At 38.3% G+C, this 72,089-nt stretch overlaps 2 protein-coding genes and 1 long non-coding RNA gene across 3 annotated transcripts; all 3 read right to left on the bottom strand.

Annotated features, from left to right (window-relative positions):
- Positions 1-26,792: 26,792 nt before the first annotated feature.
- LOC140244641 (uncharacterized) lies at positions 26,793-33,343 on the bottom strand. Its single transcript, XM_072324260.1, has 2 exons — positions 33,122-33,343; positions 26,793-29,480 (listed from the first exon to the last, which is right to left on the bottom strand). Exons 1-2 carry the CDS (start codon positions 33,273-33,275, stop codon positions 29,278-29,280), a joined length of 357 nt encoding a protein of 118 aa, XP_072180361.1. The 5' UTR covers positions 33,276-33,343; the 3' UTR covers positions 26,793-29,277.
- A 10,353-nt stretch (positions 33,344-43,696) lies between these two features.
- On the bottom strand, positions 43,697-53,210 carry LOC140244611 (uncharacterized). The gene is made up of 4 exons (XM_072324232.1): positions 53,172-53,210; positions 49,576-50,087; positions 47,589-47,670; positions 43,697-44,191 (listed from the first exon to the last, which is right to left on the bottom strand). The coding sequence occupies exons 2-4, from the start codon at positions 50,065-50,067 to the stop codon at positions 43,977-43,979; spliced, it is 789 nt and encodes a 262-aa protein (XP_072180333.1). The 5' UTR covers positions 50,068-50,087; positions 53,172-53,210; the 3' UTR covers positions 43,697-43,976.
- Positions 53,211-54,238: 1,028 nt separating this feature from the next.
- LOC140244587 (uncharacterized) lies at positions 54,239-58,026 on the bottom strand. The gene is made up of 3 exons (XR_011902291.1): positions 57,964-58,026; positions 57,378-57,525; positions 54,239-56,792 (listed from the first exon to the last, which is right to left on the bottom strand). It is a non-coding gene; the product is annotated as an uncharacterized lncRNA (long non-coding RNA).
- Between the last annotated feature and the right edge of the window lie 14,063 nt (positions 58,027-72,089).

The following is a 72,089-nucleotide window of genomic DNA, read 5'->3' as shown; positions in this document are numbered from 1 at the left end:
AAACAGTTTTGTGTACACAGTGCAAACACGGTCATGGGCAATTCAATCCATGGAGAAAGGCTGACTGACATCACGAGGAATTTACACAGTATAACACCATAATGTTTCACATACAGGTGAAGGTATGAAAAAAAGAAGAGAACTTAATTGAGTATGGGGAAATAACTTGCGATATTCAGAGCGGCTCGGTCAGAACGTAGTTTGAACTCGAGTCTAAGCACACACCTGAAAATGATATCCAAACAGGAAAAGAAAAAAAGGAGTTACATACTTGTTTTCCGTGGGCAAACTCTGTGTGCAGCTGCCTTGCCAATTTTCATGGGCAAACTCTTTATTATGTGCAGGTAATTGCTTTTTGTTGTGAATGTATAAGCGCTGACTTTGATCATGAAAAGTAGGCAAAAATCTGTGCCAAAACACACACCAGTTACAACGCAACATGGTACTGGTTGAATGTTTTAAAATATCCTACTATCCTGATGATAGGATCATGTTACAAATTTTGAATACCGGTTATCTCTTGTAAGTACACATCTGAAAAGGAAATTAATCTCGACGTGAGTTAATCAAATGAAAAGAAAAAAAAAAAACTAGAGACTTCATAACTTGCAATATTGAGAGAGGCTCGTTCAGTTTGACAGAACAACAACACATGTATATCAATTGAGCTTCATCTTAGCAAATGAGCGTGGTTTGAAGTCTAATCTAAGCACACGTTTGTAAATGATATTCTAGCAGAAAAGAGAAAGAAAAGAGTTTTATACTTATTTCCCGTGGGCAAACTCTGCGTGCAGCTGCTTTGCCCGTTTTCATGGGCAAGCCCATTATCATAATGTTGATAAATGTTTTACGTTAATGTATGTATTAGCGCCGGGTTTATGCCCATGAAAAGTGGGCAAACCATACGCCAACACACACAAGGTTACACCATGGTACTGATTGAATGTTTTAAAATATCCTACTATCCTATTAATAACATTATATTGAATATTTTTTAAAATACCGGTTATCTCTTGTAATCAGTCGAAACGATATCCAATCTACCAATAGCATCCATGAAATTTCGTACTGAGTTGATGAAGCCTTCCATGACGTACCCAGTCACCACATTGTGTGTTACACTTTGGTGTCACAATGTAGCATAAATAGCGTTGTGTACACAGTGCAAACACGGTCATGGGCAATTCAATCCATGGAGAAAGGCTGACTGACATCACGAGGAATTTACACAGTATAACACCATAATGTTTCACATACAGGTGAAGGTATGAAAAAAAGAAAAGAACTTAATTGAGTATGGGGAAATAACTTGCGATATTGAGAGCGGCTCGGTCAGAGCGTAGTTTGAACTCGAGTCTAAGCACACACCTGTTACAACGTAACATGGTACTGGTTGAATGTTTTAAAATATCCTACTTTGTTTATCCTAATAATAAGATCATGTTACAAATTTTTAATACCGGTTATCTCTTGTAAGTACACATCTGAAAAGGAAATTAATCTCAACGTGAGTTAATCAAATGAAAAGAAAAAAAAAACTAGAGACTTCATAACTTGCAATATTGAGAGAGGCTCGTTCAATTTGACAGAACAACAACACAGGTAATCCAATGAGTTTCTTCTTAGCAAATGAGCGTAGTTTGAAGTCTAATTTGAGCACACGTTTGTAAATGATGTTCTAGCAGGAAGGGGAAAGAAAAGAGTTATATACTTATTTCCCGTGGGCAAACTCTGTGTGCAGCTGCTTTGCCCGTCTTCATGGGCAAGCCCATTATCATAATGTTAATAAATGCTTTACGTTAATGTATGTATTAGCGCCGGGTTTATGCCCATGAAAAGTGGGCAAACCATTCGCCAACACACACACGGTTACAACGTGGTACTGATTGAATATTTTAAAATATCCTACTATCCTATTAATAACATTATGTTGAATATTTTTAAAATACCGGTTATCTCTTGTAATCAGTAGAAACGATAACCAATCTACCATTAGCATCCATGAAATTTCGTACTGAGTTGATGAAGCCTTCCACTGGAATGTGTGACGTACCCAGTCACCACATGTGTATATTACACTTGGGTGTCACAATGAAGCATAAACAGATATGTGTACACAGTGCATGATATTAATGAATGTTTTAAAACATCCTACTGTCCTATTATTAAACATCATATTACAAAATTTAAACACCGGTTATCTCTTATGATAAGGACAAATAATGTCCAATCTACTATCACCATCTTATGAAATTTCGTACTGAGGTGGAGGTATATACTGGTATGTATGACGTATGAGAATGTGGTATCTATCTACAGTTCTGAAATTGAAGGATTGGCACTGACATCCTTCCTCCTTCATAGGCTGTCTTCGACATTGTTTATATTCAAATGATTATTTTCATGCAATATTCTCTTTCTCTCGTTCGTTTCTTCTTTCTTTCGTACATTTTTTTTTCTTGATATCCTTCTTCAAGTGTTAGATCTCTGCATCTGTGCATGTCTGTCATGACACAAAGTATACGTGTCATGACTTGGGACAACTCGTTCTCTTTAATAATGCATTGAATATTCGACGTTTATTCTGCTGTATGCAGTATTTCACCCCTAATGTCAGGTTTCTCCCATTATACTTCAATATCTCTATGTCTTTCTGTCTGTCTGTCCGAGAATAATTATTTTTTTCTTTCTTTTCTGCTTTGTTAATAATGGTGCTGCAAGGAGGTCGCGGGCCCATCGCTTTTTTGCTCATAATCACTGAGCCGTAATAAAAACGCAATTTTGATTCCCCAGTAGGCCTAAGCTGTGTACATAATTATAATTGTTCTGGCGTTCCACTGACCGCCAGTATACTGAGCGAAGTGGAAGTGCGCGCGTTTAGGGTATTTTGTGACGAACGATCACTGCGTGGTTGGAGCAGACAGCTGTCGCTTAGATTTGTCACAATATTTAGGCTGGCTCTCTGGTCAATATTCCATGCACTTAATTATCCATGTTTCACGCTCCCTCAACCTGATCTAATCATTTTGATTATACACGCTCAGGGCTGAAGCAGCCTAATCAAGATTGCCCAGATGCTAGCTAACCGATATCGCGTTACACATTATAATCAAGCGATTTAGTTAAAATGCACCGTGCCTTCAGCGGTTGTGATACTATGCCTGTACACATATTACTTCGTCTTCCAATATTTGTTTTCGAATAGATATCTTACAGCTGCTATCAAGGGCTTTTTACTATTAAGGGGAATGAGACACAAAATATGCACGTGCATGGATTGAGTAAATTATGTAGCAATGCTAATATAATGTAGATCAAAATATCTAATCAGTGATTAAATCGGACAATCTGCTCAAAATGTATTTCATTATTATCATTATTATTATCATCATCATCATATACTATTATTATTATTATTATTATTATTATTATTATTATTATCATCATCATCATCATCATCATTATTATTCAAGATGTCGGGTGCAGCCTCTGCTGGAAGGGAAGACTAATTGCACTTTGTGACGTCATATTATGAAGAACTACAATATGTAAAGAAATATATAGCAAAATTCAACATAATATCATTTTCATTTTTCTTATACAGATGAAAGAGCAATAGACGTAGCCGAATTAGCAATATCAGTCAATACTTGACTGTGACTTACTAATAACAATCAAACTGAAACTGAAGGGAGTCTATACTACTATACAGCCACTTGACCAAAGAAAATATCCCCTATCTATACAAGCATAAACATCTCACCATGTATACAAGCAGTCACACACATAAACTATATCCAGACAATAACATACATTGTATGTTTAAACTCTAACCACACAAAACATACAGTGCAAGTATTCTTGCAGAGAATGACCGACCACCAATCCATCTAATAAACTGAAGTTATTGACTCGCGAATCTGCAGTAGATGTAGAAGACTTGCCGTCCCACGACATGCGGTTAGAAGCAAAGCGCCACTTTCGGTTTTGCAAGCCAGTCTCGCCTGTTGTAACGAATCTGCAGTCTGCATTGTCACTGTTGCCTATACTACAAAGTATGTATCAAAAACAGGCTGCTTGAAGCGTTCGTGCTTTAGGCATCTTTGGTTCCTTGTGTGTAGACGAATCTGGGCAATCCTTCATTATAATATTTCTCACGCAAGCTTGTGTGTACGGCGAAATCTTGACGATAGCCTAGACGTACAGTCGACGCAAAATACATGGTATCAAAGAATGATTGCAGCGGACCTAGCAGTCTTTTGACAAACCTATCAAAGGGACAACCCAGACAAATTTCATGATTTCGCATCATATTGTAGTACATAATTGTGCCATGTATGGATTTGTGAAATTTGTTGTGCTCCTATGTAGAACAGAAAAACCAATACTCTGAGAAACCCAAAACATTGAACAAGGATGATGACATAAGAGGCATACGTACTCCAGTAATGTAGAAATATAACCCCGGAATACCACTTGCTTAACAGCTTCACCTGTGTATAGAATTTATGTATGCTTTTTTGTTTTCTTTTGCAGTGCTCCCTTGAGCACCAGTGCGTTCTTGTGTAAAGCTGCTATGTCGTCATCCTCGTTCACTGTGATTTTTAATGAATTAAGTGAAAACATTCTCATTCTTCATCCCAATCACTGTAAATTCTGAAACTCTGTACCCAGCATGACCAATTTATAGACGTTCAAACATTCGAAGTCTCCTTTGATAAATGAATATCTCTCATGTGTATTATCTTGCTTGAAGCATCAAGCTTACAATGGCAGGAAACAGTTATAACAGAGCATTCGAGTAAAAATTTATTATTTTGTGATTTCATTTTCTTCCTAGCGTTGTCTTTATTATAGGCGGGTCGTTTCTATGCTATCTTCATTTTTACGCCTCAGCCATGAAGTGCCACCGGAGGTATAATGTTGTTGTTGTTGGTTTTGGGGTTTTTTTTTTGGGGGGGGGGGTGTAAAGACAGAGAGGCTTGTAAAAATGATGGACTAATTTTTACTGTTAGGAATATCAACACGAAAATTGTAAGTCATGTCTGTAACGACATTCACTGATTGAAGACCAGCAGCACGTAGATTTGAGGGAATGTACGTCAATCCATTATGAGCAGTACATGCTCCGTTAAGTGCCATTTCTATACATTTTAAAGTAAGTCCATCAGTGATACCTCGCTTGTCACATGGAAAGCAATATTCTTGAAGTTACGATTAAGAATATGCCACATTTTCTTACTATGTTCTCTGTTTTTTATCAGCTTTAGTCGAAAATATCTTAAATTAATAAGAATCCAGTTTGTGCGGTCGAACTCGTCAAATTAAGGGAATATGACATTTATGTGAGTGATATCCTATATAAACATGTAATATTCTATATAATCACGTGATAAATGTCGGAGATCATCACAATGTTCCCATAATCTCTTGGATTGAAACAAGACGAAGGTGCTGCTACTGCAACAAGAAACAACTAATAGGAAACAGGAAAGCTGCGTAATTTATGGGACTATCATTTTGCAAGATATCGCATTACGGAATCTCGAGGATAATACTCACAGGACCTTGAATTTTTATAGGTTTGTTGATTCGTAAGATAGCTGATTGACATGTCGTCTTGGTCACGTTGTTGGTTCGTCGTATTGATACCAGGGAGGTGGGAGATCCTCCTTCCTGCTAATACTTTTATATCCGGGCATGTTTTAAATGATTAATGTTTCTCGTACCACAACTTATTTGCTGCTTTATGCTATGGTCTATGGCAGATAGCCTATAGTATGTTTACAATCGTTTCGGTAATGATAGCAATAATAATCAAGAGCGGATCCAGGAATTTCGTAAAAGGGAGGCACCTTTGTAAAATCAAAAGGGGCGCACGTACTACCCTCCCCCAAATTTTTATTTTATTATTTTTTTTTAACCGATGGGCCCCCCTGGATCCGCCACTGATGATGGTAACTTTCTGATGACGATATGCTATGGGAGATGTTGACGTCACCTCATCTAATTTGCATATGATAACACGTATAAACACTCGCTATATACTCTCTTGAAAACGTGGAAGTTTGAAACGTTGTAATTCTCTTATTTCTGCCCGATTCTGAAAAAAACACCAACATTCTGTCTGTTTAATACTTCTCCCCTGTTTGTTGAAGACAATTCGAACAATAAAATTTGTATAGCGTAGCACTATAAACTGGCATAATGTTGTTTTATTCCTGTCCTGTAAAATGACTGTCTCTTTTTTTCTCGTCGTATACTGGCTAACCGCACATTATAAAGAGTTTAACAGTCCCTACTAAAAAAAAAAAAACAAACAACACTATTCAATAGTCGTTTGAATCTCAGCATGATGTTTACATCAAACTCACGATTGTAATAGGACATTAATTCCTTCTGCGCTATATGGTTGTAATAAGCATCAGATATTTTTGTTGGGCGAACGTGATTCAAAAGTACCATTCAATGTGAATTTGCTGTTACGGTATGCCCCTTGTATTGCATGCCCATTGTACAGAGAATGACATGGTCATGAGGTAAAATTGAAGGGCAAATCACCCGATTGTGTTGACGATCGTATATATCGTGTAATATGCAAACACTTCACGTTGTTTACATTTCAATGTAATTTGGTTGGCGTTCTATCAATGCCTTAGAGAGAAGAGAGAAAAGAGGGGGGGAGGTGGAGAGAAAAAAAAAAGATTGATGGACTGATGTATACCATATGGTAAGTTTCTGCTTTCACATTTCACTCAAAAAAAAAAAATCCCGAGAAGAAAGAACACTAGATCATGTGGTGTGTGTAAGCAAGGATGAAGTAATTTGCATACAGTCAAGGTCAATGCCAAAGTTGACATTATACGCGTCACATTGTTGCTCTTTGCTCTCTCTTAGTGCGTTTAATGTTCTGTGAACTTATGTCTATTTCTTGTTTCATTTTCATTGTTTTACTGTAATACGTTCTTTTGGGGTTTTTTCTGTTCATTTTTGTTTGATTTGTTCATCCTCTTTTGTTGTATCATATGATTGCATTTACGGCAGTTTTTAAAACACATTTTTTTTTTTTTTTTTTTTTTTTAGGCTGATCAAGGGCATTTTATCCCGTGATTAGATGAAAAAAAAAAATGACTTCTTTCACACGCGAGGAGTTGGCTACAAGGTTCACATTGTCAAGTGAACAACCTAAACGTATCGGGTTTCTTTTATACATTTTGTGCATTGGATTGCTGGTGCTGTTCGTTTATTGTTATCAAGCTGGTTGAATACAGCCGATAAAGATATCTTAGGTGTACACGCATACACGTGTATTTATCCGGGGCTATAATGCATCCACACTTGAGCCGTTTATTGTTGAACAATAAATATCAAAAGTTACGTTCAGACGGTGATTCTAACATCGAGGATAGCTATCTTCAAGTATAATAAGCTCGTAGTAGCGCCGTGTAGACGCACTCAACGATATGATAATAGATAACTTGAAGTTCTATCCACGATGTGTATATCTCATTATCAGGGTTATATAGCGCTCTATCATACCCATGAGCCGCGGGGGTCCCAACTCGTAGTTCAGCATCATTTGGATAGAACTTGCTGATAGCAACTTGTCGATAAGCGTGGCCTCTCTATCATCAGGTGGGACTCGCTCGTAGTTACGGGCGGGGGCGGGGGAGGGGGGGGGGGGGGGAGGAGGCAGTGAGCCCTATACTCGAGGGTAGCTACCTTCGAGGATAAACTTCGTCGTGTGAACGCGCGTCGTAGTTAAGGGGCCAGAGCTTATCCCCAAGGATCACCGTCTGAACGTAACTAATGAAACTACACTCTATCTTTCAGTAAAATTTCTGCCTGAGCTCCCAAGACTATTCCACTACACTATCAGCCTATGATAAACAGACCACAAAAAAAAGAAAAAGAAAAAAACCCAACAACAACAACAACAACAAAACTAAACAAAAAACAAAAACAAAAGCCCGCAAAATACATAATGTAGAATATAAAGCAAAATAACTAATGAAATATAACATTTGAAGAAGAAAAGAAAAAAAGTGACTTAGGTAAACATAAGAAAGGAAGGGAAGAATGCATTTTGTTGGTCATAGCTTGTAACAACTTCACTCTGATTTGTACAAGTAAATGTGTATCTACACTTTGGATTTTTTTTTTTTTTTTGTCATAGCAATGTGCACTGTTGTGTTTGCTGATGACTGCTTACGTTGATCAATTAATGCAAGAAATCACGAACATGGCAATCTTGCAGAGAGGGGCGGTATAGTGTAACTGTCACGTACGGAATGTATGTCATTTTCTTTTGTGCAAACAATAAATTGTCTTAAGCCAAAACAACTTGAAGAAAAAAACAAAACAAACATACACGAACATTGTGAGGTGAGCAATACTCATGACAGTCCAGAGCTATACTATTAGATTAAACACCTCATTGGTATGACATCCAATTTTAAAGGCGGTTGTCTTAACTTATATTACATAATAATACACTATATCGGCTTCTAGGTATACCCGTCCAATCATGCTGGTATAATATTAAAAAAATGAAATCATTGTATATGTTCTGCAAAAATGAAGAAGGTCGCTACACAGTAGTAGATAAAGGTACACGCAAACACTTACACCGTTTAAACACTTCAACCTGTTTGCTTTTCATTATTCTTTGTTTGGCATTCTATAAAAGAGAGAGAGAGAGAGAGAGGGAGAGAGAGAGAGAGAGAGAGGGAGAGAAGGAGAGAAAGATAGGGGAGGGGGTGGGGTAGTGAGCGGCAGAAGGAAAATATTGATCGATTGACTAAGCATGTGCCAAGATTCTGCTTTCACTTTTTAATATACGCGTATTACAGATGATCCCAAAGTCCATGTCGTGTGGGTCAGGTGAACAACCTTTTATGTGTTACTGTGGGTTTCTAAATATTAGTGTTTTATTTCTGGCTCCGTGCGATCTGTGAAATGCATGCAGACGATAAAGGAATCTCCGGTGTACACGCACATTCGCCTCGACCGTATGACACCATTCATTACCAAGACACTTAAAATGGAGCCTGACCCCTATTGTAATACTACGCGTTGGATGCACTATGGGGATGGCCAACACAATGATGTCATACTCTAATATGCGTTATGCGTTGGTGTGACATCATCTGCTTTATCAAGCCCCACTAAGACAGGGCTATATTGCATTGCATAATTAAAAGCAGAAAATAATCAAGATGTTATAGAGAGCAAATTGACCAGTGAAATGGACATGATGGCGACGCTGAAAATAACCAAAGCAATAAACCTTGTTTTGTATTGTGTACTATCGTGTATACACAGTAACAATTTTACTGGGGTTTGTACAAGCTCTGTGTCTTGGATTTCGAAACTGGCAATGAATGTCTTTGCTGATGCAATATGCATAGTTCTGTCAGAGATCGTTCTGTTAGCTTCCGTTCATGATTGCGATCACAAACTTTCCAGTGCGCAGAGAGGGATGTGCAAAAAGTATTTTCTCTTAAAGGAGAGGTGTCACAACGTCCACTTCAATTCAATTCAATTCAATTCAATTCAATTCAAGTCAATTCAATTCAATTCATTTATTTGATTCTCATTTTTCTTCCAACAAATCATAACACAAGGTAAATCAGGAATTCCATCATAAGCATGTTATAGGCCTACATTACAAAGTAACGTCCACTTACCTCGTGGCAAAAAAGAAATACCATAGCATGCACCTACCCTCATACCAAATGAATATGAAGTCTTAAAGTGCATCCACCTACTTCATTTAAAAGTGCAACCCCAACTTACCTAATGGCAAAGAAAAGGTACCTTGACGTCCACCCATACATCACTACAAAGAAGAGGGAGTTCAACGTGCTTCCACTTACCGGTACCTCATGAAAAAGGTATAGAGGTATACCTTTCATAACGTGCATCCAATGTTTGAAGCACCTCTTCAATTCCCTCTTCAATTCCCTCTTTCGTTTCATTTATCAGCGTGGTATAGGCATTCTCTTTCTTTCTTCCTTTCTCCCTTCCTTCCTTCCATTTTTCCATCTATTCTGTCGAGTCATGTCATGTTGCTGTGTGTCTCCTATTTTGTTCCGTCTTGTCTTAAATTATACTTGTGCTATAGCATATGCAAACAAGTATTTGATTAGATTTGTCTTGAGGGGTACACAAACTACAAGCTTGCTGTTTAGTGGACCTCTCAGTTCTTTTTTTTTTTCCAACTGAAACATAACCTTGTATTTTTTTTTGCGTATACATGCATATATATGTAACTTTATTATTGTATCATTTGATATCAGGTGCAACAAAGCGTAAAGTCAACTTCAACGAATGGCACGATTTTTGTCAAAATCATATGGATTACGATCCTGTAAAACCATGAATATTCGTGACATGAAATTTTCGCGAATTGGAGCCGACAACCTTTTTCGCCGCATGAAATGTTCGCAAATTGCAACTGACATTCAATGCAAGATATTGTAGATGATAACTTTCGCGTCCATTTCGATATAATTGGCCCCCACGAAATTCTTGAAAAATTTTTTTGCACTCGAAAATTTCTGGTTTTAAAAATAAATAGATAATGTGAGATTGGTCAGAAACCTGCAGGAGAAGTTTTTCGCTGCTGTCTTTCGCTGCTGTATGAATAATCTGTTTATAGCTATACAGAATGTATAATGAAAAATCAAATTTAGATAAATAGTTAACAAATGAAACCCCTTCCATCATGTTGAAAGCCAATATATTACAAGGTTGTGACGCGATCTCAGATCGCGATTTCATTTCGAATAAAAGAGATCTAGACTAGTTTTGTGTGTTTATAATCTATAAGTCAGTAGAAATCTTACGGCGCAACGATAACATAACCTCATCAAGTTGTAAAAGAAAAGTTGCAGAGTTGGTTGCGACTCAGTCTTCGCTTGTACGTAACTGAATACCTGTGAACATTTGACTGCATTCCGTAACCTATACATTCAGAGGTGGATCCAGGATTTCCGTAAAGAGAGGGTGCCTTTACAAAATTTAAGGGGGCGCACGCACCCCTCCCCCATCTTTTTCTTTTTATTTCTTTTGTTTTAACAAATATAAAGGGGGAGGGGCGCCCGGTGCGCTTCCCCTGTCGACCGCCACTGTATATGTCCTGTTTTAATGAGATTGCTACCATTCTGTTGAGTTAATTTCCTTTTTTTTTTTAATTTTGTTTATCAAACTCAATCGACCTGTACAAGCAGTAATGCTTGGCAGAAATATGATATGAAATAAAGAAAAATCTTTTTTTTTTTAAACAAATTTTCTTTTATATACACGTATGCCCATGCGAATATATAAAGTTTCAGCTGACTTTTAAGAGCGTACGTTCTATACCATAAATTTGTCATTATTATCTTCTTATATGCCGTATGCATTCCAATTAGACGAAATTTTACAAATTTTTGAAAGGGCTTATATAAAAGACACGAGGGATACACACTCGCTTGATTTGCTAATTTTTATCTCTGAAGGCTTAGAGGGCAGAGAGTGTTCCCTCGTGTGTTCCAGGAAAGAAAAGTTACGAAGATGTCACCACGGTCATGTTACACCGCGGTTTGTTTGTTTGATTGCTTGTGTCTATGTTTTTGTTTCTTTCTTTCTTCTTCTTCTTCTTTTTTTTTTTTTTGATAAACAAGACCATAAACTGTTACGACTTTCGCTCAATGTGCGTCGACACGTGAACCCACAGGGCCATAACGATACAGTCCGAATCACACATTGAAGAGTCATGTAAGACCAACTGAAATGAATACCTGTACTGTTTTGTTTTTTCACCAACTTTCACAGGTGACGCCGGCGACTGATCGGCTGGACAGCAAGGCTCAAACGTATAGATGCTGGCATCCTGCTCTATGTGTCATGAAATAGTATAGCCCTGTCTGTTCTCCCTTCCGCAAAGCGCAAGAGTTTGATGGTATTTGTTAGCTGATTATTGAAGGGTGATATATCACTACTGAGACGGGAAGGTCACACATCGGACGTCTGCCCTTTTATTAAAGACAATTGAAAGACAGAATTCAAAATGCCTCCAAACAAGAAAGATGTCATGGAGTCGAAAGATTTCACGTCTGGGCCGGACAATAAAGGAAAGGAGGATGACAGCGGGGACCTCACGCCAAATTTTGCCGCCAACGACATCCCTAACATCCGCCGAAATTGCTCCGTGAATGGCCCCATAAACGACCTCGGCGTTGGCGGTGGGAACATTTTGGACACTGCCTGCAACGATTTGTCCGCCGCTACCAAGTATCTCGAGGCTTGCAAGAAGACTGTAATGAAATCGCGAGATTCTTTGGAGGAGACGCCGCCGTCTCTAGCCTCTCAAGCCAGGTTGCACAACATCCAGAGATTGCAAGGTGCTTTGAATGAGCTACTCATCGTTATCAGACGGCTGTCAGCGAGTCTAGTCAACATCGGCGAAAATGGTGCAAAAACAGAGCGAGTATTTACGCCAGTACTCCTCAATATGATAGTGAAGGTAAAATTACATTTTTATTGTTTTATTTCAACACAGCTAAAGAAGTCATAGACTTATCTCTAGTATTCATCTTTCTTGTCCTTCTTCCTCTCCTTTTCTCTCTTGACCCAAAGGCTACAGCAATAAAACCTTTTGCCTTGTTGGACCCCGTTTACAGTGCGAGGCCGGGCTCGGCCGCGGCTCGGCCGCGGCCGAAACCGGCCTCAATTGCGCGGCCGAGCCTCGCAATTTTGTCCGTTTACACTGCTGGGCTCGGCCGCGCTTTCGATTCAAACCTTTCATTATTATTGGTCGTAGTGGCGCTCTGCTTGTAAACTAACGCAATTTGGTATTGTCTGGTTTTCAGACCCTTTGCCATCTGAATTCCGTGGCGACGAAGTCGCCGTTCGGGCAAAGGCCTTTGCCGAAGGAAAAAATCCTTTGCAGGACAAAACCACCTTAAACTATACTAGTTTTCGACGTTGAGGGGGTTAATATCCTGAACAGCGAAAGATACAGGCAGAGGGTTTGGAAGCCAGACTAAAACTGGCCGCGCAATTGGCCGCGCATTTGGCCCAGTTTCCGTTTACACCAAGAAAAGGCCGGGCTCGGCCGCGGCTCGGCCGCGGCCGAGACCACCTCCAGAGCGAGGCCAAATGCGAGGCCAATTTTGGCCTCGCATTTGGCCTTTTGCGCGTTTACACTGAAGCGGGGCTGGACTCGGCCGCGGCCGAGCCGCGGCCGAGCCTCGCACTGTAAACGGGGTCTTAGACCCCGTTTACAGTGCGGGGCCGGGCTCGGCCGCGGCTCGGCCGCGGCCGAGTCCGGCCTCAATTGCGCGGCCGAGCCTCGCAATTTTGTCCGTTTACACTGCTGGGCTCGGCCGCGCTTTTGATTCAAACCTTTCAATATTTTGTCGTAGTGGCGCTCTGCTTGTAAACAAACGCAATTTGGTATTGTCTGGTTTTCAGACCCTTTGCCAAATGAATTCCGTGGCGACGAAGTCGCCGTTCGGGCAAAGGCCTTTGCCGAAGGAAAAAATCCTTTGCAGGACAAAACCACCTTAAACTATACTAGTTTTCGACGTTGAGGGGGTTAATATCCTGAATAGCGAAAGATACAGGCAGAGGGTTTGGAAGCCAGACTAAAATTGGCCGCGCAATTGGCCGCGCATTTGGCCCAGTTTGCGTTTACACCAAGAAGAGGCCGGGCTCGGCCGCGGCCGAGACCACCTCCAGAGCGAGGCCAAATGCGAGGCCAATTTTGGCCTCGCATTTGGCCTTTTGCGCGTTTACACTGAAGCAGGGCTGGGCTCGGCCGCGGCTCAGCCGCGGCCGAGCCTCGCACTGTAAACGGGGTCTTAGAGGCAGGGAGGTGCTAGAGAAGGAGAGGCAACTAATTTTCTCTCCTTTGAAGTCATGCGCGGCACCGCCGAGAAGTTATGCGTTCAACTACAGGTGTTACCCATGTGCTTTGACAAAAGAGAGCATCAATGATCGGGACTAGCGCTCTCACATCTAGAAATATTTGCTCCTACTGCAATTCGCTCTCTCTTTCAATGTGATGGCAACAATGAATTTGTGTACCTTGAATTGGAGCAGCGAATCAAAATGCAGTGTAAAACTCACAATTTTAACAGCAAATAGTTTAAAAACACGCTGGAACACGCTTTAACGGAGTACTTTATTTGAAAGATCAAAATATCCCCTTATTAACAGATAGAAAATTAACATGCGGAAATGTGCGCATTATAGAAAAAATTAGGTTTTTAAGAGGGCTTAATGTTCATTTCCTTTCGATTTGCGAATTACGAAGAAACTAGAAATACATGTTAATAATATTGAATTCTTTCCTAAACTATTCTAAATCAATTCGAGTATTTCATTTGAAATTTTGCGGTGAAATAAAGCTTGTAATTCAACGAAAGGTGAAATGCGTTCTTCGTCTCCGAACTTCGTCTTGCAACTAGAGCGGTGCCGAGCATGACTTCAAAGCGTAATGGAATGCTAGACATCCCATTGTAACGCCTTGAACCCAAACATGACAGTGTTTGCATGAATTACGAAGAGTTGCCACTCCATCTCTGTAACACCTCCCTGTTAGAGGTATAAGCCAGTTCGGGGTTAGCTCGCGGGCACATTGGTACAATGACCTTTCTTCTTTCTCAGTTGATGAGGCACTCCACTAGTTTTCAAGCGACAGAAGGCATAAGCTTGCCTGATGTAACAATTTATGGAATTCATCAGTCATGCTCAAACAAAGGATGAACTTGCGTAGACCAGGTGACCAGAATGAGCCATCAGTTAGCACTTTAGAAAGCATCCATTTCATTATTTTGCATTAAATGTATTGTATTAACACTCTTTTTCTATTGATATTGTCAAATACCACTTTTGCTGTCAGTTGCGTATGCTGGGAAGAACCATTCAGAAGGATCACATGAATAATCATTACATCAAGATGCTTATCTTTGTGAATTTAAAAACCAACATACTCTGCTGGTACACATGACCTTTTTCCGTTCATGCTCAAAGTGGAACCCCGAATTGGCTTATAATCTAACACTCCGTGTGAACATCCGAAATTTACGCGACATGAATACACGAAGTGTTGTAAATGTTTGGTGCTTTGTTTGAAAAAAAAAAAAAGAAGCAGCAAAAAGCAACAACTGCAAAAAAAAGAAGAAGAAATAAATAAAAACCTGCAATCAAAACGCATAGTCATCGCATGTGAAGTTTTGATGTCTCAACGTGATTAATATCTTGCAGGAAATTGTCACATTAGCACTGTTTTCGTTCTTTTCGGAAGCACGACGTGTTATTATGAGAAAATATTGGCATAAGGCATTTACAAAGTGTAATTTGACGAATTTTCCTGAATCAATGTGCATACTTACTGGATGACGTGATTTTTAAAGGATGCAAAAAAATACATAGAATCGGAAGTGGAATCAAATCAATGAGACCATGAAGTATTATTGGCCCAATACATCTTTCATAGTGTTGATAAGCAATAAGTAAGGAAATAGATGAAAACATAGCAAAACAAACCAAACTTAATTATCATAAATCATTTTTCTCTAATCCCATCAAGCCCATAATTTTTTTTTAAACAATGGGATGAATCTCGTCGAATTATACTCTGTGTAATTTTGCATTTTCACGTAAACTATAACGTTCTGTAGTAGATACTTCATGACTGTCTTTCCCCTTGTAAACCATGATAGTTACCATATTTTAAAACTCACACACGATTTTTAAATCGACGGAAGTACAGCTCTCTACAAGACTTCCCCAACGTGATATTTGTCAAAATAATTGCTGTACTGTTCATAGAGTATAAAGTCCATCAGTATTATTTCGAAATAACAAGTCAACAATCACAGCGCAGACTCGCAGATAGTCAGATTTATTGATTGTCATTATCAGTAATATAGGAAAACGACGAAATCAAACACTCGTCAAGAGCAAAGAAATCGTTTATTATATATATATATATATATATATATATATATATATATATATATATGTATATATTCATGATACCAGCAATACTTATAATGGAATTCTAATTGTATTCATCGATACTCCACGTAAAAAAAAAAAATACAGAAATGCGGAGCTGTAAATTCTAATGGCTCTTGTGGTGTACGAAGTGAACCACTATCTATACATTGTAAGTCACAGAAACCCATTTTTCTTTTCTGTTTTCAATCACGCGGGTGATAAAAAAAATGAGGGTACCTATATACCTTTCGTTCTCGGTTCAGAGAGACAAAATTCCTTAACCCATCAACTCCTTTGCAAAGTTTGCCACTGAAATTGTTTTATTGTAATCACTGAATTGAGAACTTTGGATTGTATATTGGGTAACCTAATTTGGAAAGCGTTCAGAAACAGAAATCAAAGTACTTGCAAACATTAAATTTCTGAGACAAGTAGTGTTATGAAATAGTGTGTTGCGAATTTTAGCATCAGGTTATACATTTAGTTACCACGAAGTTTTGAGAATTGTACACCCGAAATAAGCAATTCTTTAAACATCAAGAAGGAAACATTTCTTTTTGTGTAGAAGTGTGAGTCCATCTCGAGTGTTGTTGTTTTTACTGCTGTAATGTTTAAGAGGCACGTCACTTCACATTTGAATATTTACGACTTTATATTCATAAGTTCAAAGCTTTATATAAGAACAAAACAAATTGTTAAAAAAGTACTTATAATCATATTATAGAGGGGGAACTAGTCTGCTGTTATACGGTTAGGGCAGATCGAGTTCTTTCTCTATAACCTTATTTATTCGGTAAAATTATGGGGTTTGTTTTGTTTTGTATTTTTTTGGTAACATTTTCAGGAAGCTTCCGAGATAAAACAACTTTCTGTCGGTCTTTCGGCGGGCGCGGAGGATGTCGTCGGTTTGGAAAGAGAGATGAATCTGATTCTTGACGCCGTTCGGCGCTGTGCCGACGCCTTCGAGCCGACGCGTCTGGCAATCTTCCGACCCGATCGCCGCCATAACGACGAGGGCAACAAGGAAACCTCGAAGGTTGGGAACAGGACGCGCGAGTACTTGCGCAGCCTAGATGTGGACTGGGAAGGACTCGGCCGCGTGAGGGAAGCACTTCCTGTCGCGTCGCAGATGCCGTCTCTGGTGGACGGAGCTTATGTAGGAAATGAAAATCTGTCCGAAGAAGACGCGGCAGAGTTGTTCAGGACGGGAACAATTCGATACTGGCCAGTGTAGACCAATAGATCTCGGAACGGCCAACCCGTTTCCTACGAGATTTTGAAATCTCCCTATCATAGACTTTACACTGAACAAAATATGAGGCTCATACATGAAGGCAGAGGTTGAAACTATTGATATCATTCTGTCATATCAAAAGTGATATGATAATCTTTATTTCTATATAAGAGTCTATCAGATAATAATGCCGTATGATTAAAATGCAATCTGTCATCACTGTTGTTATCTCTATCATTATTGAAAGTAATGATGGTGACAATAATTATGAAAATAATAATGTTATCATTATAATTATTATAATAATAACAATAATAATAGTAATAATAATAATAATAACAATAACAACAATAATAATATTATTATTATTATCATTATTATGATTAATCGTCTATGCGTTACCTCTGCTTCTCAGCAGGCAACAGTGGGAAGAACTTGCCTACCAAAGTGGCTCTAAAATGCCGGCGTATGTGCTAAATTTCCCTGGATATGTCGAAGTGAATAATCGTTGCAATCTGTTGTGAAGTGCAAGTACAGATGTACAGGTATACATCTGCGTACACCGATTTATGACATTAATACATTATAATGAAATGTAAATATAAATCCAAAACATAATAATGCAACAGAAACAGAAACGGTGCTTTTTATTCTTACCGATGAAAGCTGAACCTCCGTATATCAATGTACACTGTATTGTAATTAACCGTAACAGTCTAAATGCTAATCGCATTGTTCAGCATCTTTTCCCCCCATGCCAGGCGCCACATCCGATGAGTATATAGGCTATTCACGCCACTCTTGATTTCAAACGCATCCTGCATCAGGAGACGGTGTGGTTTAGAAATAAGACCACGGTCTCTCAATCCTGAGGGTAGTGGTTCGAATCCCCTATAGCAGCAGGTATTGTGTCCGTGGGCAATGGTAAGGCACTTTAAGGGGATGATATATTTTTGTTTGAGATGGGTCCTATACACACATTATATTGTAAGATGAGAAACTACTTAAAAAGTTAAGAATGATATAGAAGGGACCCTCCTTTTATTAGGACCGCTTCGTTTTTGGATACTTCTCCCATTTCAAAACCAGTTTTCATCAAATAGAATTTAAATTCCTCTTTGAATCGTATGCTCTTTCATGAATAGGTTTCTCATACTATTACAGCAACAAAAAAAGTAAAAAAAAATGAAGCCCTATCTCAACCAGCACTATATACCATCCCTTTCACTTCCACGAATCAAACATAATTGTGCAGAGCTTGCATTATATGCGACGTTGCGTTTGATCGTCAAATTCATATTTCTATATATAAAGTATACATAATATTGATTTTCATTGCGAATGACACGGAGTCCACAACTTCGGTAGATCAGTGCCATATCAGTATAACCTTATTGAGAGTATCCATGGTGTTATTATCATTATCCCTACTTAGTACAGCTGTACTATCGTCATCGATGTCTATGTATTTTTGTAAGCAATGTTCCATATTCCACATTTTCGCACAAATTTTAATTCCATTTCATTTCAAGAAATAAGTTTAACACAATTAGTAACAGTCAATTTCAGATTGAATTAAACACTGCAGGAAATAGGTAAATAGGTGTAATATGAAGAGCCTACTAAAGAGCAAAAGCTTGTATATAAAAGGATGTATATTCATAGGCTCCATAGTGATGATTTAAGCGTTTAGTACAATGTGTCAATGACGAAAAATGACAAAACATACGAGAATACAAGATGTCGAGAATGTAATAAAACTCACGTAATGCATATTATGATATACATAATTGAACATGAGGTACCAATGCTAAATAGAATGAATAATTTAGTCAAACAAAATCACCCGAGCGAGGTTTCATTATGTGTACACAAAGATGTTTCTATGTATTGTGCACATAGGTCTTTAGGTGAACACGTGCTGTTTTAAGCGAATATCCAGAACGGTGGCCCTCGTCTAAAATCACATGACGATAAAATTCCAGGCACACGTGGTTGTACCGACAAGCTATAACTGTGTGACTTTGGTCGGCGAACTGTTATAATGATGCCATCTGTTGCCTGTTATATCGGACGATCGATGTCCGATCAATTAAGCAATTTGCTGTTTCAACAATTACATGTACATATCATTTCTTTCCCTTTTGAGAGCACAAATCTAGATCGTATGACCGCGACATTAGTGCATGGAAACACCGTGGTCAGTGCGGACTTTTATCTATACCTTTATCAATTGCCATCGAGAAAGTATAAAACAAACGTATGATTATTTCTGTGTATGTGTGTGTGTGTGTGTGTGTGTGTGTGTTATTTAAGAAGACAATGTATATTACAAAGATAAGCCTTAATGGACGAGAAAAACTGATAGCTGTACCAGACAGTGACAGTACTGTTTTATATTTCATGCAGACAACAGAGTTATTACCTTTCGAAAGAAATTTCCGGATAACTTTCCGACTTTCTAAAGCTCAGAGCTTCCTTTAACTCTGCTCAAATGTTTACAGATCTTTTATAATCATTTATAACTGCTTCATTTCAGGGCAGCGTGTTCGTGTTGTTTTGTCGTCTTTTCTATCATTTTGGATTAAATTTGATTGACACACAAAAAGTCTACGCGTGTTGTGTTGTTTCAATAATGTGTGATTTTTTCCCCCTCTGGCAAGGCTCTTTGAATATCAGTACATGCAGTGCGTATAGAAATCAGTATAGTTGTTGTTTTTTTTTTAATCATTACTGTTGGTCTGTTCTTCTCGTTGTCCATGCATGATAGATATGTTGTTCGACAGAATTAAGAGGAAAGTTTAAAGGACTTGCAATGCACGTACATCTTAATCTAGTTGTTTTGATTTATCAGTGTTTATATACCCTAAACATCACCGATGTGATTAAATGATATATGCCATGATTGTCTATCGTAACCGCAAACCTTTTACCTCGAAACATCTTCATTGCCAGAGTATCAAAACACAACAAATTAATATTCCATGCAAGGAATATAATATACATCTATATACCGGTACATGCATTTATAATTTCTAGGTTAATGCAGATTGGGCAGATTTGTGCGTATAGGTCAATGGGAGATTCGTAGTGTCATGACAACATCACCTATCAGCACCTCATCTATTTTTCATAGAATGTCCATGGTTGCTGCTGATGCAGACTGTTCGGTAAAAGCCTCGTAAAATGAACGACTGAAAAATAGATTACCGGATGCATGAGTTTTCCATGTAATATCCGGTAATGATACCAACATATTATTTTCCATGCATCCAGACAGATGATTCTCCATGCACCCGGTAATTACCACACCCATGATTTTCCCATCATACATTCGGTTAACTATATACAGTCAGTACACAGTTTAACAATATTTTCAGGAATGTTTGACCCGTTTTATAAAACAGATCACTCACTTTTCTTTTTCATGGGTCGGTAGGAATTGTGTAAACGCAGTGCATCTGAATTATCCTGTTAATTTATACCCAATGAACTCAAGTCCTACTGACCCACGCAGAAATGAGAGTAAATAAAGCCCTTACTGAGTCCGACACTATAGGCAAACAAGGCTCATCAGTTCGAGACTAAGCCAAAAAAAAAAAAAAAAAAAACAGAAAAAAAAAAACCACGAGACCTCATGTGCTTTTCAACTCATGGGCTTTATAGCGTTGGACTCATGGGCTTTATTTGCCTAGAGTGTGGAAATCGGTTCGGTGTAAAAATGGCAGAGGTAAAAATGGCAGGGGTAAAAATGGCAGGGGTAAAAATGGCAGGGGTAAAAATGGCAGGGGTAAAAATGACAGGGGTAAAAATGATAGGGGTAAAAATGGCAGGGGTAAAAATGGCAGGGGTAAAAATGGCAGGGGTAAAAATGGCAGGGGTAAAAATGGCAGGGGTAAAAATGGCAGGGGTAAAAATGGCAGGGGTAAAAATGACAGGGGTAAAAATGGCAGGGGTAAAAATGGCAGAGGTAACAATGGCAGAGGTAAAAGTGGCAGAGGTAAAAATGGCAAAGGTAATAATATCAGAGGTAAAAATGCCAGAGGTAAATAATTATCATGTGAGTGGTAAAAATGTCAGAGGTAAATAATTATCATGTGAGTGGTAAAAATGTCAGAGGTAAAGTTGTCAGTGGTCGTAATGTCAGTGGTCAAAATGCCAGAGACAAAAATGTCATTGATAAAAATTTAGTCGTAGAAATGCAAGAGGACGAGGTAAAAGTGACAGAGATTTTTTTTCTTCATGTTTCTGACACTTTTCTCGCAATACGCGCGTTTTCGTGCCTTCTTCTGAAATAAAGCACGGGGGAGACCGAGGAGAAATATCGGACACTCATGTAACTTGAAAAATGCTCGGCCAGTCAACAATCCAATTATATCAGTGAAAAGATCAGCCTCGGTACACCTGAAAATGGACATATTAACCACTATACAGCTCTACAGGTATCTTGTCAGTGAAATATCAAACTTACTATAGATCTGGTAGGTCCTATAGGTATTTTAATAAGTATGCAAACTTCTGAAAATAAAATTGCTTGATAACAGACATGCAGGTATGAAAAATTCGCAAGGATCTTTTACTGTTTCTGTTACCACTGGGAGAAATGTAATAGGGCAGTGTTTCATTTCTCCCCGCGGCACATGTAAATCCTACTTTGGTCATGATGGTTATCCAATTTCTCTCCAGGTTGTCTCATTTCTCCCCGCTTGATGTCCAATATCCCCCCAAATTAGGGGTTAAACAAAATAAATTACACGAAAATGTTTTCATATATATATATATATATATATATATATTATATAGGGGTATCACTAAGGTACTCTACTATAAATTTCAGAACCTGTACTACATAATTATGATTATGACCTATAGTTTGACAAATTATTTTAAAAGTTACAAGGAATCTTTCATGATGATGCAAAAATGTCCCATTTCTTCCCGGTCTCCCCTACACTTTCCTGCATTTTTTTTCCCTCAAGGATAACCTCTGCATTTTAATGGAAAGGGCCAAACCTCCCACCCAGCGGCCAATGTCTCTAAACCATTGCAAATGGAGCATATGTACAAAAATTGTCCAGAATGAAAACTGTATTCCTTCACGACCAGTAGGGCCTACGTACATGTACAAAATATTTCCCTCGTTTTCCTCACTTACAGGTAGAATGCATATCGCCTCACCTGGCCTCTTTCTGGTTTATTCGAAACATTTTCATCGGGTTATGAGATAAGAGTGCATAAACCGTGACGTGAATGATGTACGTTATTATAAACGTTAAAACGAAAAAAAAAAGAGAATAGTATACATGTGCATCATGATCACAATTCGATCTTTCTCAAGGCAGCACAAAAAGAAGAACTTATTCACATTCATAAACAGTGTGCGTATTTGCATGATAAATATGGGGTTGGTTCATGCAGAAAAGAAAGTATATAGGCGTATACTTATATTTGTCATACACCCGGGGGTTGAACCACCTTTTCACTGTGTTATTACTACAATAATTTTAGCATGACTCCAAAGTCTTCAAAATAAAAAGATTCATGCATAACACCAGATCGTAATACCCATGTTAATTCAAACTTTCACACCCTCTCGAACGAGGAAGGGGTAATTACCCCATCCAATGAAGACTTTAGACTAACATAGTGACAGCGAACTGCCTGCAAACAGGTTTTCTTACATGGTTATTTTATGTTATTTTCTGTGGCCCACGTCTATCAAAAGATATCCTTTTTGTGAGAAATTTGTCATTTGTATATATTTAAGGAGCTTTATTTTAATCAATAATGAAAAAATAGCTGTACTTCATTTTCCATGATTACTTCTCATGCAGCAGAAGTGTTGTAATCGATCTCATATATCAATGCAGGACAGAGCTCTGAATGTGCTACACGAGCAAACAATCCTCTACCAATCTTCACCAACACACCATGTTGATGAATTTACTACGTTAATCACAATGGAATCTGACTTTGGAGCAACAGCTATGTTTGAAAGTCTTCAAACATTTACATTTTTTTTTCGCCTGCGGATTCGTTCAACAATAATTGAAAGAAATCCCATGGCAAACTATCGGTTTTTACTCTCACTAGAACAGTACGAATGTTCGTCTCCAGTTTTAATAGGCATACGTTTGTAAAGTGACCACAAAGTGTTCATTAAACTTCGAGATATTTGTTTTTGAGCCATGTCATACTTGAACAATGTAATACAATATTTTGCAAGAGCTTACTTATGTCTGCCGTTACATCTGCTGTAGTTTGTTTTTGCTTTTTGTATGTTTGCTTCTACATTATGTCGTGATCAGGCCTTGTGAGATAAATAGGCTACGAAACCTGAATGTGAGAAAATAGCATAGAACAGGTGAAAAATTAGCGGTTTGCTTCGACTATGTCTCCTTCTTTTCTTTACACTAAACAGTTCAAAAATGGAAAATAATGACAGTATACTAGCCTGGACGTGAGCGGAATTCGTTTGTGTAAGAGTGTGTATGTGAGAGTATGTATATCTGCGTATGGAAGTATATGTTTATACCAAAAGTAGGTTCCTGCGTGCGTGCGTGTGTGTGTGTGTGTGTGTGTGTGTGTGTGTGTGTGTGTGTGTGTTTGTACGTGTGTGATAACTTCATTGGACGAAACAACGTAGGATTATACTGTTTAAGTTGGAACCTCCTTTATAATGATAAATAATAATAATAACAATAATAATTTCCCATAGGCCTACTAGGCTCTTAGCTGGTTTAATATTCCTCTGAAAAGACAGATTAAGCCACTGCACTTGAATTAAACTCAGAATAATGAGAGTGATCTATTAAAAAAAAAACAACATAATTCCATAAATATTCTTCAAATCTGCAGTTTGGATTTGATAATTCGATAGATACAGTTTGCTCTGGCTAGGTTATTATTCAAAACCTCTTCATACGTTTACCTCTGACGAAATCGCTCTCATTACTTCTGACATTTTTACCTCTGACATTAACTCTTGACATTACCTCTGATTTTTTAACTCTGACATTATTACCTCTGACATTATTAGCTCTCACATAATTACCTCTGCCATCTTTACCTCTGCCATTTTTACCTCTGCCATTTTTACCTCTGCCATATTTACCCCTGCCATTTTTACCCCTGCCATTTTTACCCCTGCCATTTTTACCTCTGCCATTTTTACCTCTGCCATTTTTACCCCTGCCATTTTTACCCCTGCCATTTTTACCCCTGCCATTTTTACCTCTGCCATTTTTACCTCTGCCATTTTTACCTGGCACGTGGAAATCATGGGCTGAATGACTCATGGCCTGTATGACTTATGGACCTTTTTTTTTTATTTCAATGTGGAACTCGTGGGCAGTATGTCTCGTGGGTGTCGGTCTCGTGGGATGACCCCGACAGTAGTACCGATAATAATGATGATTGTCAAATTGATGGTGATAATGATAATGATGATTATCATATCAATGATGATAATAATGATAGCAATGACATAATTACCTATATACCATCACCATTATCATCCCCATCACCATCGCTGATTCCAAAAGTTTTGTCTTGTATCCCCCTACGTTTATTTCTGCAATGTCATTTTTGTATTCCTCTTATTGTTATAGAATATCAACTTCTTGGTGACACGCAGCTAATAACATGTTCGCCTCTGAAAGAAATATTCACAGTCATTTGGATGGCTTCTGTGTTGTCCACTCGGCATTAGAGGTCACACCCAAAATGGGCACTGCCCTCGATGCACATTAACAAACACACGGACTGTCTGTGTGTCTGAGACACACACAGACACACACAAAGACACACAAAGACACACACACACATACACGATCAAACAAACACACATATACACAAACACACAAACGCACATTATTACACGACTGGCGACTGGAATCTGCTACGTCGTGCCCGTGCACCATTATACAGGTATTACGGGTTGTAAATAATATACTGGTACATAGGTACCAAAGCAAACGATTAATCTTGTTAATCGTAAGTATTACGGCAATAAAAAGATTAGCAGTGGGTGAATCATCGTAATTTGTAATAGACCAGATATACTAGTATACGAAAAATGAGCGGCAGCATGTTTTTGTTGTCGTTTTTTGTCTTTCTTTATCTCATTTTTTCTTAGTTTTCGTTTTCTTGCTCGTAAATGAATATTTCATTTTTTTTTTTTATGAAAGTACACAATCTCTCCTTCCTTCTGACATATAATAATTATGTTAGAAAGGATGATGTTATTCTCCCTACTTTCTGACAGAGGTCAACAATGTGTCTTTTTTCCATTTTGCTTGAGAAATGAAAATAATTATATCGAATAGTGTGTATATTCCTTTGTATCATTGTCCATGAGTGACGTCACGAAATGTTCTTTTAATACCATTATTGCAGTGCCGCCACTATAAAGCCATTTACTATCATGACCATGCGTCAGAATAATGTCCGTCATTTTAACCATTTGTTGTTGTTCATATACATATCATTGCAGCATGTTCAAAAAGGTGCTTTCTGGTCAGATCGATATCTGATTTTGAAACAAGCAACACGCTCAAATTGGTGAATTTTTGCAATTTGTTACTTTGTCTAGATTTGATGGATTTAAACTGTCGTAATCTTTCTACAGTGTAAGATACTGAGTACAGTGCAATCCCGTTATAACGAACACAGTTATAAAGAAATCCGGTTACAACGAAGTGAAAATTCAGGCAGCAAACTTATCCTCTCTTTGCTTATTATTGGTTTGTTTGTTTGTTTTTGTTTTTGTTTTCTTGGTTCGGTTATAATGAAATAATATAAAACGAATAAACGAATAAAACGAAACGTTGGTGAAGTTGACTCATCGCTCATGGGGTTGAATACCATTTCTTGGATTTGCGTGGATTGGGCTATTAATTTGCGATCACAAAGGGATCTAACAACAGCTCTTTTGAATTTTTGGGCCAGAAATGTTTTGTTTTGTGTGAGTGTGTATGTGTGTGTGTGTGTGCGCGCGCGCACAGACTGGGGATTGCATAAATATAGTTTCAACTGAATGTAATCAGCTCTGTGTATTGGTGAGATCATTGTTTAAATGGGGATAAACCTTTGTCAGTGGAATCTTTTGTCCTCAAGCTGTTGAGAGGGTTAGCTTTTGTTTCTCTGAGGAAGGAAGAATCTCAAGACTGATAAATTATAATTCAATATATGCGGACACGGAATAGGAAGCTCTCATTCTGGACCGAGTCTGTAAAGTGCGTTGTATGATATTGGTGAATGGAAGATTTTGTTTTTGTTTCTGTTTATTTCTTTATTGTTGCTTTTAACTTGCTGAAATAATCCGCTAAGGCCTGATATAATAATTATAATGATAATGATAAATATCATTTATAAAGAGCTTATTACTTAAGTTTCTAAGCACTAAGCGTGTCGTAATAGAAAAAAAAACAATATTAGAAAGGAGACATTATCACGATTATTGAAGTAAATAGTAAGGTGAAACAAATCCATTGTACATATTACACACATTGCAGATCAAACTTAAAGGAACGAACATATTAAGATATAGGTATATGTATAATGTTGTTTAATCTATTCAAATTACAGGTCACGAGTGAACAGATGAGTTTTGGGGCAACTTTTTGAAAGAGTCTACTGTAAGAGCTTTATGGACGTGGATGGCATGGGTATAACTGTTCCAGAAAGAAGGTGCGATAACGCTAGCAAAGGCGCGGTCGCCGTAACGAGAACGGGTGCGTGGTGCCAATGTAAGTTGAAGATATCTACTGAAAAGGTATTTTTTGTACGTATCTGAAGAAACTGACCTGAGGAAAGAAAAAAAATCATGAGGTATATCACTTCAACTGCAGTTTACCATAAGGCTAATACAATGTCATACCCAGTAATAAGGTTAATACACAATAACATACCCATGCAGTGCCCGTCGTAGGCTACTTTGATCAATGGGTCGACTTTTCTACTTGTAGGAGGAAACATACTCGCCACGTGTTTTTCACATTGTCAGGACGCATTGCGTTATACTATCGCCTTATTATACGCCTTCCTGCCTACAAAGTCCTTTGTGGACGCAGCATGACATTGATACACGTGATTAAGTAGGCCTATATCTTTTTATTTTGTACACAGTTTCTTCCCTTTCCTAGTCTATAGCGAACACATATCACTATTCAATTTCTGATTACGCAACACTCAACTCTAAAGGGATAGTATAGTTTTGGTTGAGACCTAACTTCAACATTTGTTGGTGAGATAATGAGGAAACGCCTCTGAAATATGAAAGAGGATGTAATTAAAAGAGGGATTCAATGTTTATTTGATGAAAATTGGCTTTGAAATGGTTGAGATATCCAAAACAGAGCAATCCTAATAAAAGGTGGACCACCTTTTATTAGGATTTCTTTGTTTTACTTTGTTTTTGGATGTCTCAGCAATTCCAAAGCCAATTTTCATCTAATTAACTCTGAATTCCTCTTAGAATGTATATGCTCTCTATTATTTCACAAGAGGTTTTTTGGTATCCCGCAAAAAAGAAAAAAGAAAAAAAAAGCCTAATTCTCATCTCCACCACTACTATATTATCTCTTTAACGAATCAACGTTTCAGGTAATGTACTTTGATCCTACCAGTAAAGTCGATAAGAAAGTATATGAATTAATGAGTGCAAAGGATACCATAACTACAGACATCGACGATGCTAAGACCAGCATCCCTCCTTTTATCACACCACCGACAAGTGAGGAGAAAAGGAAACCGACAATATAATCCTTCGTCTGTGACGTCTGCCAAATATCAGCCTAACGAAAGTCATTCAGCCAGATATATAAGCCAGTTCGCAGTTCCACTTTGCGCTTGAGCAGAAAAAGGTCATTCGTACCAACAGGCGCGTTGGTGTTTAAATTCACTGAGATAAGCATTTGTGATGGAATGATTATTCATGCAATCCTTATATTTAAATGGTGCTTGCCAACACAACCACCTGACAGAAAAATTGGTATTTCAGATCGAAAAAAAAGACAGTCATGATAGATTAGATAGAAGAGTCATCATTCGATGGCGGCAATTATGAAAACAGAATGATGATGATAATGATGGTGATGGATCATGGTGATGCTGATAGTGATAATAATAATTAATTCAAACCTGACTTAGCGACCACATCCATGCATGTCTTAGTCCACATGCCACCTGCTCTATACGGCCACTAAAAACAATTTCCCTCCGAGAGAAAAAGCACGATAAAGAACCTGTCTACAGCGGCCACCTGTCAATAACGGCTACTTTTTTCGTCTCCCCCTACATTGTATATCCTCCGCAAAGACAGGTTTGACTGTACAAGTAACGGTGATAATGTTAACGACGCTATACTATTACCAATAATACTATACTGCTATTATACTACTGATTGTACAGATGCAACTGGCAAAGACAAAATAATAGCCAACTACACGTATTGTTTCTAATGATGTGGTTTTAAAGTTGAGTATAAGATGCATAGTGTCAGTAGGTCTCTGCAAATAACCATATATCGTCGGCTGAGAATGAGAAGGGCGTTAAGTTGTCTCGAACACTATGGGTTTAGTGACCCCTCAACAGACGATATCATTCTAGGTTCTGATCCAGTTAGGACCTCACAGACTATAAGACTGGGACAGCCGAAACCAAAGTCGCAGTAATCTTTACTTTAGCAAAAGGTGCTGGTATAATTGTCCACTGAATTCCTTCAGTGGCATTGTACATTAACCATGCAGGACTGCAGAGTTCAATGATACTCTTCCCCTTGGGGTCAGTAGAGTGTTTTTGAGGGTATTCTTGTTTTCCTGGGAGGTGGGGGGGGGGGTGCAGATGGTCGGGGTGTTGTTTAGGCAATGGAGCTCCTATTTTATCATCACATACAAAACGAAAACAACAGCAATGAAGTAATGAAAGAGAATTCACGTTTTCATTCCTTCTGATCGTCATCCTGATCAACGCCCTTTCCGTAATTTTTTTTTTTTAAATTTGTTCGTCCATTCATGTCAAAATCTTCCCAATCGAGACGAGAACGCCTAGCGCTGTAGAATATCCAGTTCCAACCCGTGGGTGATCACGTATAATTGGAGCACCAAAAGGAGGTCGGTGAGGGCACATTTGGCTCGGATGTAGTGGTCCCTGATGGCTTTGGCACGCAGGTAGGTCCGTCGGTATTTGGTGAGCAGGTGGACGTACGTTCGACGTGAAACCTTCCTCAAATTCGATGAGACTGGTAGTGCTGCAAGGGTTTGAAAATAAAGTCATGAGAGATGGTGATATGATGATGATGTAGATGATGACGACGATAGTGATATCGATAATGATAATGATGTAGTACTGATGATAATGACAAGATGATAATTGCGATAATCATAATGACTATGGCAATGACGATGACGATGACGACGATGATGCTGATGATTATGATAAATTGTGATAAATGTTGATAATGGTAATAGTAATGATAATAACGATGATAATGATAATGATAGCAGTGATAAGTAATGTTGGTGATGATGGTAATGACATTAATGTCGTTGATGAAGATAATACTGATGATAATCAAGATACCACTTGTCCACAAGAAAGTGCACGGCAGTCTGGTTGGATTGAAGTATAAGGTATACCCTGCAGAAACGGACCTAATATCGCATTCACTGTTTTAATGTAATTTGATTATTTTATAAAATGAGCTTTCGAATATCTGCAATCTGACTGGTCAATTATCACGCACTGGTGTTTTATTTTTCGTTCTTTCTTTTTCCTGATCCACACTGAGCCATGCGTCCTGGCGTCGGGTAAAATTCGAACGCATGGCTCATTAAAGTCTTGTATCGTATTGTATGTATACCGGACGCATGCTTATATAAAATCAAAACGTGGCAAAATGGCTCTAGAAATCTTTGTCATCACTTGCAGAGTGACACCAAGCAACATAATGGGCAATCTGATTAACAAGGGTGTATGGGGATTAGCCAGATATTATGACGTCACACTCTATGTCCGCCATTCTGAGGTTACATATTGACCTTACGTCATAGATTTTAAGCCTATATATTCTAATTCGAAATTTTTTAATCTTGACCTGTTTGTCAGTTTTAAAGCAATAAATCTAAAAATTTTTATTTCTGACAAAAAGTTTCCGAGTTTGTGTCAAGGACTGCAGGTATTTTGCCGTTGCCGTAAAAAATAGTGAAAGTTTAAGATAAGAAAGTTCAGTTCAGTTCAGTTCAGTTTTTATTTCTGCATTTCAAAATCAATCTTTGTCATCACTTGCAGAGTGCATCACTTGTCATCACTTGCAAAGTGAAGATATGCCGTTACTTGTCAGGCTCCAATGCATGTATACAATTCGACTGTAGTATGAACATAATTTCAATGGACTCAAAAATGGATAAATAAGACCTTATTATTTATTTATTATTATTATTTTGCCAGCTGCTTAATACCAACAGAAGTTTTGCTTGGAAAATAAAATCACCAAAACCAACTAAAGCATAATATGGCACTGACGAAAATAAAAGCAATTTAAGTAATTAAATGCATTCGTTCCTGATGCAAGTCACGTAATTTGCAATGCGTGGCATTATAGATTCCTTAGATTTTATCACTCATACATGAAAACGTGTATCTGCGATATGCATTCAGATTCATCAAAATACCTACAAAATATTGTCTGTTTAAATATAAATCTTAAATGCGTAACTTTTTGTAATTTCAGGGTGAAATATGAATGACAGGAATTACATGTAATGAGAAGAAGTCGTATAACGTAGTCTTGGTCAGCAAGACTCGATCTCTACAAACAGAGAAAGAGTTAAAAGGCTACCTTCAAGGATGCTTATCTTTACCCTGCAAAATAACTGAATGTGCTCACTAACCCATAGAAGAAAGGGCACAATAATGATATTGCCCATTCCTGTACGGAGTGTGTATTGCTATACCTGACCTTTGTATATATAGGTGGTCAGTTTCAGCTCAGGCTGATCAGAGACAAATTAAAAGACCAAAAAAAAAAAAAAAAAAATGAAGGAAAGAAGGAAGCTGGGAAGCTGGGAAGGAAGGAAGAAAGGAAGGCAGACAGACAGCCTGACAGACAGACAGAAAGGCAGAAAAGAAGGCAGAAAATGAAAAAAAAAAGAAGGAAGGAAGATAAACTTAAGGAAGAAAGGAAGAAAGAGAAACGAAACGAAGAAAGAAAGTGTATTTCATTCTCGAAGTAGATTACTATGAAGCTAGCTTTTGAGTGGGCTTTGCCTTCTGATTCCTTGAGAAGAGGAAGCTGGGATGAAAATTGGAAGTTGAATCGATCAATTAACATTCCTTCCCAATCTATTCCATGTCTTGAACGAGATGAAAACTGTTTTAAGGTACTAACTTTGCTTTCTTTCTGTTTTTGTTTGTCTGCTTGTTTTTGCACGGGTGATATTATTGTGTTTCTATTCATTATGTGCGATATAGGCCTATATATCATGATGCTCTGTGGACTGAACTTAAAACCTATAATTTATACAGTAAGTCTTGTGTTTGTTCCATTGTCTTGCGTCCTCCGATTTTATAGTACTGATATGCATGGTCACAGCAGTGCTGAATGACGACCAGCCATGACAATGCACAGCAGTTAACTGAAATTGTAACTTGATATAAAAATTACACTTTTTTACGGCTTCGAAATCCTTCAACTGAAGCATTTTTACTGTTTTTACCATAAAGCAGCTAGGCCGTATACCAAGTTTATCAGGTCAGAGTCATTTAATTTTGCAAAGGGATTTTCGTAATTATAGAACTAAGGGCCTACTACTGATTTTCGCTCATTTTGCGAAGCTTGGAAAATACTACAATTCCGTGCATGAGAAATCAACTGAAAAATGAATGCTTTATTGATATGTCATTATGATTAGTAACTGCGCACTTCCAGCCCAGGGGGCAAGTCGCAAAATATACATTGATGTAGAATCAACCTGTAGCCATAAATCAGACTCTCACACACAGTATACAGTGGCGGATCCAGGGAGGACCGCAACCGGCGCACGCCCCCCCCCCCCCTTTATTTTTTGTTGAAACAAAAGAAATAAAAAGAAAAAATGGGGGAGGGGTGCGTGCACCCCCTCCCCATTTAATTTTGTAAACGCGCCCCCTCTTTACGGAATTCCTGGATCCGCCCCTGGTATAACAAGTGCATTTGCGGTTAAAAATGTGATGGAGGAGATCTTAATCAAATGATTGGTTGAGAGCGTACACGTGACCAGGGATTTACGTAAGTAATATGACCGGGTCATTGTTAAAGTATGATGACCGGTCATTAGTACTTTCACTTCGCGATGACGACCGGGCTAGATTTTATTGTTTCGTTTAGTGGCTATGAGGGTTGTTTTTCAAACGCAAAGTATTTGCCTCAAAGCATGAAAGTGATTAACATCATAATTGTTATCATGAAAATGGGGTAGGCCCTATACTCATCATTTTGTTCTGGCAGTATAGGCCTATTATCATAATTTATACCCACACTGGGTTTCTAAATTTAAACAGTACAAACGCGTGAGACAGTTCAGTGCACCTTGTGTAGGGGCAACATTCTTACTGATGTGTATTATATTTTACGTGATTTGTCTAGATGCATGAAGCTCCATGGTCTATGGGAGCGCGGGGTTACGAGGAGCGGACCCCTTCCTTTATAGCGCACAACTATTCCTCAGCGTTGGCGTTTGACGACGATAGCTGCAAATTTGCGGTATCGATCAGTGAATTTGTGGTTCTATTGGAATCTTCAGCATTTTTCCTGTATGTGAATTTCAGTGACGAAATGTGATTTAAACATGCATTAACATTAACTATGACGAGGTGAGGGTCACTCATCTATACTCTGCGTAAAAGCCTTACCGTTGTTGCTGCTGTTGTTGGTGGAATCTATACTTCGATTGGCGCTCCCCCATTCTCCGAACTCATCATAGGATCGCGTAGCGGCTTCGCAGTAACAACCATGATCACTCGATAAATCTTCTGATACAGTCACTCTGCATTCCGGTATTGTCATCGTTAGTTGATAAGGCAATGAAATCTCAAGATATTGAAACTAACATTTGATATAAAAGTCTTTCGTTACCGATATCAAGCTAGAATGCTATCATTTGCGCGCGTTATTAGTTAAGCGTCTTTGGTGCGTATGCAGAACATGGCATTTGAGAGCAAAGTGTGAGCATTGTGACGTCACAATAAAAACCCCACATCTTAAAACGTGAATCAGATCCAGTGCATGAACACCCAATATCGTACACCAAATTTGTAATGCAATACATTTATCTCAAATTGCATTTTTCTGATTTAATTCGGATGCAGACTCACGTTTATTTTGTCCAGAGTTTGGAAAGTTTGTTTATTTGGAAGATACAGCTTTTCATTAACATGTTCCTTGATCTGATGTGATCAAAACAAACGAATTAAAAGATGGAGAATGGTAATGTGTCTCAGATGTCAAAAACATCCGTTTCGAGTATCGTTCTCCTTTGCTGGCGATGACACAAAAGAAAATCGATTGAAAAGAAAATTGTATAATTATGTTGCCATTTAAAGTGTGTGTGTATGTGTGTGTGTGTGTGTGTGTGTGTGTGCGCGCGCCCGTATTTAAATCACATACATACAAAGATATGATAGCTTAGAGTATAATAGCATATCGACAGGAAAACACACACACGCACACACACACACGCGCGCGCGCACACACACACACAAAACATCAAACTTATCCCTTGGGGGGAAACGGCATTGTTTGATTTAATTTGATATCGTTGCGAATTTTTTTTTTTTTTAACGGGATCTATACATTCCGTGGTCTTTCCAGCCGCGGCCTCAATCATTACAATATACAGAAAAGTCTGTCATATACCACATTTCACACTACACATAAGACTCCCAATTTTAACTCAGAACTCAAATCTTGATTAAACTTCTTAATCAACGGCTGAATCCTATAGCTGTGGTTCATCAGATGTCAAAAGTGAAAGACAGATTAACATCATTATTCTGACCAACTTGAAAAGTTATCAAGGTTAAATCCTTTGACGATACAGCGCATTGGTACCATAAGCCGTGTAGTCTGTAGAATCAAATGTGGTGTTGATCAAATGCAAAATAGTATACTTTCTTTTACTTGATCAAAGAAGACACATTAGACCGATATTATTATTTTGATACTTTAAATATTGGTTTAATTCATAGCTTATTTCCTTGCGACAGGGCCAAAATGCTGGATTCTCCATTTAGCATTGAGTGGGGCTACCCCAATGCTTACGGTACGGGACACTGATGGTACAGAATAAAGTATTTGATATGGGGATTTTACTATGTCCTATAATGTCCTATGCTTATCTCCAGCCGTCTTCAGTGGCGGATCCAGAGGGGGCGCAACCGGCGCACGCCCCCCCCCCCTTATTTTTCGTTAAAAACAAAAGAAATAAAAAGAAAAAAAAAATGAAATGAAACCCGGAAGTGGCACCAGAAATATTAGTCACGCCTGGATCCGCCCCTGGTCTTGATTAAGTCTTGCCGCTGGAAATAGATGGACCAGGACGAGAGAGTGAGGCTGATGACCCTGCGCAACTCTTTCAATTCACTCGCAAGCAACTTCCCTCATTTCACTCACGGAATGTAGTATTACTAGAAGTTGTCGTCGTCTTCGCCAGCGAAGGACGAACATCATCATCATCATCATAATGTCCTATGTCTTATGTCCTTTGATGAATAGGTTGAAAGGAAACAGAGAACGTTGACCTAGTGCAATTAACGGTTATTGAGATAATGGCCTTCGTCGTACTATTATATACGATCAAACAAAATCGTAAAAATATATTAGGCCCTTATACTTGCAATACGTACGAGTCCTGTTCTAGTACCTTGTCCTTCCACGAAGTCAATGCCTTCTTACCGCTAGATAGGGTATCAGTATCTGTTCCGCTTCATTTGGTTCGTTGCTGCATTATTGGTCGTTCCTTATGACACCGTATATTGGATCATATGTATTTCATTCGAAGTAAGTTATCAAGCGTGCAATAAACTGTATAATGTGTTCTGAGTCCACAGCAAGGGCATTGAACGTTCTTTTGAAATACATTTTTTCTTTCTATCTTGAACCGTCTTTCACGAGCCTGTTCATCCATCTAGTATTGTGCTTGTTAGGAAAGGACTGAAAAAACAATAAAAAACTAAAAACTAAACAAAACAATGAATATCATTGGTAACCGCAGTTTCGATGGTAAGACTAAAATCATCATGAAGGGTGTCCTTATTCCTTATACAGTTTACATAGTTTTTTCTTCCGAGCTATCTTAAAATGTCCGAATGTAGAGAAAGTGCATTATGATTGATTCTCTATTCGCCATGTGATATGAAAGGCGAGTTTGAAGGAACATAATATTGCTTTTGCCAAAGCCGTAATCATTTTGTTGTTTTTTTTTCGCATCAATTTTCCATAACAGAAAAAAAGGATGATGAAACGTGTGTGTTTGTGTGTGTGCTTCATTGCACATCGGTATATTGAAGGACAGAAGGTAACTTGTTATACCAGCCCCTGTGATTGGGTATCTGTCTAGACAGTATAGCCCCTATTAATTTCAAGACAAAATGTAACCTGGATAATATGATAATCGTGAATGAAAAACCGAGCTACACGAACTGGCTGAAGGAGGTGGTTTTGCGAGTATACCTATTAGCGACGCATCTACAAGTGTCAGGTGGCCCTCGGTCACGTGGCTTTAACAGTATGCGCCCCTGCAGCCATTACTCGAGACCTACGTGTCACGTCACATAGATTAAAAAAAAAAACAACAACAACAACACACATCATATAGGATCACTGACACTAATGTGAGCTTACAACATTTTACAAGGTTCCAAAAAAATCCAGGGGGGCGTTTCATGAAGCGTTTTGTCAGATATTTCGTCTGACAAAATGTTAAAAGCTACTGAAATCCTTGCATCTGATTGGCTGAGAGCAAATTTGTCCGACAAGTTGTCGGACAAAAATGCTTCATGAAATGCCCCCCAGGAAAGTCGGAAGCTAAGTTCATTAAATGCAACATAAGCTCGAGCTTAATCTGGATTCAAAGATTATCTCGCTGGTGAGCCTTACCAAACAGTGACCTCTGACTGCTAACCAATTCCACCCAAAGTGCAAAATTTTACCATGGAGGTAAACTCTCACTTTTATTTTACCTCCATGGTAAAATTTTGCAGTAAATGAATAGTTACCAAAATGGGAAAGTGGGGAATCGTAAAGGGACCTTGCGCTTTCTGAGAACAGTGGTCACAAGAGGGCGATATTCAAATACGGGCTAGCAACGACATCGTACCGATTGTACTGTACTTCCTGAGAACAACTCCCCATTGTATTCCTTCGCTACATTCCAATAAATTCTCACTTCTTACTGGATCATTTGTTTTTAAGGTCCAACTTCAAATAAGTCGATTAAAACACACCTCATTTGCTATAGTACAGGAAAGAAAATCACCTCAATCACAGAAAAAGAAAAATCAACAGCATGAAATTTTAGGATCAAAGCATAATTATTTATGGAAATTTGTCTGCTATATTTGTCATTGATTCAATTATCGTCTTCTGATTGTCACCACTTGTTTAACTCCTGTGCGCCACATTTATTTTCGTGAACATAAGTATGTGTGTGTAATTTGTGTGAAGCTGACTCATTGGCGCAGGAAGGGTTAGATAGGGGGAAAAAAAATATTAACATTTTATTACATATCGTGTACCTTACTTTGTGCTATTCTGATAACATGCAAATGCATGTTGACTTGTGGTGATTCATGATACAGTACCCTGAACATCACTCACGTGGCCAAATAAATATCTAAATACATATGAGATATTTCATAACTTCTGTACTATTTTTCCTCTCATTTCTTGGATACGCCCACCAAAAAAAGAAAAAACAAATGTACTACTGTATTTAACAAAAGACATCACAAGGAAACATGCAAGTTATGCTCAGTGTAGGACAAGATGTATTACAATGTCTAGTTAATCATGTCAGTGCTGAACCAGTGATGTCACTGGCAGAATCTTGGATTGGAAAGTTTTTTGTAGGAGTACCCAAGTTATCTGGGGGGAAAATGTAGAAAATAAAACATATGGCACATTGTAATATACAGCTTGGCCGCATAAGTGATGATCAGGGTATTATGAACCAATACAGGTCAACATGCATTTGCACTGCATGGTTCGCTTTAAACACAACAACACAAAAGGCCATCTTGAAAGAACACATATTTACAAAGCGAATATTATTATCATTTTCTTTCTTTTTTTCTCAGGGGCTGAAGACCAAAAGACTCATCATGACATTGCAGTTAGGTTGAGAAGAAACTTTTAATCATGAAAAAATAAAAATTTGATTTAAAACAACACAGAAAACATTCTTACAAAAATAATACTGAAGTGTAAGTGAGATACATGTATACACTAGAAATGTCGCTTTGGCGACTGGTATGCCTCCGCCATAATGCATGATTTTCCCAATAGGTCTAGATAGTACATGTGGACAATGTGTGATTACATTTTCACAAAATTGGCAAAATATTGAAATGACAAATTTGTCACAAATGTGTTGAATGTTCACCTTCCTTGACGTAGGTTTAATTGGATGAATAGGAGAGCATGTATCTAGGGATTTAAGGACTTTAACTTGACTTTGACCCATTCATACATTTAGGCATTGAGTAATTTTCAAGGTACAGGTGTGGAGAAAAAGTGCAATTTCTGAATTGAATAGTAAATTGTTACCATTTTCATCTGGCCCTTGACCCTAAAATTCATAAGATAATCACTTTCAGGTAGAACATGCATAATATGTACTAAGTTTCAAGATAACTTGAGCCACTTCGAGATATGGAGGAAAAAGTTAGTTCAGCACTTTCACTTGATCGTTGACCTTTTGACCTTTGAGGCAAAAAAAAGAAGAAAAAAAAAACTTTCCAGAGAATTTCTATTAGGTTACACATGCATACACCAAGTGTAAAGAAATAACCCTGCTGGCATTGCATAAATATGAGGGTAATAGTAACATTTTGAAGTCTTGCACTTGACCTTTGACCCCTGACCTTTGACCCCATGAACCCTACATTCTCTAGATAATCACTTCCAGTCAGTACATGTAAATACTATGTTCCATGAAGATACCTTGAACAATTTTCCAAGGTACGGAGAAAAAAAAGAAGTTTTAATATTTTTACTTGACCTTTTGACCTTTGACCTCTGACCTCATGACCCAAACTTTCACCAGAGAATCTTAATTGGGTAATACATGTATACACTAAGTTTCAAGAAAATCTCTTCAAGCATTCAATAGATATGGTGGAAATAGTGAAATTTCATGTATTTGACCCTGACCTTTTGACCTTTGACCTTTGACCTCATGACCCAAACTTTCACCAGAGAATCTTAATTGGGTTAAACATGTATACACTAAGTTTCAAGAAAATATCTTCAGGCATTCAATAGATATGGTGGAAATAGTGAAATTTTATGTATTTGACCTTGACCTTTTGACCTTTGACCTTGAGCATGTGCACCCAAAAGTTGATAGGCACAACTTCACCCCCTAATACACATACATGCCAAGTTTCATTAGGATACCTCAACAGGTTTCGATAGTTACCTTGTCCACAAAATTCATTACGGACGGACGGAAGGACGGACGGACGGACGGAAGGACGGACGGACGGACGGACGGACGGAAGGACGGACGGACGGATGGACGGACAACCCGAAAACATAATGCCTCCGGCACCACTTCGTGGCGGAGGCATAAAAAGCATACATAGCAAACTTAACAACTACAGGTCTGCTAAACGATGTTTTAATGCATGATGAGGAAAACATTCCTAGATGCACCCTGAGATGGTTAAAATTCAAGTCAACAAATTTGTCTAAAAAACTTCCAACTATGCATAGGTGTATTACGACCAACTTCACACATTTTATGGGCTGCCAAAATTCACACACTGAAGTCAGGGACATTCCAAGGAGCAATCACGGGATACTTGATGTGTTATGCATCTTAGTGGTCCCAAATCAGGAAGACTTGTTGATTCCCCTCATGGGATATGACAAGGGATTATTTGAATTTTAAAGGTCATGATATCCTTTTGGCAAGAGTCATAAAATTTTGTGTGGTCAAGGAATAATGTCTCCCAACATCCTGTATTACAATGTACATCTTCCAGTAATACACCTCAAATGAAAAATTAACCTTGTGCCACTCGTGAATACACTCTGCTTTTGTACCAAGAATAAGAGCTGTTGTTGTTGTTTTATAGGGTCTGAATACATTCACCAGAAATCTTTCATAGTACTGCTTCCCCCCTCCATCATAAAGAAGTCTCCAGGTTTTTTGTTCTGAGGAATGGTCTGAGTTACAAACCTCTACAATATACCAGCATATGAAAGGAATCTAATTTTCTGGGTTGCAAAAGGGACTCGTGAACTGTAAGGAAGTCTTCGACATGATCAGGGTAAGTTGGCAGTTGGAGTTATTTAAAATGCATAGTAAGATGAAAGATAAGGCTCCGGGATGAACTGACAACCTTTAATAAACTAGACTCGGGGGAAAAACTAGTTCCCAAAGTAACATCATCTATTGAGTAATAATACACACAGGGCATGCTGTGACTTGTCTCGTTACCTTTTTTTTCTAGAAATATGAAATAATGACCCCTTCCACTTCCCAGGAATGTTGGTTTTCAAGGTGACTGCCACATTAGACAAATTAATGTTAAGACATCAGGGAAATGCTGATAATTACACAAAGATGCAACAAAAATTATCTTCAATGACTTGCACATATAATGCCCTAAGTAGGCACAAAATACCCTTGTTAAATGAAGCTGAAAATATGATCTTTAAAGCTAATCTTACCATTTTTTTAACACTAAAATCAAATGTGAAGCTAACAAGCAACATAATCTACTAGGGGTATTACAAAAAAACAAAAACAAAACAAAGGTCAAAAAACTTTTTCCACAACTGACAAACTTTTTGACGATATACAAAACTAAAAACAGACAACATATGCAACTATAATTGAATACTGATACACAAAAATGGTATAACATGCACAGATGATATACAAAACTACAAATAGACAACATATGTAACTACAATTGAATACTGATACAAGAAATGGTATCGTACACACAGGCAACATATCAACTTCTTTCTTCACATATGGCATGATGGCTGACACTTTTGAGGAAAAAAAAAAATGAATGTAATGCCATCCCCCTAGTAAAATATCTTCATTTTGGATCCTCTTATTTGTTTAAAAATCTCTGCATTACAACCACAAAGATTTCTTTACATAATTATCATCTTCCCAATTGGCCTCTGGGAGCAAGCCCAAATAAATTTCCCATGGAACATTTCCAACATAAGACACATCCGATTGAATACAGAAGAAAAGATGAGGCAAGATAGAGCTTTGGTCCAAATTATGGGCAACAAAAGATTCAATATTACTAAATAAGCACAAAATCGCCTGTACCTACCAAAAAATATATTAAATTTTACGAAAAAACAAGTCTTTGGCAAAAAAACATCAGCTGGTGAATATATAAAAAACACTTTGGCACCATACACAATGTGAAAAGAAGTTCTTAAAATGACTATTTACAAGAGAATAATGAAATACTACTTTTAACTCCTAAGTAATTTGTGCTGCATATAATTTTTTTGGTTTTAAACTTTTTATCAGTTGTTGTTAAACGACAGAACAAATTTCGGCCTGGGAGCTTCAAGGAACGCTTTAAATGACTAAACCATGAAATGATGAGACGCATTTCTCACATCTACTAGCACTCCGAAATAGCATCTCTACCACAACTGATGAACAAGTTTTGGTATCAAAGTAAACATTGGTGGTACAACAATGTAGCTGGTTGATGACCTTGGAAGACAGTACACTCTCCTTCAACCGATCTAAGATTGCTACTGGCATGTGAAACACATCACTTAACCCACAAAAAAATCGCTGCCTTTCAGATATCCTACGAATCGCTTTCACTTACAAGACTATTTTTATTCCTCTATTTCACACTGTGGCTGATATATTCACAAATAGATACTACATTCATCTTGACGCCCCGTGACACGTAAAAGAGAGTCACAGATCAATACTTTCTATGGCATCACCTTAATGTCTGAAATCACTTTGTATAATAGAGCTAAACCGAGCTCATGAATTAAATAAACTTGAGTAAGAAAGTATTGGCAGACAAATGCATATATCCCAACTGTTCATCATCATCCAATCAGTGCAATAAAATATGATTAAAACCATAGATATTTGTATTCAAACTATATTTTCCTTTTTTCCTGTCTTATATTCTACTTATGTCAGTCTACAGTCTAGCTGCGCACCTTTTTCCCCCTTTTTTAAACAATGCTTTGAAAATATGTTATGAGCTTTAATTTTCCCAGTCAAAATTCTACATACTCAGTATATATTTTCACCTGCTTTTAATAGCAGTTTGTAGCTCAAAATTTTTGATATGGGGGAACGGGTTGAAGGTTCTTCAAACTTTGTGATGATTCTAGCATGATGCATAGCCTTTTGACGAGGCCTCATGGCTGAAGATTGAGACTGACTCACCACACCGAGCACTGCAAGAAACGGGTGAACGCGAGACCGAGTGGCGCAGCCACGAGGCCTTTTGAAACCTGGGTTTGTTTTTCCCTACGGCCTCCCAAAGAAAGCAAGTATGAATTATTCATATATTCATGAGTCAGTCAGATCACAGTTGCTAACGCAGGCAATGCAGGTAGCTACCGCAGGCAGGCAACACAGGCTGGATACAGATGAGCAAGCTGCCAACATGCGTACTTATGCGTATTCATTAGATGCAACGGCGTGGTGAGCAATGCGGTCACTGATTGGCCGCTACCTTTTTGGCAGCAGAATCGCCGAGAAAAAATGCTCAAGGTAAGAAATTCATGTCAGGTCTCAAAAGGCCTCGCGGATGTACCACTCGGTCTCACGTTCACCCGTTCTCTCGCAGTTAGTCTCTTTTTCAGCCACAAGGCCTTGCCAAAAGGCTAGCATGATGCCAGGAGCAGTGTTCTGTGCTGCACTGTGCATGCTAGAAAGGAATCAAACCCCTGCTGCAACAAGAATGAAAGATTGGTGGGATTAACCTGAAATTTGACATGGTGTTTTTTGTTTCGTTTTCTTTCTCTCTCTCTCTCTCTGTCTCTTGAATGCGTTCTCTTCCTTTATTAAGCCGAAGTCAATAATGCCCATTTCTTCTGTAAAGCAGTTGCATTATAATGCCTAATAGCATAAATGCCATAGGGCACATATTCTTGCCTCTGTCATACTGGTATTGCAATGTAGCCTAAAATGCAACTTTCATTCAATAAAGCACTCAGGAGAACACATCATTATTTAGCTCAACCCTGATCTAACAAATTTACTCTGGTTGGAGATGACTATCTCATCATTCAGAAGCTGCCTCAAAACTACTGGTGTGATCATCAGCCAATCATTTTGTTGTGCCAGGTCACTTGGGAAGCCAAGTGGACTCTTAGCATATTTTTTATTCATTTTTGTCATATCCTCAAAATATTAAATGGCTTTAGGGCAAATACTTTATAGGAATGATGAAGTTGTTTTTAATAAAGGTTGCGACTGGAGAGGAATGAATGAATGAGTTTGAGGAAGTGCGAATGAGAATAAGACTCTTCAATTTCAGTGAAGTGTGCATGAGAATAAGCCTATTCAATCTTAGTGAAGCAGCTGAAATGGCACTGTTTGGCAAATCAATAGAATCATTTTGGTCGCACAATTGATACATGTATATCACACACCTAGCACAAAGTACTCTTGCTTTGCTGTGCATTGGATGTAAGTCTAACTTCTTCACATTTTTCTTCAAACCTCTGCAAGAGTCCTACTGAGAGCATTAAATTCTTATCTTTTGCCAATGACTGACAAGATCCGATACTTTTCATTTTAACAATTTCAACAGGTAAAACATTTACAAGTGTTAGGCTAGTAGAAGTTTCAAGGTCAAAAGATATCTGTTTTGATCTACCTAGAATGCAGACTGAAAGATCAGTCCATATCTTGTTGTCAGTGATATGTTCCGCTGAGAATACATCTGGCTTCACAGAATCCCTCTCCTATATATGCCTCACACGAGAACTGTCAGAGTAAAAAATTATGACAAAACTCCTCTGAACAAATGGATTTTTATGTCTACCCATTATGACCCTTTGCTATGAAAACTTTTCTGACACTTTGGCATTCAAGATAACATTTTTTTTATAGATTCACTTTAGTTTGTTATACATTTTTTAAAGTCTTAGACAACTTCTCACTAGTCCACTTTGTTTAATCACTGTTTTCATATTTGTGACGACCCCCCCCCCCCCCAAAAAAAAAGCAACAACAACAAAACAATGTGTGCTTGGGGTTACTTTTAAACATTGCAGTAATGATTTTCATATCCTGGTATATCAGGGCAATGGACTCATCTTGTGGTGGCCTTTCCCTTGGAGCTGAACTACCAGCACTTGAATTCGATGGTACAACTACATAACACACTTGCAGGGATACGATACTCGTCATCGGGACGGCCACCGTCGTAATCCTTAACAACCATCGAAGACATTTCCGTGTTTGTGCCAGTTCAACGTCATCCGAGATGCCAAATTCCGCCAGTTATGCTCTTAATCGTCCTCAGTGTACGTGCCATACTCCTTGGCCAGCTCCACCTCTTCGCGGTGCGCCTTGCTGGCCATGTGAGCCCCGTACGGCTGGGGGCCGTTCAGCTGCTTGTCGCACCACTTGCAGTAGTATTTCTCCTTGGAGGCAGCGCCCCCGCTCCCCTCTGCTTTCTTCTTTTCCTCCCGATTGTAGGCAGAGACATAAGGCTTCCACTCAGCTGAGAGGTGGTAGGCAGGGGAAACAAATGGAATAGAAACATGGTTGGATGGATAAAAGGACTGATGGATAGAAACTGGTATTTAAAGGGATGGTATAATTTTGGTCAAGATGGGGATTCACATTTTGACTTTCTGCAAGACGATTAGAAACCATGAAATATTAGAGAGAAAACTATTCTAAGATGAATTCACAGTTTATTTGATGAAAATTGGTTTTGAAATGGCCGAGATATGCAGAAAAAAGAAGTCCTAATAAAAGGTGTGACTCACCTTTTATAGGACCACTTTGTTTTACTTTGGTTTGGAATATCTCAGCCATTCCCAAACCCACTTTCATCAAAAACACTTTAAATTCCTCTTAGCATCGTTTACTCTTTATTATTTCATAGAAGTGGTTTCTAATCATCTTGCAAACAGTTAAATCCTGAATCTCCATCTTAATTGAAACTATACCATCCCTTTAACAGATGAAGAACGAATATAAAATGGATGAACAGACGGATTCATGGCTGAATGGATGGTTGGATGAATAGATTCAATGAGGGCCATACCACATGGAGTAAACAATATTTTCTTCACATTCACAGTCTTTAAGGACAAGTGCAGATTGAGTGAATGCAACAATATTAGTAGAACACAGCAGGTACAGTTTGAGGAAAATCAGACAATCAATTCCAAAGTTATAAATTTTTAAAGTTTTGTTGCAGCCATCTCTGGATAATAAGACTACTGCAGTTCTTAACGCCTCATATGAAGAACAGTATAATGAAAATAAAAAGAAAATCAATAGCAATTCACAAAAAAAAAAATGAAAAGTACACATTCACTCGACTTGATACTGAAACATTATTATTAGGGCCGCTTTCTGAAAAAGGCCAGTCAAGTTCTCTATCACTATGCTAGACAAGAGACCCGTGGGTCTAGCCTCACCTGAGTATCGCAAGTTCACCTTTCACGCAGTCACTAATCTAAATCATTCACAGCTTTACTAAAATTGGACCAGGCATTCTCAAGTAGAACATGAAAATGTACAATAAGGGCCAAAATTTTTAAAGATTCCTTAATTTGGGGGCATTGGGGCCCCCTGGGGCCCACTGGGTGGGGCATGGTGCCCACTTTGATAAATTGAGATCCTGACCCCCTAGGGATGCTACCTGCCAAGTTTGACGAAAATCCATCATGAGGTTTTCAGGAAGAAGATGAAAATGTACAATTCAGGCCCCCATTTGGACCTTCCCAACCCCCCCCCCCCCTGCCCCCAAGAGGGGCACCCCTGGATCTGCTATGAACAAACTTGAAACTACAGTCATTAATGTACTCACTCATAGTATTATCTTAGCTTATCTTAGAGAAGATTTTTAAAGATTCCTTCATTATTTTTTTTTTTTTTTGGGGGGGGGGGGGGGGGGTTGGGCCCCCCTGGGGGCCCCCTGGGTGGGGCATGGTGCCCATTTTAACAAATGAGATCCTAACCCCCTAGGGATGCTACCTGCCAAGTTTGGTGAAAATGGGTCATGGGGTTCTCAAGAAGAAGATGAAAATGTACAATTTAGGCCCCATTAGGACCCCTCCCCACCCCCCTCCCCTGGGTCCCAAGGGGGGCACCCCTGATTCTGCCATGAACAAACTTGAAACTATAGTCATCAATGTACTCACTCATAGTATTATCTTAGCTTATCTTAGAGAAGATTTTTAAAGATTCCTTCATTTGGGGGGGGGGGGGGGGGTTGGGCCCCCTGGGGCCCACTGGGTGGGGCATGGTGCCCACTTTGATAAATTGAGATCCTGACCCCCTAGGGAAGCTACCTGCCAAGTTTGACGAAAATCCATCATGAGGTTTTCAGGAAGAAGATGAAAATGTACAATTCAGGCCCCCATTTGGACCTTCCCAACCCCCCCCCCCCTGCCCCCAAGAGGGGCACCCCTGGATCTGCCATGAACAAACTTGAAACTACAGTCATTAATGTACTCACTCATAGTATTATCTTAGCTTATCTTAGAGAAGATTTTTAAAGATTCCTTCATTATTTTTTTTTTTTTGGGGGGGGGGGTTGGGCCCCCCTGGGGGCCCCCTGGGTGGGGCATGGTGCCCATTTTAACAAAATGAGATCCTAACCCCCTAGGGATGCTACCTGCCAAGTTTGGTGAAAATGGGTCATGGGGTTCTCAAGAAGAAGATGAAAATGTACAATTTAGGCCCCATTAGGACCCCTCCCCACCCCCCTCCCCTGGGTCCCAAGGGGGGCACCTCTGATTCTGCCATGAACAAACTTGAAACTATAGTCATCAATGTACTAACTCATAGTATTAACTTAGCTCTATCACTTCTGGTTCTAGAGAAGAAGATTTTTACAGATTCCTTAATTTTGGAGGGTTTGGGCCCCCTTGGGGGCCCCCTGGGTGGGGCATGGTGCCCATTTTAACAAATTGAGTTCCTAACCCCCTAGGGATGCTACCTGCCAAGTTTGATGAAAATCGGTCTTGGGGTTTTCAAGAAGAAGATGAAAATGTAAAAAGTTTACGCATGACGCACGACGGACGCCGGACGAAGGGCGATCGCAATAGCTCACTTGAGCCTTTGGCTCAGGTGAGCTAAAAAGTGAAAATACATTGAATTTTCTTCATATTTTTCTTCACAAGTGACTTCATAACGTGAAGTAGACTTCTCACCCAGTGATAGCTGCACCAAAACTTTAAAAATTCTTGTAGTTTTGAACAGATTTTTCAGATTTTTCTCAAACTTTCCACAAAGTCGCAGATAGGGATTCTCTGGAATGGACCAAAATATGTCATTTGGGTTGACTGAATCAAATTTTTACAATTTGTCTTACCTGGGAGAGTAACCTTTTCTCTACCTACTGTCAAAATTTGGTGACAAATCTGAAATTGAAATATTAGCAGTTTTTCTGGACCATATTTTTTGAACAGGTGCTGCTTTCATTGGAATTTTCACTGATGCAGTTTGCACTTCTGCACAGCATCTCTGAGTGGCCCTAATGTTTAGATCTGCTTTCCTCCCTTTTCTATGAGACTGCACCTCCTAACTTTTTCTGGTTTCATTCACTTATTGAATGGGTTAGGATGGTCCAATTTTAACAAGTTACACATAGTTATAAAGCCTAGGTCAGGGCTGCACTCTAATCCATTTTTTCTACTGCTCCGTCCTGTTCGGTGGACCAGTAGGCACCCAGTTTTTCCATTTGTTACTGGTCCACTTCTGAAAAAATTACTGGTCCAAGAGTGATTTTCACTAGTCAGGGACCGTTGGACCACCGCCAGTGTGCAGCATTGCTTACAGTTTACATTTTGAAACTATCCCCCGAAAGTGGGAATTCATTTTGGTCTACTATTTGAGGGTTTTGAGCTGGGTGGTCAAATATCGTTGACTGGACTTACGTTTGACCTTGGGCAGGTTGGCTTCTTCCTCGGTCTGCTTTGCAGCCAACCAGGGTAGCTGGGTGAGTTTGTCGGACACCACCTGATGTTACAGCAATGAAAAGACAGTGGAGACTTTTCTACATCATGATTTGTGGGTGCAGGGCAGCCTTTGATGGGTCTTAATATGTTGCAGCAACGGTCTACATGTTCTGTGCCAGACATCTTACAAAATGTCCAACATTATCAAAAGCTTATAGCGTGCAGCGGGTACTGCTTTGTTATTCAAATTCATGAAATTCTTCCGTCGAGATGTTTTCATTGCAACTGATTGACAAATTGCCCTACATCGACGTAAATAAGCACTGAATTGATCAGTGTTTTGGTAGTAGCCATGATAAAAAATCATGGGCGTACATACTCGAGCAGGATTCGAACCTACGACCTCCTGATCACCGGACAGGCGTCATCTCCACTACACCACCGAGCTTTCGCCCGACAGCAAGTGTTTGGTTCTAATCCTTATAGCTTGCAGCGGGTACTGCTTTGTTATTCAAATTCATGAAATTCTTCCGTCGAGATGTTTTCATTGCAACTGATTGACAAATTGCCCTACATCGACGTAAATAAGCACTGAATTGATCAGTGTTTTGGTAGTAGCCATGATAAAAAATCATGGGCGTACATACTCGAGCAGGATTCGAACCTACGACCTCCTGATCACCGGACAGGCGTCATCTCCACTAGACCACCGAACCGAGCTTTCGCCCGACAGCAAGTGTTTGGTTCTAATCCTTATAGCGTGCAGCGGGTACTGCTTTGTTATTCAAATTCATGAAATTCTTCCGTCGAGATGTTTTCATTGCAACTGATTGACAAATTGCCCTACATCAACGTAAATAAGCACTGAATTGATCAGTGTTTTGGTAGTAGCCATGATAAAAAATCATGGGCGTACATACTCGAGCAGGATTCGAACCTACGACCTCCTGATCACCGGACAGGCGTCATCTCCACTAGACCACCGAGCTTTCGCCCGACAGCAAGTGTTTGGTTCTAATCCTTATAGCGTGCAGCGGGTACTGCTTTGTTATTCAAATTCATGAAATTCTTCCGTCGAGATGTTTTCATTGCAACTGATTGACAAATTTCATGAATTTGAATAACAAAGCAGTACCCGCTGCACGCTATAAGGATTAGAACCAAACACTTGCTGTCGGGCGAAAGCTCGGTGGTCTAGTGGAGATGACGCCTGTCCGGTGATCAGGAGGTCGTAGGTTCGAATCCTGCTCGAGTATGTACGCCCATGATTTTTTATCATGGCTACTACCAAAACACTGATCAATTCAGTGCTTATTTACGTCGATGTAGGGCAATTTGTCAATCAGTTGCAATTATCAAAAGCCTCATACGAAAATTGATGACCTGTTGGCACTAGGAAACTTGCAAATGTCTTGGAAGTGTGTCTTCAAATCTTTGAAACTATCTGCTAACGTATTTAATCCTTTGATTGTTCATTAGCATATTAGCTCTGTCTACTACTAAATGCACACATGATTTACACAGTAAATAAGTGTTGAAACACCATATACATGTACTTGATTATTATATAGCAATAGTCCCCCTAAGTCTACATTGACACAATTGGCAAATATTGCTCTTTTCATTTTTTTTTTCTTTTTTATATGTAAAATGATAGTCCTGGCAGGATTGATAAACAGGATTGTATTAAATCTTGCTCAAGTTTCAAGGTGATCCCTTAGGACCCAAGAAAATTCAGATTTACCCAAGCTATGCATATTATAGCAAATATTCTTCTTCTTTGGCAATCTGAAGAAATTAACAAACGTTATGTGGACTGTTGAACAGAATATGTTTACCATTGTTATATCATCAACTTTGCAGGATGCTGAAAGCACTTGGCATGTGCAGTGTACAGGGGGAAGCAGCAAGGCATACAAGTGAAATAGCAATTGCCATTCATATCAATCACTGCATTAATACTCACCTCCATATAGGATACCGGGACAAACCCTTCCTCCTCGTCATCATCCTCTGTTCGCACCTTCACCCAGAGGTCGTTGTCCCTGCACCTCTCCACAAAGACCGCCCTTTGACCTTGCTTCAGACTCAGCTCTTTCTGACCCAAGGGGCTGGACAAATTGGCCTTGTAGCTGTACTTGGCCTTCAGCCGCGTCACGCCGCTCTTCATCGACGAGGCCCCCATCCCACCGCCCCGCCCATTCTGGCTAGCACCTGCCGGGGCCACGCCCGTGCTTGTTTGAGGAGATGACGACTCCCTTTGGTCGCTCTGCACCTCGCTGTCAGGGGGCGTTATTCTGCACCGTGATAGGTCTACTTGAACATCTTGTGATGATTTGTTGAGTGGAGGTGGGGGAAGATCTCCAGGTCGCCGGGCTGGTTTGAAAGGGTACGTCGGCCGAAATCCTCGCCCTCTTCCAAAAGAAACCTGCCTTGCTACTTGCTCACTCTGGGCCATGTTGTAGACACCTGAAGCACCTAATGAAAGCCAAAAGTACAGATTCATGAAAGTACCTGAAAACGTAACAGCAGCAAAACCCTTATTTTTATTTTCTTTTTTTATTCATATCCACAGTCTTATAGTCAAACACTTCAGTTCATTGTAACTAAACTGTCTGTGGGTTTAAAGGAAACATTTGCTAACTGGTCAAAAAGTGGTAACTGGGAGAAAGTTGGGTGTTGAATCTATCAGTTAAAATAATTTCTACAATCCAATGCTCGTTGTAATGTGTACCTGTACTCTTAACAATTACATAATGATAAAAATAATAATACAGTCTTCTTTATCCAGGATAGCCTCTGCAGTTACTGGTACCATTGTTCTACCAGAGGACCCTGCCATTATTATAACGCTAGCATTGCCAGGTACCCATTTAAGCACATGGGTCAAGAGTGACATGGTGTGTAAAAACATCTTGTCCATGGATGTAAGCACTCGACTGGATTCCAACTCGGGTTACATGATTGGGAGTCAGGAGTCTTATCCACTATGCCACAGAGTCCCCTCCCCCACCACCACCCCTCCCGCAATAACTGTGACCTTGTGATATCAGGCCAAAATTTTTGACTTATGTCATAATTACAAAGGAAAAATACTATTTCCACCCATGCTGAGATGATTTCCATGCCGTTTTTTTTTTATTTTTTATATAAGCTCATAACATCATGTATACTATTTGTAGTTATCAAACTTTTGATTTGGCTCTGATTGATTGCATGCATTCAAAGTGAAGACAGCCTTTGTGTAGAATACAATGTACTACTATTCAACACATTCTCAGTTTTTCACTCATGCCCTAGTCTGACTTTACAGGCATTCCCTTAGAGTAGCGGTACATTTAGGTTAATTTTGTGGTACCGGTACAACAGACACTTGCAGGCTGCCTTTAGCACAACTGGCTTCCTACTAGTACTGTTTGTTCCACTGATTTTGACATTTGGTGTCACTATATCTGATCTATACTAGATGAAATCTGAACACCCCTTTGACCTTGCTTTCAATTTTTCTATGTTAATGTGTTATTAGTACCGGTACACTGTAATAACAAATACTTGTCAACCTTTGCATACAATGTATTCAAATGGACAGGATTCCACCAGTTTATACTCATTTGGTAACAACACAATGTATGCAGAGTGATAGCACTGGAAATTATCACTTATTTTTCTGTTGTGCACAGGACTGTTATCACATCTTGTATATCTTATTTTGTTTTTTCTTTCATGACTGTTTATTCTTTTGTTTGACCCTCTGAAATAAAAAAAGACCATCCAGTAAAGTTCTTGGGGGAGTCTTGTTGCAGTACTTTAATTGCACCAGTGATTTGTAAACTGCCTCCAGTAAAGTCACTATGGAATGTGTGGAGCCTGGGGTGACAGCCTGTTGGCAAGGCCTCGTGGCTAAAGAAGAGACTAACTGTGAGAAAACGGGTGAACATGAGACCGAGCGGCGCAGCCCGCCAGGCCTTTTGAAACCTGACATGAATTTCCTATCTTGAGAATTGTTTCTCGCTGATTCTCCTACCAAAAAGGGTAGCGGCAAATCATCGACCGCACTCACCACGCTGTCGCATCTAATGAATACGCATAAGTATGCATGTCGGCGGCTCGCAGCGCAGCATTGACACGTCCTCATTAGCACACCAACTGTGATCTGACTCATGAATATATGAATAATTCATATTCACCTTTGTCGGGAGGCTAGGCGGTACGGGAAAAAACCCAGGTTTCAAAAGGCCTCGAAGGTAAGCCACTCAGTCTCGCGTTCACCGTTTCTCGCAGTGCTCGGTCAACCACGAGGCCTTTTGTCAAAAGGCTAGGGGTGACAGTACTCTTCTAGATCTGCACGAATAAATCTCTTCATTCACAAAGTTTAGGGCCTAACTAAGTGTTAGGTAAAAATTAAAAAAAAAATATACAAAAGGTTTTAAATGTTGAGAGAAAAACAACAAACCCTCAAGCAGTGACTGAAACGGACACTTTTAATACGGCCAGAGCTTCTCAAACCTGTGTAAGGGAATTTACTCGTTCAAAGTAGAAGTCATACCGGTACTGATAGTCACTTATTGTTGGGCAACCGATGAATCCACTGGGGCATTAGACCTAGCCTACACAATTTAGTCACAAAGAATGTAACTTGATCTTGAAAGTTAAGATAGACCTTAAAAATTGTACATAGAATTATGGTATAGGCCTACCACTGGTTTCCATGTTAGTTTCAATTTTTATTTTTCAGCATCCACTTCAAATTATCAAAATTTACTTACAAATTCCTTTGTCTCTTAGAATTCTAGATCTACAACAGTGTATGTAGGACCTACCTGGTACACTGCTTTGCATATCAATATTGTTAATGTTACCATTGTTTGAAGACACAAATGAACAGCATTAGTGATGATACACTTTTATTTTCAAGTTGATCTTCAATTCAAGATCGACTTTATTATTCTTAGTGAAACACTCCCCATGAAGTTTTGCAGCAAAAGCAGAAAACAAACGATAAAAAATAACAATTAATCTTGACTAGGACCCTAACGTTTAGGCCTAGAAGTAAGAACCCCGACCTAGGCCTAACGTTACTAACCATGCATGCTAACGTTTTCTTAGATCTAACGTTAAGTCTAACGTTAGAGTCCAAAGCAAAAAGCTACCTGTCAGAGTGTCACTCTCGCTCGATTGACTTGAATTTGAAGAAGTGGCTATGCCGTGTAGGAAAAGAAATGAACTAATTTTCTTTAAATTACTGGAGTAGTAAACTTGCTAACGTTAGTGCATCGATCATCAACACGTCGAAACAAATGGCTGATATGATAAAACAGTGAAAGCGACCGTCCGCGTCCGTGTCTGCGGTTACGGGGACTTTGTGCTATTACACGCCACGGCACCGGCGGGTGGATGGCTGCGCAACAGCCCATTTTATCAGTAGCATCATCATACCCCCTCACATAGCTAGACAGTCATCTTTGTAAATTACGTTACGATGTTTTAACGGTACAGGGGCCATTAACCAGAACAGCCAGCGGACTGCCTTAATATTAAAGTACAATAATATACCATACCAACCTTGTCATTCAAATCATCACACCACAAGAAGTCAGGCAAGCATCAGAATGCCTTAGACATGAGCACAACACAAGCGTATACACACGTGGGCGCGACGACGTAGCTCGTCTGATCGTGTTGTTTACGTAAGACTTCCGAGAAGATGTTGTTGAAGGTGTTAGGCTGTCTCACAGAACTCTGTGTTAGGGCGGACTCACACTGTGCGATTTTTACTGCGATGCGCTGCGCTGCGACAATGTGCGATATCGCAGCCTGTTGCACTCTGTCGCAGGTGCTGCGATGTATACCGCACACTGTGCGATTTGTGGCCTACGATTTACACCGTGCGCATGCGTACATCGTACATTATGGCACCTGTTCATCATAAAGAACGGTCACCATGAATGAAGTCACGAAGTCACTCGTGACTGTTTTTTTTTTTTTTTTTTTTTTTTTTGGCGACGTTGGTTTGAAAAGTACATGTATGTTCAAGCTTGTTTTTTTTTTATTCTAAAGTAACTATAGAAATTAATAGATATGAATCGAATAACACAGTTTATTCTAAGAAATAAAGTTAATAACGATAGTAAAAAGAAATGCCATATTTTGGTATTACTTTGGATCACTGCCTGGATCAAAGTCCCCCCCCCCCTTTTTTTTTGGGGGGGGGGGGGAGGGTTACGTGGTTGTAGGATTCTTGATCATTGGAAATACACGTGTAGTCATTTACAGCATATTGCGCATATTTATGTAATTATTACAATGGGTAGAATTCACAGTAAGGGTGAAAAAGTACTGCTTGGCGGAGGTCTGTATTCTCTGAGTGCTTTTCTAAGGCTTTGATAATGGAATTCTAACATTGTGGTTTCTCAAACACATAAAATATTGTGCTGACATATTTTTTCTGGTTGGCCCTTGAAAAATTCACTATTGTTCTGTGTATGTAATTACCATCCAGATGTAAGGGAATCACACTTATTTACAATATATATTGATTCACAAATAAAAATGTGACAAGAATAAAGATAATGATATATTCAAGTCATTGAATTAAATCTAAAATATAGACACATTGATCACGATTAAAGTCAATTCAATAGGTAATTTATTTCCATCATCAAAAAAGAAAAAGATAAGATGGTACAAAGCGGTTCAAGTTGTCGATTTGTCTTTCTATATCATGACTACAGCTGTATGCTTCAATTAGTTCAATACAATTGTACTGTCAAAAAAAGGCCAAAAACAGGCAAAACTAGTAGGAAAAGCAATACCATAATTGTGCTGTACAATTCATATATACATACTGCAGTATGGATGTCATAGTTCTTAAAAGTATCACACAGTGACAAAAAAATCAACTTCCATTTCTTTTCCACATAAACAATGAATAAATTCAGTCAACTTGAACATCTACAAGAAGTTCAGCTCAACGAGTTACCATTACAATTTGCATGAGACAACTACCTATGCCACTACAATTTCCCAAATAATGTTGCAAAAACAAACAAACAAACAAACAAACCTCGGAGAGGAAATTGCTGCAATCTAACATACTCTACAAGCAATGTTTACAGTTAGACTTTGTGTACAAAGGTACATAAACACTTACTGTAAACATACAGTGTATTTTGAAAAATGCCAAATTGAAATGATCATACCAGCATCCGAAGGGGTGCTCTAAGATGCACTAAATGTGCTACTGGTCCCAATCCAGATTAATCAAACACTGATACACTGCAAAATACTGTGGCAAAGCAGTCATTTGAATTGAAATTCCAACTGTGTGTGAACCTTGTCAATTGTATACCTTAATAATGTAATATCATTACAGGAGATCTCATCTTCAACATTGTCCATTTTCTGTCCATCCCAGATTATGTTGGTGCCTACCTTAGGCATTCTTTGCAAGAAGAAGATGTGCTGGTTAAAATGTGCAGAAGAAAATGAAATAAAAAGTTCAAGGCTAGAGTACATGTAATTTTGGTTACACGTTTTACTTTCCAGTATTGACTTATAAGCAAGAAATATACAATTGTGTTACCAATAAATCAGGAAGATACAAATGAATGGACATTGAATTGCTTTGACTGATAAGGGAAAGTGGCAAATTGTAGCCTACAATGTAGCAAATACAACTATAACAATTTGCTGACTCAAACTCTCAGATGTTGAGTCCAGTAATAAATGTTATCCATCGATACAGATAGAGGTATGATAAAAAACAAGCAAACAAACACAATTTTGTGCAGAGGGGGGAGATCAGCAGTTAAAATATGTATCATTAAAATACCATGCAGCACTAAATACGGTAGCGTATATATGACTGCATAGGAAAAAATAGCTATCTCAGAACGCTGACTGCTGCATTCACATTGCTCTAAATTCAGAATTGCACAGTAACATGATTTCTTGTTTGCAGCTATAGTACAACTTATTGCAATGATACATGTGCCATTCTCCATTTTTCTAGCTCAAACATTTCTGGCAATACATGTATCATTGTCAGACTCACATTTCAATACGCTTAGACAAGGGCGATGAAAACACACTGTGCAATTCCATCATTGTGCAATGATTAAAGCCTTGTTGATGTAGACTGGCATTATTAGGGTGATTAATAAGTTTACAAAACTAAGTTGTTCAATGGTCAAGTTAAACTAATATTAGAAAACTTGCAATAAGCTCTCACTTCCACAAAGGCCTAAGGTGTTTTTACTCTGCGCAGTCCTGTGAGTGACGAAGAAATATGATGTCATGTCACTACCACTTTTGCAACAGTGCAAGTCATATACAACAACTTCAAGGTAAAACATCTCTTGAACTTCTGAAGTTTTCCATCGATTCAAAAGAAGTTTTGCTTACATGTTCAGCTCACTGCAAAGTGTGTTGCCGTGGTAACAGCACTAATTGCCCTCAAAATTATTTAACGGCTTTAAGAACAGCTTTCTTCCCCAGTTTTCGAGCCATTAAAACAATGTTTGGCACACATGTTGAAGTTAATGTAAAGTTGCACAAAAGATACATTTTTAAACAGTAGTGGAAAGAGTGTTGCTATTGTCTCTGAACATTGTAGTGGCCCTCACAAATCAAACAAAAAGCTTGTGGAATTTTTCCCTCTCCAGTTTTTCAGTGATACAAACAAAACATGGTACATTTGTTGTACATGATTTAAAGTTGCAGGATACATTTTAAAGAGAAAGGGAAAGTGCATTGTCGGAGTAACAGTGCATAATCGCCTTAAAATCATGACAAAACCTTGCACATTGAAATTCTTCAGCTGTTTGTTGGTATTTCAGGAAAAAAAAAGACTAACGGTGAGTGCATGTACTGTAAATTTGAGTTTTTCGAGAGTAGCTGTGTTTGTAGTTGGTGGGAAAACAGAAATCAAACCATTGTAAGTTAACATCAAATGCATGTAAAGTTCATGGAAACTTGCACTGGTCCAACATAAATGAAAGAAACAAGTCAATATGTCAGTTTCTTCAAGTTCCACCTTCCGGACTGCCTGCTGTAGTAGCTACCACTTTCCTGCTTTGAAAAGTCACATTTTGTTTCCAGTAAGTCCCAGAGAGACAGCAATGTCATCCCACATCGATCTTGCAGTTACAGGTGTAGGTGTTGAGGTGAACTACATGACAAGGGCTAAACAAACACAAAAAAGAGAGCAAAATGGAGAAAATAGGGGAAATATTAATTGTTACAAAAATGCATAAGGTTCCCTGTGAAGCAAATGTTTGTAGTTTAGGATGCCTCCAACTTTCCGCCCATTTGCTTACAGTGTTTACAGCACTTGAACTACACACATTAGCAACTGACAACCACAGTTGAGTTATCGAGTTGAGTTTTTATGAAGTTCCTCGACCATGGAATTGACTGTGGAATTTTATTTTCTTGAAAAAGTAAAAGAACAATGTGGCATGTTTTTATTTCATACTTAGAGAACTTACGCCTGAATAATCCTTTCGACAGTGATCATAGATCTGAACGCACTGACAAAAAGAAGTATCCCTGGATGATAATTCTTTGAATAAAGTCTACTCAACAATGTTCTTTGAAGTATGTAAATCAAATTTGGGATTTTCAGGTACACCCCAAATACATAAATATGTTGCACTTGTCTGTAGAGAGAAAAGAACAACAACAAGAAGCATGTTTCTGTTTTTCTTTCTCTCCCTATTTTAGAGGTAAAGTAAACATTTTCCATTAGTGCATCAGCAGGGTACCTACTGCTGATAAAATCTTGGTTTCCTTTGCTTCTTGACTCCTCCTTATCTTCTTAGGTTTTACAGGTCCTGCTTCTCCTTCTCCTGCTCCTTATGTGTAGCATTTCAGCCTTTGACGCCTTGCTGGTAGAGTCTTTATCATCTTGTAATTCCTAGTAAATAGGAGAAAAAGAAAAAGAAAAAAAAAACACACAAACATGATTACATATTGTATTGAATTAGAATGATGAAGAGGGATGCATTCCCCCTATGTCTTACAATGGATTCATTCTTTCAAAGAAATGATGTTTTCATTTATTTCTGGAAATTACTTACAATGACTGTATTTGAAGTTCTATGAATAAACTATTCATCACTTTTAGGCTAGCATGAATGAAAGTTTTATTTTCTTCAAAATACTGTAAAAGACAATTAAATTACACTTTTTGAAATAATTTCTTTCTTGCTCTCAACGTAATGTTTTTTTTTTTTTTAATTGTCAAGCCACCATACAAAGAAAAAGAAACTGATGTATTCACACATGCAGTCACATAAACATTTTGGAAAGTATGAAAAAGTGTTTATTTTATCTTCTAACATATATACTGTACCTCAATCTCCCAAATTGGTTAGTGATCCTCTTGGCATGTTTGTCCTCAGAAATTGCAGGTAAGAGAGGGATTGATGTACTTCTGCAGGACAACCAGTTGCCAGCTGCTCCTTTTCTGCTCTTCCTTTTCAACATTGAGACAAGCCTCCAGTATGAATTCCTTAGAGATTTCATTTTTATTCAGACCTGTTTAGGGTGACACAAAGGGACAACTATTTTTAGGCATTTATGATAATTACAGTAGACTCTAGATTTACCATTTGGGTAAAAAGGACAACATTTGGGAATGAATCTAGAGTTAACAAACACCATAGTGATAAACAAATTTATTCAACTATTCACCTTTGTTGATCATTGGACATAGCAGAAGCACTTGCATGTAACCAGGGAGGAGAGACAAGAATACATCATAGAGGCCTCTACATAAGTGCTTTGTAAATTCATACATGTATATCATAATCATAATTATTTCATTCATTTACTAAGGTCTACGGGCTCGAAAGCTTAACTAAATTACACTATGCATTACATAGTGTACCAGGTACTTTTAGTACAAGTATGTCAATATACATACATGTGTAACACATGACGCACACAGCATTGTTTCCTACAGTCTGCAATTTTGGATAATTCATGATTGCCCTTGAATGATGTTTTACATTCTGCAATCAAACTGCAAGTACACGTACAACAGTTTGGGGCAGGGTCTTTGATGATTTCAGACTGAGAGTTCATTTTGATATACTTTGTTATGAAATTAAAGGGCAATTAAAGTTAACAAAGAGTATGACATGTACACAGGTACTGTACTGTATACTGGTGTAATAGCCTTACCAAGTGCTGTGCACAGCACGTTTGTGACTTGCTGAGGCAGCAACGACAAGGCTGTGTTTATTATCGACACAGATTAACAAATGACATACTGCCGGATAATCAAATACTTTGTGGCACTAGTCTGCAGCCCTGAGCATGAACATGTTACAGCCTCATACAGTAACAACTTTCAGTTTGGAGTGCATGATCGATCATCACATAAAAACTCGGACAAACATGGATAAAATCAGGGCTGCCAACATTGGAAACTACTTGAGAGTGAGACTCCCATAGGCCAATGCTATAATTTCGGAGTCAAAATGAGTGAGATCAATAGAAATGCATGCAAATGAAATAAAGTTTTAGAGTGAGAAAGGACCAAAATGAGTGAGTCTCACTCTCAATGAGTGAGAGTTGGCAGCCCTGTAAAATGTTAATCAACTAGTAACCTACATGTAGAGAGGGTCACTTCAATGCATTGCATTTGTTTGGTGTGTGTGTGTGTGTTTCTAGACTACAATTTCTGTACAAATCTCCAAGAACAACTGATCAATCTAAGTTACCTCAGCTCCACTTAGGCCTTATTGTTAAAAATCTAGAGTGCTATACTCCTGGCTTAGTTAGGTAATTTCCATGAGACTAGACACTACGTCTACTCTAAAAAAAAAAAGTTTGGGAACAGTTTGTTTATTTTTTGTCTAGGATCTGGATTCATACTGCTTGTAACTATAGCAATGGATCTCAATTACAGTGTAGGTCTAACTCCAACGGTTAGAGTTCTAATTCCTCTAACGTTTAATACAAAATAGGTATAAGCCTACGGTTCTAGCGTTAGACCACAGCCAAGGGCAGGAAAGGCTAGCACAGCTACTGACAATCTAGATCCAGTAGTAGGTGCCTGCGCCTAAGTAATAATCGACACTGTATTTCTGTAGCCATCACGACACTAGCTTAACCAGAGTAGGCCTACCGTATGATTTTGAAATCCATGAGCACATTTTGGCAAAAAAAAAAAAAAAAAAAAAAAAAAAATGTAGACCCATCTAACGTTAGTACCCTTACGTTAGATCACCGTAAGGGACTATCAAACATCACTATCGTTTAATGTTGTAGAACGGGTCTAAAACTAAGATTAAGAAGAAGCCTGCTGACTGCGAGTAGTGCTAACGTTAGTGCATGCTACGACTGCTAGTGCTAGACTAATTAACTGTTAGATCTAGTGCTTAGGGTCTAGACAGACTAGTTTAGTTAATCTATATATATAAAGACTTTAGTAAGAAAATGTAGATTTCTAGAAATCTTATCACTAATAGTATCAGTTAGGCCTACATCTTGATGGGCTAGACTTTCAATTATCAATATCCTTTCCTATCAACGTGTAAAAAAATATCTGGATCTGTTTCTGTTTCTGTTCCGGTTCCGTCGGTATAGAGGTCTACTCAGAATTAACTGTAGGCCCCCTACTCCACCAACGTTTTGTAACTGTGTGTTAGTATGGTCGTGTGTGCAGGGCAGGAAGAATGTTTCACATTTGAAGCCTCTAGACTAGACTACTAAGTTAGGAGGGTAGATCTCTAACTGTTGGTTACTCTTTTTCAACGTTATGTCGTTAGACAGAAACCACGTCTAACGTTAGGCCCTAAACGTTATGTGTTTACTGTAGTCTTACTGTTAGTGTTCACGTCCACGTCAGTCGATCCAGTAGCAGTGCAATACTAAGCCATTCTGGTCTAACCACTTACTTAGATCTAGGGCCTGTCCAGACCAGGGGCCTAGCCCTAGTAGTTTATACAACGTGTAGGCCTATGTCGATTTAATTCATAAAATTCGAATGGAACATGTATGTCAAACATAGATCTAGGGCAGACTAGGCCTAGAACCACTTCTAGGCCCACACACGTATTTAGGCCTAGCTAGATATGGGTCTAGTTTATAGCATACTCAATAGGGCCTAGGCTTTAATAAGTTTAAAGTCCAAGGCTATGCATACAGTACCGGTCCGGCGGTACGCAAACAAAATTTTAACCAACCCACAGACTGTTTAATCTGCCCTCGTTCAAACTCTATACATGGGACTACGTATGGACAAAACGGCTGCAATGGACGCGAGAAGCCCATATTCATGGTAGAATTACTCACGATTGCACTCTAAGTCGTTGTAAAACTCCCTCCCCATCTCATCTTCGTCATCATGTTGAGATAGATCAGTAAGCAATTGTGGAATAAAGGAAGCATATCCAGCCAAATCTTGATTAGTACTTCTTCTAACACCTTGCTTCACTGAAAGTTTTCGATCATCGTCGCAAGCGATTGTCGCAGAATTTTGAACATGTTCAAAGTTCTGCGATGGGGCTGCGATGGCTGCGATAGCCCCCAAATCGCCGGTTGTCGTATCGCAGACATCCTCACACTGTGCGATTTCTCGTCGTGCGACATCGCAAAGGGTAAATCGCAGTAAAAATCGCACAGTGCAAGTCCGCCTCAAGAGTTCTGTGGGCTGGCTCGGCTGCTAGGTCATAATGAGCTGTAAAAGTGGATATTTTTGCGCGACTAATCTTTCGCGTTCGGCCGGGTAAGAATTTAAGAGTTTCCCGTGTTTTTTTTTTTTTTTTTTTTTTTTTTTTTTTTTTTTTTTACTTTTTTACTTTTTTTTTAAAAATTACTATTTGAACATAATACATAAAATGTTTGCGTGCTTTTACTTTCGCACTACTGGTTGCGCGAAATGAAGGTGCAAAAATGTCAACACCGGATTTTGAACCACGTGTAGCGACCTTCTTTGTTGTAAAATGGAAGGGATTGTTGAGCCATATCAAAGGAGTATCGAGTTAGGCCAATATTAGTACATGTACTTCATTTTTCGGATTATCGGACCTTATTTCACTTTCACGAACCTCGTTTCTTTTACGGACTAACGAAACTTAATGTATGTTATTTCTGAATTAACGAAACTTCGGAATAACGAACCTCAATTCCACTTTCGGATTAACTAAACTTCATTTCATTTTCGGAATAACGAACACCACTCGGTATTTCAATTCAACAAATTAATTTCTTGTTTCATCATGATGGATCCTAATGAACTGACATTTCTATAGGTCCTATTTGTTTGGAATTATCCATGAAGACAAATTGAAGGTGGACTGGATTTCTTATCGATTTATGGGATTCCCAGCAAACAGTCATTACGTTTTCAGAACGTTCCTCTCAGCGTGTGTGTGTGAGTGTGTGTGTGTGTGTGTGTGTGTGTGTGTGTGTGTGTGTTTAAGGTTCCGAGGGTACGTCGATCTTCGCCGAAAACGGATGATTTCAAAACTGCGTATCAGTTTTTCTTTTTATTTAGGCCTATATCAAGGTATTTACTTTTATATCCATATCAAACACGAATCAACATCTGCAACAACTGCAAATTAACTTCACATTAAATTAACTTCAAATTAACTTCAAATTAACTTCACAACTTCTCCAGGTCACACACGCGATTATGATGCAATCTATAGGCCCTCCATTGCTACAGGTTTTCCCGACCAGTTTCATCAGATTTGCATTCGATTCAACGATGCCATCATCCAAGTTCGAGTAAACTTGAATGATCACCGAGATCAACATTCAAAAAAGTTAAGAGGTCATTTAATTTAATTTCATCAGCATGGTGCCATGCGATTTTATGGGTTTCTTGAATAAACATGCAAAAACAGGACGTTCAAATTAAAGATACTATAGAAATAGTGCAACGCATTGAAATTCCCATCAGCAACGCCGTGAAGAAGGTTAAGGAATTCAAATTCACGATAAGCCAAACATTTACAATATATTCTTGTGGATAGTCTGTTTCGTTATTTTTCATTTTTTTTATAGGTGTTCTCGCCTAATTTCATCAGACTTGCTTTCGATTTAACGATGCGATCATTCAGGTTCGAGTGAATTTGAATGGTACATATACAACATCCAAAAAAGTATAGTAGTTCATTAAGTTCAATTTCATCAGCATGCGATTTCACGGGTTTCTTAGATAAACATGTTTGTGGCAACTTATGATATGGACACGGAGAAAGTAAGAATGGAATAAAGATGTAAATAAATTGATGAATGTAGATAAAATTCTGAGATACAGCCACTCCATTAATTTTACATCGATACTGTAAGGGGGTAAATCGAAGGGGGAAACAAAGTTGACAGACAAGATGATATAACAAACAATGGACTTAATAAATGAAACTTTAAAATGAAATTTTATACACTAAAACAACATATTACAATGAAAAAAAGAGCCGTAGAAACGCATTCTGGTTCTTTCTTAAGTTTAGTTATGGAATTTGAAATTTCCAAGTGCAAAGCTGTGCTCCTATGAATTGAAATTGGTATTTAATTGGGACGAAATTAAACGACTTGCCAACTTTGAGTTGCTGAGTTGAATGGTTTTCTCTCTAACCTAAATAAACAGAATCGGTAAAAAGAATGACATGAAACGAAATTGAATGCTCAAAGAATTGAAATGAACAGTGAGAGTAGAGCAGTGGCCAGAATCGCGTGAATTTGAAAGCCTTTTCATTAATTCGAACGCAAATCTGGTGAAATTTGGCGTAAAATCTTAAGATGATTATAGCTCATCATTCTAATCATCATATTTCAAACGTTTTCATAAAACAATTGCATCATTTCAAAATTCAAACTGGTGTTATACATGTATTTCTCGTCATAGAATACCTCATAAAGCCTTCTGAGTTTTTTTACAGGCTTGCTGGACTAAGATTAACAACGAATTATAATAAAGTTATGAAAGGAGTCCTCATTATATTATATTTTCAGGTTTCCCAGCTGTTAGATATAATTATGAACGACATATTACAAATATTGCGCTAATTAGCTGAGTATGATAATTAGGCTTATAAAAATAATTGTTGTTCCCAAAGTGGAAACCAAGCTGAATTTACTTCAATACCCCTCTACAGAACACGTATCAACAACAACAACAACAACAACAAAACACTCCTGGTGTATAACAACAGGTAAACTTTTCCAAGTCTGAACAAAAAAATCCACGGGACTAGAAATGTTATTAAATATATGAAGAGTTTGTTTGCAAAAACCGATAAGTCCATATTTGCCAAATGGAGATATTTGCGATTAAAGGTCAAGAAAACTAAGGAGAATAATAAGAAAATTTCTGCTTCTTTTGACCATAACTTCAGAAATATACCTTTATAATGTAGTGACCAATATATCATTTAAAAGGTAATATTTTGTACTTTATATGACAGAGATCGTAATTCAAAATCTTCAAAAATGGACTTATCGGTTTTTGCAAACAAACCCTTCATATGTAGGAAAGGTATATTCACTGTCTCCTCTTTTTATTTTATACGACACAAGTTTCCATGTTCTCTCTTTTTTTTCCTCACCTCCGTGGTATAGGTCCGAATTCACGAAGGTGGTACATATCGTACAATCTTTGTTCATCGTTTAAACCATGGACAAAGACCGCATAGTTTTGTAATGGGACGAAAAGTGTCGCATGGCCTATTTCGTTACGAAATCAGTCATTTCGTCGACGAAATATCATTTCGTCACGAAATGAACATTTCGTTGATGAAATTATCACTTCGTTAATGAAATGAACATTTCGTTAACGAAATGGTTATTTCGTAGACGAAATGACTGCTTTCGTAACGAAATAGGCCATGCGACACTTGGCGCCCCATACAAAACTACGGTCTTTGTCCATGGTTTAGATTGTACCACCTTTGTGAATTCGGGCCACAATATCTCTCTTTTTACAACTTCGTTGTTCATCGCCGTCGTAAGCAATGTTATTAAGTCGTATTAATTTTGCTAACTTCCATTAAGTACAAAGAACAACTGACTGAGAGCAATGATATTGCTTATTATGAATTGCAAAACCGAATTAACCATCGATGCATTAATTTCATATGTAATGTAATCCTTACAGACATACGTAACTTTTTATATCAATCATCAATAGCACATCATTAACATTAAAAAGAAATTCCATCATGATGTCATATGCATGTCGTTATTTAATTGTATGAAAACAGACAAACCAGAGAATGAGCTCACACAAAATATGTTCTGTGAAAGCGTTAAAGTATTTTATTACTAATTACAAAATTTGTTTAATCCCCATTAAATTCTATACATAACGATTCAATTCAATTAATTTTTGCATTCTTTTTTTTTTCGACAAAACATAACGTAGAAATCAAATCAGGAATTTTATCATGGGCAATGCAAATAACTTTTTCGTGTATCCAGTTTTCGCAAAATTTTACTTATTTACTTCTCAGTTATTGTTGTTTCCATGGTACAAAACAAGATGTCAAGATCGAATAGTTTCCTTCATGAATGAGATGCGTATCCAGACAATGGCTTTCTTCCTTTCCGAGTATACTTGTCGCCATTCCTCTCGAGTACTTCAAATGCGACGATTCCTTGCCGTTATATGTAGTGTCCCCAGGGGTTTTTGATGTTCATGAACATAGAGAACACCATTGCTGCAAGAGGGAAAGTGTAAGTGAACACACAAAGATATATATATATATATATATATATATATATATATATATATATATATATATATATATAATATATATATATATCTTGACGAAAAGACGAATACGGCAAGATTGTGTATAATAGATTCAGAGAAATAGCCCTGAACTCTATGTAATCACAGAACTGTCACCACTCGGTCAAAAGAGTTAAAAGACGCATATTCTTCTTAATAGCGAGCTTTCTGACATGCGAATGCTAAGACGACGCTAATAATGCAATATATATATATATATATATATATATATATATATATATATATACTGGTCTCGTATGTTCTGCAAATGCGTGAGACAGCTGTTTCCATTGTCCAATAAGTACCCGAGAAGCTACCTCTAAACGAATTCTATATATCAAGTGAGATTAGAAGGCCAGTTACCGGCTTTTTATAAGATAAATGAATATCTTAGAAAGTGTAAAGAACAAGAACGTAAAACAGCTCTCAGAAGAGGAACCATTGGAATGCGTCAATTCTGTTCAAGTGTGATGATCTAACACAAGGGAATTATGAAATGATGCTGTAGGAAGGCTCTGTAATTTTGAGTTTTTATATTCTATTTGAGAGCTAGTCAATAAAGTCTTTTGAAGGCTCTCCTTTACATTTGCAGTGGTATGAAGCGCATAAGACGGCTTTGTACACGTAAGCTATATTTTGTTCAATATATTGTTGTGAATAGAAACTAGGGCTGGAAGAGTAAAGAGGTTGTGTGCGTGTGTGAGTGTGGGTGAGTGTGAATGTGTATGAGTGCGTACATTCTATATGTGTGTGCTATAAGAGGATGTTGGGTCTCACATCAGAGTTTGGATATGGTGACAAAAAAAGAAGCAGCTCTTAATTTCAACAATCTTAAGCTGTATTTCAGAGGAAATGTTGGAATCTTTTATGGCGATTGGTGGTAATAATACAGAAGAAATCTTCCCAGATTTCATTCAAATAATTATTATCTTAGTTATTAAGACCCGGGTCTTAAAAAAAAAAAAAATGTGTATAATTCATTCGCTTAGTTTGGCACTTGGGGAATGTCAATTTTTCAGATTAATGTTATTAGCTGATGCGAATCTCTGCGTAGTATACATGTTGTACAATATTTATCAGTCAAAAAGTTGTTGTTGTTGTTGTTGTTGTTGTTGGTTTTTTTTTACTGGTTTTTGTTCGCGCACAAATACGTGCACGTATCGAGCTCCACACCCACAAGTCATAGTGTCCACAAGTCATATAGCCCACGAGTCATACTGCCCACTAGTCATACAGCCCACTATACGAGTCATACAGCTCTCGAGTCAAATACAGCTCACGAGCTAGACACAGGTAAACAAAGCCCACGAGCTCGACATCAATTAAATCGAATAAGGCCACGAACTTGACAAATAAGGTCCATCTGCATAAGCTCGACACTACACAAAGGTCCACGAGCTTGACACTTACTTTACTTACGTATAGTGTCGAGATTGTGGGCCTTATTTGCTTTCAGCATAACTCGTGGTCTAGTTCGTGGGAGTGTTTTATTTGGTGTCTATCCCGTGGACTTGAATGACTCGTGGGCTATGGTATGACTGATGTATGACTCGTCACACTCGTGGACATTTTTCAATGTCTATGGCCTCGTGGGCCGTATGACACGTAGCTGTCTGGTTCGTGGCATTACCCTTAATAATTGCTGCCAAATACATTGAAATTGACAACGAATTTAACTGCTGTTAGCTATAAAATAGTTGTGATTTGGAATGATGTATTTTTTTTTCTTAAAGCAGAATTTCTCTCTTTTGTCAAAGCAATATTCACATCGCCATATCAATTCAACTCAATTCAATCTTTATTTCATTTTTCGAAAAGAGCGTAGACATTTTACTTTCTTTGGTAACAGAGAATAAGATTGCATAATCAAAACAAAGTAAACTCAGAAAGATATAAATTGTGGAACCATAGAGCAACAATACGTTGTCATGAGAACTGAAGTGATAAAGGCGAAATAACAACTGAATACGCAAACATCGAAAATAAAACACTTCAAAGAGTGCATAACAAGGAGATATTTTGTGTTTTCCTCTTTCCATCAAACACTTCCCTGTTCACACTGTAACTCACCTCCACCGGGCAGACTGCCGAGGAAAATGAATATGCCGGGCCAAGACAACAGATCTTTTATCCAACTCAACAAGAAACTCCCAGTGATGGCCAAGCACATCCATGAGAAGAAGAAAAATGACAAATTTGACGAGGAGTGCTGTACACCATAAGCTCTGTAAAACAGAAACAAACAAAACAGAGAGATGAAAAACATCAGAGAGTGCAAGGACACATTAATGTTTCTCTTGCAATCTACAATATACAACAGAACGTTTTGTTTAATTTGCGATAAAATTGTCCTTTAAGGCAGCTTCCCATTCGACATCAGCACGCAACACTATAATAATCAGGCCTTTAAAGTGCCTGAACGGTATACCTGCATTACGTATGCAATTATTAAATATCATACACATGCATATTTTTTTAAAGGTACCAAAGCTTTAAAATGATAACTTATCAATTACTATTATAGTAACATCAAATGTGATGATAACACATAATACTTGTAACTGCAATCATCTTGTGTTTGAAATCATTTATCACAATGCATGGGATTTTTAACCTCTCCTACAAATTTTGTTAATGTCTTTCGACGGTCTTAAAAGCCTGGGTTGAAAAAAAAAAATGTCTTGTAGGAGCCGTATAGATTTCAATAAAGCCGAACGAAAGTTTTCCAAACTGGTAAAATAGTAGAGCATATACAACACTGGACGCACAGCCATACACACACACACGCACACACTCATTCACATACACATCATGTTATACTGTAATTCATGCATCGGCATAGGCCTACACCGAGACTGTTATATTCAAAGAACCAAAGGATACACAATTGACCAGAGGACACGCAGTGAATATAATAATCATGAAACTCCCTGATGTCAAGAATAAACACGACTGGAAGCTAACACACACATACACACGCGCGCGCACACACACGCACAAAAACACACACGCACAAAACCACATACACACAATGGTAATCAAACTGAACGCATAAAATAGAACAGCTAACAACGTTCTGTGAAAATGTCATAATAGGCCTATTACCATCTCGTCTTCTCCTCCATCTTGCGTTGTACACCGACTTAACAAGACATATTATTAATCCACACACCAGCCATGAAAACATCGACGGAACATTGGGTATACTCACATTTGCACTTTTAAGAGCTTAACTTCACGCACTTGCCCCAAACTTGCCGACACAAACAAAAGCCCAATATATTAGGGATGCGAGTAACTGCAAGAAGTATGAACACCACAATCACATTACATCCATCATACATCCACAAATTGATATCAAGATGGCAAACATAACTCATTTACCTGATAACAAATACTGGGAGTGCAGCAAAAAACACACCGTTGACGAACAGGACGCCACAGTTCCATACGAAATACATCGTTTTTCCGCCGTATACAGAGGCCGAAACGGATAAGAGCAAAGCAGATAACACGGCGGGTACGGTGGGTAGTACGTCCTGAGGGGGGAAAAAAGCATTTCAATATCAATCTCATTAATTTATTCAGTACTTGATTGAACAAGAGGCGGGGGGGGGGGGGTAATCTTGAGTTCACCATTCATCCATTCATCCATTCATGCAGAAATTTACCTAAGAACTTAGTAAACTTGGGGGAGGGGGCTTTGAAGGCGGGGAAGTGGGAACATTGTTCATTTGTTGTATTCCTATCACGCTGATTCAAAAAAAATACCTGCAACTTGCGAAGTGTTTGGGAAATTGACCATGCATTATAAAAAAAGAGCATATCAAACTGTAAAAACTGACCCCAATAATTCAGTTCCGGTTCCGATGGCGCCACCCATATGCACTATTAAATGTAATGATCCACTTCCTATGGAAAAGGTGAAATTTGAATTATTTTCACTTGAATTATGACCTCATGTCACCAACCCGTCCATACGAAATCATTGTGCGGTAATGTATACATGCATATCCCTGCTATTTTGTGGCGAAGGCATGAAAACAGAGGCATTGCCGGGTAAAGCAGATTTATTTCGAGAATCGCAAGACCAAAGAACACGCGCATTGGGTATATGGCCTATAAACAAAACACACAAGCGTAAACAAGCGTTGTAAGTGATATCAATAGCTAAATAAGTAATCTGTATGAAGAGATCTGCTGTCACTTGTATTATTTTGCAATTGCCGAATAAATAAATAAATAAATAATAATAATAATAATAATAATAATAATAATAATAATAATAATAATAATAATAATAATGATAATAATAATAATAATAATAATACCTATATGTGCTAAAATAGTGTTTAAAGTTTAAATTGTATCTAATGTGCTACAATAATGTTTAAGATGTTAAAGAACATTCTATATTGGGCACGTTTTGATAATATCTATATAGGGCAGGTCATTAACATCATTCTTCTCACATCATTGATAATCTTAATGATTAACATTATAACGTGCTGGCGAATCAGGAAAAGGAATATGAAAACAAATGTACATAAGCATACATTCTGAAACCTTAAAGTGATGACGGAATTTATTATCATAGCGTTATAGTTCTGTCCTTCGTTTTCATTTCCTTTCTTTCTTGTCCATGGTTCTGTAATTTTCACTTTTATCCTTATTTCTGGAGATTTCCAAGCGCATAAAAAGTGGCAAAAGGAACAATTTCTGTAAGTGTGGCATGCACTATCTAATTATTTTATAGGTAATATGCATCATTGCCTCCGCCAAGGAAGGAGGTTATGTTTTCATTACCGTTTGTTTGTTTGTCCGTGTGCAAAATAACTCAAAAAGTTGTGCACGGATCTGGATGACACTTGCAGAAAGGTTGAGAATGACACAAGTAACAGATTTTCGAAATTTTGGCAGGTAGGGACAATGAACTTGGGAGTTTAATATTTTTCAGCACAAAGTGCGTGCTCTACTAGGGAGAGGCACGCCGCGGATCTGCAAGGTTTAACAAGGCTTCTATATTGGGAAATCAGGTGATTTTTCAGTGGGTGGAAATCAATGATCTCTATGGAAGAGCAAGATCATCGGTGGAAAGTAGCTGCTTGGCGGAGGTCTGTGCTCTCAGAGTGCTTCTCTAGTTGTCATTTTCATCATTATCATGATTATTAATATTATCATGACTAAATTCTATATAATAGATATTCAATATAATCATAGACAAAACATTAGGCGTTCAGTGAAGAATGTAGGAGGGTCAAGTAAAAGAACCATTAGAAAATTGCGCCTACAGATCAAATGACGTGTGGTATACCTTAACGCGTAGATAGTCCATAGCAAAGCCGCCCAGGATATGTCCCACCACGTTGCAGATCCCAGAAACCGACCCAACAACCGCAAGGAACATATCGTCGTGAATAAACGTCTCGCCGAAAGTCTATACAGGTAAAGACCAAACACCCAAAACAAATAAAAAGACCACTAGGCCTACATAGTCATAAAATACATCACAATAAACAACTTTCTCAAACATTCGCAACTTGTTCCCTTTACCGTGCTCTGTAGTTGATTTGAAAAGGTGTCCACATCATTATCACAATTTTTAACGCAATTTTAATATGAAATCTTCCTTGCAGCATGGTGCGATTGCCCTCGCTCTGACCGGACAATGTATTTTGACACGTCCGCCAAATCAAGTGTGTACAAGGAGATGCTGCAGCCTACGTCTTTGGTGTGTCACACCTAAGAGTAATCTGGGGCCCGTTTCATAAAACTTGTCATCAGTGACAAATTGTCATAGATGTGACAAGCTACCGAAATCCTTGCATCTGATTAGCTGAGAGCAAATTTGTCGTAGAAATGTAGCAGTAACGTTGTCACTGATGACAAGTTTTATGAAATGGGCCCATGATGTCATTAATCAGTGAGGTTCTTTTATTCCACTATACCACTTACATTGGAATACATAGGCTTCTGTTGCTAAGGTGTGTTGTGTGTTTGAACTTATTTTCCTAAGTTACTATCAACTACTAAGGAAACATTTAGATGCTTATTAGTAATACCGACAGCTTTTTTTTTTAGAAGTGTCTGTCTTAATTGCACAATGTATTGTAAGTCAAAGTGTCCTCCGAAGAATTTGACAATAACCTTTACTTATAAGGAAAAATAATATCTTGCTCAGGGGTTCAACCATCACTGCCGGAGGACATGAACTTGGAACTTCATGACTCACAGTTTGTACGTGTATTCTTATCCACACACTCATGTGAGATGTCTCTAAAAAAATTAGAAGTGATACAACAGAACTGATGTATGGTTCCTTCGACTTTGCTCTTTTAGTGTTTACTGTGGCAGAAGAATATTTTATTCTTACAAATTGAACTTTTCAGTCAGATCAGTTCAGTTTCATTTTTTTTCTACTCCCCCCCCCCCCTAATCATACGTGAAAATGACAACACGTGCATCTGACAACGGAATAAAACAAAATTACATCCATAGTTTGATAATCGCGACTGCCGTGTCAGATGTCACAATTGTCTCAGTATTTGGTCATATACCAAGTCTCACGCATTCTGCGTGAGACTCAAGCATTTAGGGTCTTTCTCACGATCTCACGCATAGCACCCATTTTTCTCACGCATCTGGTAAAGTCTGCAATTTGGGCCAAAAATAAGGAGCATAGCTCAAAGGATTAGAGTGAAAGTTGCAATTGAAGGTATATTTCCCTT

This window comes from Diadema setosum, chromosome 21, assembly GCF_964275005.1.
Source record: "Diadema setosum chromosome 21, eeDiaSeto1, whole genome shotgun sequence".
Classification (NCBI taxonomy): domain Eukaryota; kingdom Metazoa; phylum Echinodermata; class Echinoidea; order Diadematoida; family Diadematidae; genus Diadema; species Diadema setosum.
Note: the sequence above shows the minus strand (reverse complement) of the source record. Positions and strands in the feature narration are given on the sequence as shown.

Coding starts and splice junctions, on each gene's coding strand:
- LOC140244641 (XM_072324260.1), bottom strand. CDS start 33,275: ATGACAATACCGGAATGCAGAGTGACTGTATCAGAAGATTTATCGAGT. Junction 29,481..33,121: donor CAACAACAGCAGCAACAACG/GTAAGGCTTTTA, acceptor AAACCCTTGCAG/CACTACCAGTCTCATCGAAT.
- LOC140244611 (XM_072324232.1), bottom strand. CDS start 50,067: ATGGCCCAGAGTGAGCAAGTAGCAAGGCAGGTTTCTTTTGGAAGAGGG. Junction 47,671..49,575: donor TCCCGGTATCCTATATGGAG/GTGAGTATTAAT, acceptor CTGTAACATCAG/GTGGTGTCCGACAAACTCAC. Junction 44,192..47,588: donor CAACCTGCCCAAGGTCAAAC/GTAAGTCCAGTC, acceptor ACCACCTCTCAG/CTGAGTGGAAGCCTTATGTC.